General features: G+C 42.3%; 6 protein-coding genes across 6 annotated transcripts; 4 read left to right on the top strand and 2 right to left on the bottom strand.

Moving 5' to 3' along the window:
- Positions 1–26,910: 26,910 nt before the first annotated feature.
- Positions 26,911–42,919, bottom strand: LOC6595375. Its single transcript, XM_026989027.1, has 5 exons — positions 42,817–42,919; positions 35,725–35,891; positions 30,185–30,321; positions 27,777–27,953; positions 26,911–27,446 (listed from the first exon to the last, which is right to left on the bottom strand). The coding sequence occupies exons 1-5, from the start codon at positions 42,901–42,903 to the stop codon at positions 27,334–27,336; spliced, it is 681 nt and encodes a 226-aa protein (XP_026844828.1). The 5' UTR covers positions 42,904–42,919; the 3' UTR covers positions 26,911–27,333.
- A 4,770-nt stretch (positions 42,920–47,689) lies between these two features.
- LOC6595377 lies at positions 47,690–48,177 on the top strand. The gene is made up of 2 exons (XM_002020777.2): positions 47,690–47,836; positions 47,890–48,177. Exons 1-2 carry the CDS (start codon positions 47,705–47,707, stop codon positions 48,139–48,141), a joined length of 384 nt encoding a protein of 127 aa, XP_002020813.1. The 5' UTR covers positions 47,690–47,704; the 3' UTR covers positions 48,142–48,177.
- Positions 48,178–60,805: 12,628 nt separating this feature from the next.
- Positions 60,806–61,928, top strand: LOC6595379 (protein ovarian tumor locus). Its single transcript, XM_002020779.2, has one exon. The coding sequence runs from the start codon at positions 60,806–60,808 to the stop codon at positions 61,907–61,909; it is 1,104 nt and encodes a 367-aa protein (XP_002020815.1). The 3' UTR covers positions 61,910–61,928.
- Positions 61,929–62,595: 667 nt separating this feature from the next.
- LOC6595380 (early boundary activity protein 3) lies at positions 62,596–64,395 on the bottom strand. Its single transcript, XM_002020780.2, has 2 exons — positions 64,265–64,395; positions 62,596–64,204 (listed from the first exon to the last, which is right to left on the bottom strand). The coding sequence occupies exon 2, from the start codon at positions 63,884–63,886 to the stop codon at positions 62,750–62,752; it is 1,137 nt and encodes a 378-aa protein (XP_002020816.1). The 5' UTR covers positions 63,887–64,204; positions 64,265–64,395; the 3' UTR covers positions 62,596–62,749.
- Positions 64,396–67,636: 3,241 nt separating this feature from the next.
- LOC6595382 (early boundary activity protein 1) lies at positions 67,637–68,728 on the top strand. The gene has a single exon (XM_026988941.1). It carries the CDS (start codon positions 67,637–67,639, stop codon positions 68,726–68,728), a length of 1,092 nt encoding a protein of 363 aa, XP_026844742.1.
- Positions 68,729–69,823: 1,095 nt separating this feature from the next.
- On the top strand, positions 69,824–70,636 carry LOC6595346 (E3 ubiquitin-protein ligase BRE1). The gene has a single exon (XM_002020783.1). The coding sequence runs from the start codon at positions 69,824–69,826 to the stop codon at positions 70,634–70,636; it is 813 nt and encodes a 270-aa protein (XP_002020819.1).
- The last annotated feature ends 1,453 nt before the right edge of the window (positions 70,637–72,089 follow it).

Raw genomic sequence — 72,089 nt, 5'->3', positions numbered from 1 at the left:
CCGATCGGGGAGTGGCATGTCTTTCCGTAATGGGGAGAGTCCTGCCAATCGACTGCCATCGGAAAAAAGGACATACATTTTTTCACGATTTTCGCAAAAAATCATGATGGTTACATCATTAAATTTGACAAAAATCGGCCTCATTTTCGTAGTCGAGATTTTGATGCCGTTCGACAGTTTGGATCGTCACGATCCTGGCAGAGTTGGTCCTTCATCGATCTGGCTCTATCCCCCCGTAATGGGGAGAGTCCTGCCAATCGACTGCCATCGGAAAAAAGGACATACATTTTTTCACGATTTTCGCAAAAAATCATGATGTAACCATCATTAAATTTGACAAAAATCGGCCTCATTTTCGTAGTCGAGATTTTGATGCCGTTCGACAGTGTGGATCGTCACGATCCTGGCAGAGTTGGTCCCTCATCGATCTGGCCCTATTTATCTGAGATATAGCCTTCTGAAGATTAGGATTGCATATCATTCAAATCCTGGATTCTTCTGTACGCTATATCTTGGCTATTTATTTGCCGATCGGGGAGTGGCATGTCTTTCCGTAATGGGGAGAGTCCTGCCAATCGACTGCCATCGGAAAAAAGGACATACATTTTTTCACGATTTTCGCAAAAAATCATGATGGTTACATCATTAAATTTGACAAAAATCGGCCTCATTTTCGTAGTCGAGATTTTGATGCCGTTCGACAGTTTGGATCGTCACGATCCTGGCAGAGTTGGTCCCTCATCGATCTGGCCCTATTTATCTGAGATATAGCCTTCTGAAGATTAGGATTGCATATCATTTAAATCCTGGTTTCTTCTGAGGCTATATCTGGGCTATTTATTTGCCGATCGGGGAGTGGCATGTCTTTCCGTAATGGGGAGAGTCCTGCCAATCGACTGCCATCGGAAAAAAGGACATACATTTTTTCACGATTTTCGCAAAAAATCATGATGGTTACATCATTAAATTTGACAAAAATCGGCCTCATTTTCGTAGTCGAGATTTTGATGCCGTTCGACAGTTTGGATCGTCACGATCCTGGCAGAGTTGGTCCTTCATCAATCTGGCTCTATCCCCCCGTAATGGGGAGAGTCCTGCCAATCGACTGCCATCGGAAAAAAGGACATACATTTTTTCAAGATTTTCGCAAAAAATCATGATGGTTACATCATTAAATTTGACAAAAATCGGCCTCATTTTCGTAGTCGAGATTTTGATGCCGTTCGACAGTGTGGATCGTCACGATCCTGGCAGAGTTGGTCCCTCATCGATCTGGCCCTATTTATCTGAGATATAGCCTTCTGAAGATTAGGATTGCATATCATTCAAATCCTGGATTCTTCTGTACGCTATATCTTGGCTATTTATTTGCCGATCGGGGAGTGGCATGTCTTTCTGTAATCGAGAGAGTCCCGCCAATCGACTGCCATCGGAAAAAAGGACATACATTTTTTCAAGATTTTCGCAAAAAATCATGATGTTTACATCATTAAATTTGACAAAAATCGGCCTCATTTTCGTAGTCGCGATTTTGATGCCGTTCGACAGTTTGGATCGTCACGATCCTGGCAGAGTTGGTCCCTCATCGATCTGGCCCTATTTATCTGAGATATAGCCTTCTGAAGATTAGGATTGCATATCATTAAAATCCTGGTTTCTTCTGAGGCTATATCTGGGCTATTTATTTGCCGATCGGGGAGTGGCATGTCTTTCCGTAATGGGGAGAGTCCTGCCAATCGACTGCCATCGGAAAAAAGGACATACATTTTTTCACGATTTTCGCAAAAAATCATGATGGTTACATCATTAAATTTGACAAAAATCGGCCTCATTTTCGTAGTCGAGATTTTGATGCCGTTCGACAGTGTGGATCGTCACGATCCTGGCAGAGTTGGTCCCTCATCGATCTGGCCCTATTTATCTGAGATATAGCCTTCTGAAGATTAGGATTGCATATCATTCAAATCCTGGATTCTTCTGTACGCTATATCTTGGCTATTTATTTGCCGATCGGGGAGTGGCATGTCTTTCCGTAATGGGGAGAGTCCTGCCAATCGACTGCCATCGGAAAAAAGGACATACATTTTTTCACGATTTTCGCAAAAAATCATGATGGTTACATCATTAAATTTGACAAAAATCGGCCTCATTTTCGTAGTCGAGATTTTGATGCCGTTCGACAGTTTGGATCGTCACGATCCTGGCAGAGTTGGTCCTTCATCGATCTGGCTCTATCCCCCCGTAATGGGGAGAGTCCTGCCAATCGACTGCCATCGGAAAAAAGGACATACATTTTTTCACGATTTTCGCAAAAAATCATGATGTAACCATCATTAAATTTGACAAAAATCGGCCTCATTTTCGTAGTCGAGATTTTGATGCCGTTCGACAGTGTGGATCGTCACGATCCTGGCAGAGTTGGTCCCTCATCGATCTGGCCCTATTTATCTGAGATATAGCCTTCTGAAGATTAGGATTGCATATCATTCAAATCCTGGATTCTTCTGTACGCTATATCTTGGCTATTTATTTGCCGATCGGGGAGTGGCATGTCTTTCCGTAATGGGGAGAGTCCTGCCAATCGACTGCCATCGGAAAAAAGGACATACATTTTTTCACGATTTTCGCAAAAAATCATGATGTAACCATCATTAAATTTGACAAAAATCGGCCTCATTTTCGTAGTCGAGATTTTGATGCCGTTCGACAGTGTGGATCGTCACGATCCTGGCAGAGTTGGTCCCTCATCGATCTGGCCCTATTTATCTGAGATATAGCCTTCTGAAGATTAGGATTGCATATCATTCAAATCCTGGATTCTTCTGTACGCTATATCTTGGCTATTTATTTGCCGATCGGGGAGTGGCATGTCTTTCCGTAATGGGGAGAGTCCTGCCAATCGACTGCCATCGGAAAAAAGGACATACATTTTTTCACGATTTTCGCAAAAAATCATGATGGTTACATCATTAAATTTGACAAAAATCGGCCTCATTTTCGTAGTCGCGATTTTGATGCCGTTCGACAGTTTGGATCGTCACGATCCTGGCAGAGTTGGTCCCTCATCGATCTGGCCCTATTTATCTGAGATATAGCCTTCTGAAGATTAGGATTGCATATCATTCAAATCCTGGATTCTTCTGTACGCTATATCTTGGCTATTTATTTGCCGATCGGGGAGTGGCATGTCTTTCCGTAATGGGGAGAGTCCTGCCAATCGACTGCCATCGGAAAAAAGGACATACATTTTTTCACGATTTTCGCAAAAAATCATGATGGTTACATCATTAAATTTGACAAAAATCGGCCTCATTTTCGTAGTCGCGATTTTGATGCCGTTCGACAGTTTGGATCGTCACGATCCTGGCAGAGTTGGTCCCTCATCGATCTGGCCCTATTTATCTGAGATATAGCCTTCTGAAGATTAGGATTGCATATCATTAAAATCCTGGTTTCTTCTGAGGCTATATCTGGGCTATTTATTTGCCGATCGGGGAGTGGCATGTCTTTCCGTAATGGGGAGAGTCCTGCCAATCGACTGCCATCGGAAAAAAGGACATACATTTTTTCACGATTTTCGCAAAAAATCATGATGGTTACATCATTAAATTTGACAAAAATCGGCCTCATTTTCGTAGTCGAGATTTTGATGCCGTTCGACAGTTTGGATCGTCACGATCCTGGCAGAGTTGGTCCCTCATCGATCTGGCCCTATTTATCTGAGATATAGCCTTCTGAAGATTAGGATTGCATATCATTTAAATCCTGGTTTCTTCTGAGGCTATATCTGGGCTATTTATTTGCCGATCGGGGAGTGGCATGTCTTTCCGTAATGGGGAGAGTCCTGCCAATCGACTGCCATCGGAAAAAAGGACATACATTTTTTCACGATTTTCGCAAAAAATCATGATGGTTACATCATTAAATTTGACAAAAATCGGCCTCATTTTCGTAGTCGAGATTTTGATGCCGTTCGACAGTTTGGATCGTCACGATCCTGGCAGAGTTGGTCCTTCATCAATCTGGCTCTATCCCCCCGTAATGGGGAGAGTCCTGCCAATCGACTGCCATCGGAAAAAAGGACATACATTTTTTCAAGATTTTCGCAAAAAATCATGATGGTTACATCATTAAATTTGACAAAAATCGGCCTCATTTTCGTAGTCGAGATTTTGATGCCGTTCGACAGTTTGGATCGTCACGATCCTGGCAGAGTTGGTCCCTCATCGATCTGGCCCTATTTATCTGAGATATAGCCTTCTGAAGATTAGGATTGCATATCATTTAAATCCTGGTTTCTTCTGAGGCTATATCTGGGCTATTTATTTGCCGATCGGGGAGTGGCATGTCTTTCCGTAATGGGGAGAGTCCTGCCAATCGACTGCCATCGGAAAAAAGGACATACATTTTTTCACGATTTTCGCAAAAAATCATGATGGTTACATCATTAAATTTGACAAAAATCGGCCTCATTTTCGTAGTCGAGATTTTGATGCCGTTCGACAGTGTGGATCGTCACGATCCTGGCAGAGTTGGTCCCTCATCGATCTGGCCCTATTTATCTGAGATATAGCCTTCTGAAGATTAGGATTGCATATCATTAAAATCCTGGTTTCTTCTGAGGCTATATCTGGGCTATTTATTTGCCGATCGGGGAGTGGCATGTCTTTCCGTAATGGGGAGAGTCCTGCCAATCGACTGCCATCGGAAAAAAGGACATACATTTTTTCACGATTTTCGCAAAAAATCATGATGGTTACATCATTAAATTTGACAAAAATCGGCCTCATTTTCGTAGTCGAGATTTTGATGCCGTTCGACAGTTTGGATCGTCACGATCCTGGCAGAGTTGGTCCCTCATCGATCTGGCCCTATTTATCTGAGATATAGCCTTCTGAAGATTAGGATTGCATATCATTCAAATCCTGGATTCTTCTGTACGCTATATCTTGGCTATTTATTTGCCGATCGGGGAGTGGCATGTCTTTCTGTAATAGAGAGAGTCCCGCCAATCGACTGCCATCGGAAAAAAGGACATACATTTTTTCACGATTTTCGCAAAAAATCATGATGGTTACATCATTAAATTTGACAAAAATCGGCCTCATTTTCGTAGTCGAGATTTTGATGCCGTTCGACAGTTTGGATCGTCACGATCCTGGCAGAGTTGGTCCTTCATCGATCTGGCTCTATCCCCCCGTAATGGGGAGAGTCCTGCCAATCGACTGCCATCGGAAAAATGGACATACATTTTTTCACGATTTTCGCAAAAAATCATGATGGTTACATCATTAAATTTGACAAAAATCGGCCTCATTTTCGTAGTCGAGATTTTGATGCCGTTCGACAGTGTGGATCGTCACGATCCTGGCAGAGTTGGTCCCTCATCGATCTGGCCCTATTTATCTGAGATATAGCCTTCTGAAGATTAGGATTGCATATCATTAAAATCCTGGTTTCTTCTGAGGCTATATCTGGGCTATTTATTTGCCGATCGGGGAGTGGCATGTCTTTCCGTAATGGGGAGAGTCCTGCCAATCGACTGCCATCGGAAAAAAGGACATACATTTTTTCACGATTTTCGCAAAAAATCATGATGTAACCATCATTAAATTTGACAAAAATCGGCCTCATTTTCGTAGTCGAGATTTTGATGCCGTTCGACAGTTTGGATCGTCACGATCCTGGCAGAGTTGGTCCTTCATCGATCTGGCTCTATCCCCCCGTAATGGGGAGAGTCCTGCCAATCGACTGCCATCGGAAAAAAGGACATACATTTTTTCACGATTTTCGCAAAAAATCATGATGGTTACATCATTAAATTTGACAAAAATCGGCCTCATTTTCGTAGTCGAGATTTTGATGCCGTTCGACAGTTTGGATCGTCACGATCCTGGCAGAGTTGGTCCCTCATCGATCTGGCCCTATTTATCTGAGATATAGCCTTCTGAAGATTAGGATTGCATATCATTTAAATCCTGGTTTCTTCTGAGGCTATATCTGGGCTATTTATTTGCCGATCGGGGAGTGGCATGTCTTTCCGTAATGGGGAGAGTCCTGCCAATCGACTGCCATCGGAAAAAAGGACATACATTTTTTCACGATTTTCGCAAAAAATCATGATGGTTACATCATTAAATTTGACAAAAATCGGCCTCATTTTCGTAGTCGAGATTTTGATGCCGTTCGACAGTTTGGATCGTCACGATCCTGGCAGAGTTGGTCCTTCATCGATCTGGCTCTATCCCCCCGTAATGGGGAGAGTCCTGCCAATCGACTGCCATCGGAAAAATGGACATACATTTTTTCACGATTTTCGCAAAAAATCATGATGGTTACATCATTAAATTTGACAAAAATCGGCCTCATTTTCGTAGTCGAGATTTTGATGCCGTTCGACAGTGTGGATCGTCACGATCCTGGCAGAGTTGGTCCCTCATCGATCTGGCCCTATTTATCTGAGATATAGCCTTCTGAAGATTAGGATTGCATATCATTAAAATCCTGGTTTCTTCTGAGGCTATATCTGGGCTATTTATTTGCCGATCGGGGAGTGGCATGTCTTTCCGTAATGGGGAGAGTCCTGCCAATCGACTGCCATCGGAAAAAAGGACATACATTTTTTCACGATTTTCGCAAAAAATCATGATGTAACCATCATTAAATTTGACAAAAATCGGCCTCATTTTCGTAGTCGAGATTTTGATGCCGTTCGACAGTGTGGATCGTCACGATCCTGGCAGAGTTGGTCCCTCATCGATCTGGCCCTATTTATCTGAGATATAGCCTTCTGAAGATTAGGATTGCATATCATTCAAATCCTGGATTCTTCTGTACGCTATATCTTGGCTATTTATTTGCCGATCGGGGAGTGGCATGTCTTTCCGTAATGGGGAGAGTCCTGCCAATCGACTGCCATCGGAAAAAAGGACATACATTTTTTCACGATTTTCGCAAAAAATCATGATGGTTACATCATTAAATTTGACAAAAATCGGCCTCATTTTCGTAGTCGCGATTTTGATGCCGTTCGACAGTTTGGATCGTCACGATCCTGGCAGAGTTGGTCCCTCATCGATCTGGCCCTATTTATCTGAGATATAGCCTTCTGAAGATTAGGATTGCATATCATTAAAATCCTGGTTTCTTCTGAGGCTATATCTGGGCTATTTATTTGCCGATCGGGGAGTGGCATGTCTTTCCGTAATGGGGAGAGTCCTGCCAATCGACTGCCATCGGAAAAAAGGACATACATTTTTTCACGATTTTCGCAAAAAATCATGATGGTTACATCATTAAATTTGACAAAAATCGGCCTCATTTTCGTAGTCGAGATTTTGATGCCGTTCGACAGTTTGGATCGTCACGATCCTGGCAGAGTTGGTCCCTCATCGATCTGGCCCTATTTATCTGAGATATAGCCTTCTGAAGATTAGGATTGCATATCATTCAAATCCTGGATTCTTCTGTACGCTATATCTGGGCTATATATGGGCCGATCGGGGAGTGGCATGTCTTTCCGTAATGGGGAAAGTCCTGCCAATCGACTGCCATCGGAAAAAAGGACATACATTTTTTCAAGATTTTCGCAAAATATCATGATGTAATGATGGTGGTTACATCATTAAATTTGACAAAAATCGGCCTCATTTTCGTAGTCGAGATTTTGATGCCGTTCGACAGTGTGGATCGTCACGATCCTGGCAGAGTTGGTCCCTCATCGATCTGGCCCTATTTATCTGAGATATAGCCTTCTGAAGATTAGGATTGCATATCATTAAAATCCTGGCTTCTTCTGAGGCTATATCTTGGCTATTTATTTGCCGATCGGGGAGTGGCATGTCTTTCCGTAATGGGGAGAGTCCTGCCAATCGACTGCCATCGGAAAAAAGGACATACATTTTTTCACGATTTTCGCAAAAAATCATGATGGTTACATCATTAAATTTGACAAAAATCGGCCTCATTTTCGTAGTCGAGATTTTGATGCCGTTCGACAGTGTGGATCGTCACGATCCTGGCAGAGTTGGTCCCTCATCGATCTGGCCCTATTTATCTGAGATATAGCCTTCTGAAGATTAGGATTGCATATCATTCAAATCCTGGATTCTTCTGTACGCTATATCTTGGCTATTTATTTGCCGATCGGGGAGTGGCATGTCTTTCCGTAATGGGGAGAGTCCTGCCAATCGACTGCCATCGGAAAAAAGGACATACATTTTTTCACGATTTTCGCAAAAAATCATGATGGTTACATCATTAAATTTGACAAAAATCGGCCTCATTTTCGTAGTCGAGATTTTGATGCCGTTCGACAGTTTGGATCGTCACGATCCTGGCAGAGTTGGTCCCTCATCGATCTGGCCCTATTTATCTGAGATATAGCCTTCTGAAGATTAGGATTGCATATCATTTAAATCCTGGTTTCTTCTGAGGCTATATCTGGGCTATTTATTTGCCGATCGGGGAGTGGCATGTCTTTCCGTAATGGGGAAAGTCCTGCCAATCGACTGCCATCGGAAAAAAGGACATACATTTTTTCAAGATTTTCGCAAAAAATCATGATGGTTACATCATTAAATTTGACAAAAATCGGCCTCATTTTCGTAGTCGAGATTTTGATGCCGTTCGACAGTTTGGATCGTCACGATCCTGGCAGAGTTGGTCCCTCATCGATCTGGCCCTATTTATCTGAGATATAGCCTTCTGAAGATTAGGATTGCATATCATTCAAATCCTGGATTCTTCTGTACGCTATATCTTGGCTATTTATTTGCCGATCGGGGAGTGGCATGTCTTTCCGTAATGGGGAAAGTCCTGCCAATCGACTGCCATCGGAAAAAAGGACATACATTTTTTCAAGATTTTCGCAATATATCATGATGTAACCATCATTAAATTTGACAAAAATCGGCCTCATTTTCGTAGTCGAGATTTTGATGCCGTTCGACAGTGTGGATCGTCACGATCCTGGCAGAGTTGGTCCCTCATCGATCTGGCCCTATTTATCTGAGATATAGCCTTCTGAAGATTAGGATTGCATATCATTAAAATCCTGGTTTCTTCTGAGGCTATATCTGGGCTATTTATTTGCCGATCGGGGAGTGGCATGTCTTTCCGTAATGGGGAGAGTCCTGCCAATCGACTGCCATCGGAAAAAAGGACATACATTTTTTCACGATTTTCTCAAAAAATCATGATGGTTACATCATTAAATTTGACAAAAATCGGCCTCATTTTCGTAGTCGAGATTTTGATGCCGTTCGACAGTTTGGATCGTCACGATCCTGGCAGAGTTGGTCCCTCATCGATCTGGCCCTATTTATCTGAGATATAGCCTTCTGAAGATTAGGATTGCATATCATTCAAATCCTGGATTCTTCTGTACGCTATATCTTGGCTATTTATTTGCCGATCGGGGAGTGGCATGTCTTTCTGTAATAGAGAGAGTCCCGCCAATCGACTGCCATCGGAAAAAAGGACATACATTTTTTCACGATTTTCGCAAAAAATCATGATGGTTACATCATTAAATTTGACAAAAATCGGCCTCATTTTCGTAGTCGAGATTTTGATGCCGTTCGACAGTTTGGATCGTCACGATCCTGGCAGAGTTCGTCCCTCATCGATCTGGCCCTATTTATCTGAGATATAGCCTTCTGAAGATTAGGATTGCATATCATTTAAATCCTGGTTTCTTCTGAGGCTATATCTGGGCTATTTATTTGCCGATCGGGGAGTGGCATGTCTTTCCGTAATGGGGAAAGTCCTGCCAATCGACTGCCATCGGAAAAAAGGACATACATTTTTTCAAGATTTTCGCAAAAAATCATGATGTAACCATCATTAAATTTGACAAAAATCGGCCTCATTTTCGTAGTCGAGATTTTGATGCCGTTCGACAGTTTGGATCGTCACGATCCTGGCAGAGTTGGTCCCTCATCGATCTGGCCTTTTTATCTGAGATATAGCCTTCTGAAGATTAGGATTGCATATCATTCAAATCCTGGTTTCTTCTGAGGCTATATCTGGGCTATTTATTTGCCGATCGGGGAGTGGCATGTCTTTCCGTAATGGGGAAAGTCCTGCCAATCGACTGCCATCGGAAAAAAGGACATACATTTTTTCACGATTTTCGCAAAAAATCATGATGGTTACATCATTAAATTTGACAAAAATCGGCCTCATTTTCGTAGTCGAGATTTTGATGCCGTTCGACAGTTTGGATCGTCACGATCCTGGCAGAGTTGGTCCCTCATCGATCTGGCCTATTTATCTGAGATATAGCCTTCTGAAGATTAGGATTGCATATCATTAAAATCCTGGTTTCTTCTGAGGCTATATCTGGGCTATTTATTTGCCGATCGGGGAGTGGCATGTCTTTCCGTAATGGGGAAAGTCCTGCCAATCGACTGCCATCGGAAAAAAGGACATACATTTTTTCAAGATTTTCGCAAAAAATCATGATGTAACCATCATTAAATTTGACAAAAATCGGCCTCATTTTCGTAGTCGAGATTTTGATGCCGTTCGACAGTTTGGATCGTCACGATCCTGGCAGAGTTGGTCCCTCATCGATCTGGCCTTTTTATCTGAGATATAGCCTTCTGAAGATTAGGATTGCATATCATTCAAATCCTGGTTTCTTCTGAGGCTATATCTGGGCTATTTATTTGCCGATCGGGGAGTGGCATGTCTTTCCGTAATGGGGAAAGTCCTGCCAATCGACTGCCATCGGAAAAAAGGACATACATTTTTTCACGATTTTCGCAAAAAATCATGATGGTTACATCATTAAATTTGACAAAAATCGGCCTCATTTTCGTAGTCGAGATTTTGATGCCGTTCGACAGTTTGGATCGTCAGAAGGCTATTTATTTGCCGATCGGGGAGTGGCATGTCTTTCCGTAATGGGGAAAGTCCTGCCAATCGACTGCCATCGGAAAAAAGGACATACATTTTTTCACGATTTTCGCAAAAAATCATGATGGTTACATCATTAAATTTGACAAAAATCGGCCTCATTTTCGTAGTCGAGATTTTGATGCCGTTCGACAGTTTGGATCGTCACGATCCTGGCAGAGTTGGTCCCTCATCGATCTGGCCTATTTATCTGAGATATAGCCTTCTGAAGATTAGGATTGCATATCATTAAAATCCTGGTTTCTTCTGAGGCTATATCTGGGCTATTTATTTGCCGATCGGGGAGTGGCATGTCTTTCCGTAATGGGGAAAGTCCTGCCAATCGACTGCCATCGGAAAAAAGGACATACATTTTTTCAAGATTTTCGCAAAAAATCATGATGTAACCATCATTAAATTTGACAAAAATCGGCCTCATTTTCGTAGTCGAGATTTTGATGCCGTTCGACAGTTTGGATCGTCACGATCCTGGCAGAGTTGGTCCCTCATCGATCTGGCCTTTTTATCTGAGATATAGCCTTCTGAAGATTAGGATTGCATATCATTCAAATCCTGGTTTCTTCTGAGGCTATATCTGGGCTATTTATTTGCCGATCGGGGAGTGGCATGTCTTTCCGTAATGGGGAAAGTCCTGCCAATCGACTGCCATCGGAAAAAAGGACATACATTTTTTCACGATTTTCGCAAAAAATCATGATGGTTACATCATTAAATTTGACAAAAATCGGCCTCATTTTCGTAGTCGAGATTTTGATGCCGTTCGACAGTTTGGATCGTCACGATCCTGGCAGAGTTGGTCCCTCATCGATCTGGCCTATTTATCTGAGATATAGCCTTCTGAAGATTAGGATTGCATATCATTAAAATCCTGGTTTCTTCTGAGGCTATATCTGGGCTATTTATTTGCCGATCGGGGAGTGGCATGTCTTTCCGTAATGGGGAAAGTCCTGCCAATCGACTGCCATCGGAAAAAAGGACATACATTTTTTCAAGATTTTCGCAAAAAATCATGATGTAACCATCATTAAATTTGACAAAAATCGGCCTCATTTTCGTAGTCGAGATTTTGATGCCGTTCGACAGTTTGGATCGTCACGATCCTGGCAGAGTTGGTCCCTCATCGATCTGGCCTATTTATCTGAGATATAGCCTTCTGAAGATTAGGATTGCATATCATTAAAATCCTGGTTTCTTCTGAGGCTATATCTGGGCTATTTATGGGCCGATCGGGGAGTGGCATGTCTTTCTGTAATCGAGAGAGTCCCGCCAATCGACTGCCATCGGAAAAAAGGACATACATTTTTTCACGATTTTCGCAAAAAATCATGATGGTAACATCATTAAATTTGACAAAAATCGGCCTCATTTTCGTAGTCGAGATTTTGATGCCGTTCGACAGTTTGGATCGTCACGATCCTGGCAGAGTTGGTCCTTCATCGATCTGGCCTTATTTATCTGAGATATAGCCTTCTGAAGATTAGGATTACATATCATTAAAGTCCTTGTTTCTTCTGTACGCTATATCTGGACTATTTATGGGCCGATCGGGGAGTGGCATGTCTTTCCGTAATGGGGAGATTTACGATTTTCGCAAAAATTCATGATGGTTACATCATTACAAGGATCAAGAACATTTTCCAAAATCAAAAATCTTTAGTTTGCTTCGTTTTTGTGAACCGATGTGGGCGTGCCACGCCTTTTTTAAATCGGTTTATTTTCCCCGATAAAGGATACAGCAAGGATGATTTTTCAATAGTTTTATTCATCAAAACTTAGCTTAAGATATATATATATATATATATATATATATATATACCTAACAACGACAAGATCTACCTAGAGTGTAGTATCCCGCGTAGCGCCTTCCTTGGTGACCTTGACCATGATCCTTATTATCGATGGCCAGGTCGAAGAATAACGATGGCCTGTTAGGTTCGGATCCTGCAATGGGTGCGCTTCTGTCCTGCTGGGATACGATTCTGTCTGGCTGGGATAGGACTCGGTCTGTCTCGGATACGCCTCGGTAATGCCTTGATAGGACTATGTCTGGTGGGGGAAATCAGATACGACGCGGCCGTCGATCTCTGGTACCTGCTGCAGTGGATGGGACGCTACATTGTAAATTCAGCGACACAGAAGCGGCATCAAGCAGCAGGACAGCCAGTGTGCGCCACAGTCCAGTCAGGAGCACATCCCTTGGACTTCCCGAGAAGTCGGACCCAAAGGTCGACCAGGCCAAAGGCCACAGCTTCGCGCGACAGTAATTATGTCCCGAGGCACGGCTCAGTGCGCAGGTGCCGACGGGGAGTTGGCGATGTCAGCTGTTTCGGTGCCAGGAGTGGACAGCCGTCATCGAGCGCACACACACTCATATGAACCGGAAAACCAGAAGCGTGAAGCCGCTGGTAAACTCTGGTGGGCATATCGGTGCCCGCTCGCACGTAAGAGGTATTCCTGGCCACCGGAGGGAGCGACTTGCTAAACTGAAAGGAAGAGTTCAATAAAGTAAATGACTAAATAATACTTCAATTAATATCTTAACTCTTGATTTTTTGGAGTCCTTATCTGCAGTCAACATCCCCAGCCATAAAAAGCTTAGTTTTCTCAGCCAGCCAATCATATTTAATTTTCTCCGCAATTCGTGCCCTGGTCTGGATGTGCTGTACTCCGTCCAGCACCCCGGCCACAGGTATTTGCCCAGTGCTTTGTGAGCTCCCCTCGCAGTGTTTTGGTGAGTTAAAATCCAGAAAAGAAAAAGTTCTGTATTTTGATTTTAAAGGATTCAAAAATACATCAAATAAATTATCATAAGCCTTAATGAAGAAACATACATATGCTCTCAAATAGGACTGTAATCCGGCTGACTTCCGCTGTTAAGAATTACGTTCACTGCCTCATGTTCCACACGCTTTTCCAGATTTTCCACTGGTTAAGTCCTTGTGTCGGAATGACCCTCCTCTGGTCGGATGCCCCTCGCCGTGTCAATAAATGAGCGCCAGGCATTAAATTGTAATTTTTTAATTACACACAAAAGATTTAATGACTGCGGTGGTAATAACACACAACAGACGTTGCCACGCCCCAGTGCCCTGGCCGCCTTTGAGGGCACAACAGTAGCAGCACCAGTAGCAGCAGCTCCGCTTTTCCAGAGCAGCTAGCGCGGAAAAGTATGCAACGCTTAATTACATAAACGTTGCTGCCCCGAAGCCGTCGTGGAGACGGAGCTGGACGGGACAGGACTCTCCCGCGTGCAAGAAAAGTCCCTGCACAGACGGAAAACTAGGAGAAATCTCTCGAGCTGGAGTGCTACATCGAGATAATAAGAAAATGGGGAAAATTAAATTGTTTTTCTCTGCGCGCGCCAAGTGACCAATTAAAGCGAATAACAAAAAGTCCCCGAGTACAACTCCGAGCTGGAGCAACAGCCCCCGGACTGGGACTCTACATCCTCGGAAGACGGTTCTCCTTTTTGCTTTCTACACTTTTACTGCTTCTGCTTCTGCTTATTAGCTACTGAGATTTGCTTGAAGTACGAGTATTTGTCCCTCTGACCCGGCTTTAGCCTGTTTTTCTGTTTGTCTGTTTGTTTAGCAATAAAAATCATTTTTCTCTTTCTAATGATGCCGCAGCAATGCGCCGCGGCGGCTGGCTAAATTAGCGCCATGGGCCTTCAGCAGTGAACAGTCAAGAGTCGTGGAATACGCTGTTTCTTATCCGACTGTAAGCCACCCTCCGCCCTCCGCACAGTCGTAAATAAAACTTTCTCGAGAACTAACTAATATGCCAGAAGTGGGGGGCCCCACAAATCTTCTATAAAGTAAATGAGCCCACTGCATTGAAATCCTGTTACCGGCTCCTCTAGACTCCTTTTAGCTGGTTTTGCTACTTTTGCCGGCCCTCTTGTGAGCTGAGTCCGTGTTGCTCTTGCTGCCGCTGTTGTTGAATGTTTTTCGTGTGTTTGCTGTTTGTTGCCAACACACTAATTACCGCAATTAATTATGCTGCCTTGGGGAACAGAGAACACAGAACAGAGCGGTGTGGAGAAGAGAGGAGTGCAGCGTAGTCCAGGACTATTCCGTGGCTGGCCCAAAGCTAAAGCCCGTCCAATTCCTCGCTGGCAGGATGATGTCGTTACTGCTGCCATTGTTATTCGAGTGGGCGGTACGCTTCCCCTTTGACTCCAACTTTAACAGTCGCTATACTCGTATACGAGTTGGTATATGTGCATGGGGCTGGGCTTACACCCTGTGTATTCCTGTGTGCACATTTTAAACAGCTTTTAAGCGTTTTGTGCTTCGGTCTCAAAGCGCATATCAAATGCTTCGCTTGCCATCCGCACACATAAGCACACACACACACACACACACACACACGGAGAGAGGCGCGGCAATTTAATTCTCTTAGCCAAATGATTTTAACCACATTACAAAAATTGCTCGTTTACGCCGTTTGAGCGGTTCCAATTGAATGCAAATTACATTTTAAATGATTAAAAACATCATGTTATTTTAAGCTATTTAATTGCGTGAAAGGGAAAAGTGGAAAATTGAAGTGAATATAGGAATACATTTTTGAAAATTAATTTATGTATTTTTACAAATATAAGTCTATGGGCACGTTTGTTTGAATGACTGATTGACCCAAGAAATCACTAAACAAGGAGATAAACCTAGAAATCCCCATCTCTGGGATTTTACTCGGGATGTGGACGGGGGCTTAATGCATTTACTGCCTTACACATAACACCTATTGTTCTTTTTTCTGACCCAAATTCACTTAAAATAACACAAAAGCCATTGTTATGATGAAACGTCCTGCAACTTAATTTCAATCAAGAATTTCTGATTACCATATTTAAAATTGTTTTAAAAAGCCATTAAAATATGTAAATCATACAGAATTATTAATTATATTGATTTCAATGGTTATGTTATGGTCATAAGTGTTTTTAAAGTACAAATACTCTTTTATTTTCCTCCTCAAAGTCTGTGACAAACAACATTTAATATTTATAAAAGTCAGATGATGAGGTCCAGGCTTTATACGCTTCAAATATTCCAGCATAAAGCGATTGACAGACAAGCAACAGAGCATACACATGAATATCCCCTCGAAATATATATATATACCCTATCGAAAAAGTATCCATTATCATCCTTTACATATATGCAGGCAGGGAAAATCTCCATTGATACTTTAAGCCCTTTAAGTGGTGAGTGCGCTCAAATCCAGAGCTTTTCCAATGAAAATTACCCTTCCCACTAGCTGTGCAGTGCCCACTGCAGAATCACTAAGCGGCCATTAAGCAAATCAAAGAGTGTCATGAGTATTGTAGCAGCGGAGAAACAATTTCGCACCCGGCGACACCACGAGCAAATGCCAAAACATGCATGAAAATTGAAAATTATGTTTGAAATGCACTCAGTGTCAACAGCAAAGGCAACAGCTGGAGCTCCCACAGAGCCGGAACTGAGCACCGAACACCGAGGAGTGGAGCAGGAGGAACTTCCATATGCTGTTCTGACTCTACCACGTTTGTTTCTGTCAACGCAATGAAGTGCAACATTTCTATACAAGTGGGTGCATGTGTGTGTGTATGGGTTCTTTGAATGTGTCTTTGTCCATGTGAATGTGAATGTAGTGGCAAGGCAACACACGATACATACCATACGAACAAGCACCTTGAAGCCACTTCATATTGTAAATTTGGTAGAAAATATTTTTAGTGCCGCAAGGATATCCGCTATGGCTCCCACGTATGCTCCCACTTTTCCTCCACGACTCCTGCATGGATCCTTCTCCCTCTCCTGTTCTGTTCTGGCAGGAACTGCCATTGTTGGTTGCTTTTCTGTTTATTGTAGCAGCAGAAAGTTCTGCTCCTGCTCCTTCTCCTAGTTCTTGCACTCTTGGCACCTGTTCGCCTGTGCACCTTTTGTGGTCTCCTGATGTCCTGGAGTGCTTTTGTATGCATCCTAATGCAATCCTTGTTACTGCGTTTGTTTGATTGCTTCCGCAAGCAATCCTGCCACAGTGTGCTCGCTCTGATTTGTACTATTTAATTACTACAAAATAGCATATTTACTGACAGGGGAGTTATTACAGAGAGTACAAATGGGCGAATGGAGATTGTTTTGAATAACAGACACACATCTTAGATGGGCAGCTCTGAAAGGCGAGAGCAAGGTTCTCAAAACAGTTGCACAGTTGCACAGTTGCAGGCCGCACATATTAATCAAGCATAATTATCACCTTCACCCACTGTGAGCACAGTTAGGTTCGAATCGAAATCCCTGTCCCCTCTGTGTGGCACACAGGAAATTGAGAAATTTCCCAGTTAATTCTGCCAATTGCAGTTGAGCTATATTAAATTGCAAGCAAAAATGTCTTGACAGGGCTTCCATATAACTCGCACACTCATACTCGCACTCATGGCCCCATCGAAACTATATTTGCCCGGCACATAAACAAGTTGCACGAGCAGCTGCACTTGACTAAACAATACACAAGCTATAGATGGATATACAGCGGACTGCATCCGAGCGGATCGAGCGGAGCTGAGGGACTCCAAATTCGATTTCAAGCCAGGCCACACTCGAAAAAACCAAACCCAAAGATGCAGCCAGGAATTGCGCTCTTCAGGGGGCAACGGAAGACAGAGATGGAGATCTGGCCATGGATTCTTTTGGGCTGCTCATAATGTCATATATATATAAGCATATATATACGATATAGAAAGCTAAGAAACAACAATAAGCGAAAGTTACAAGACGCTTGTGATGGTCTGGAAATCCCTGCCTGGCTGCACATGATTTTAGCCGAGTTGTCGCTCAAGCACGCAGCCAATCAATATCAATCGCAATTCAATTTCAGTTTCATCTTCAAGCCAGAAGTCAGACCCGGGCCAGAAGCAGCCGTCTCCTTCTGTTCCTGTTGTTGTCTGGGTTTTGCGATTTGAAAAATAGCAGAGTGCACTTTGCAGCAGCAACAGCACCACCAACATTTGATGGTAAATTACTTTAGGGAGATTTGTGTGCTGGAACCGAGGCAACTGGCGCACATAATGAGCAGCTGCCGAGACGGAAGCCAAGTAACCAGATTGCAGCCACTTCGATGAGGAACCAGAATGCAGAGCAGCATGGAGACCAAAATGGTGAACAGGATGGGGACCAGGACCTGCACGATAACGATAAGTAGCAACTGATTTGTGAGCCGCTGGCGTTGGCATTTGTGCAAGCCGAACCCAAACCCAAGCCTCAAGCCCCAAGCCAGATCTGGAGCTGGGGTTGCCAGGCGCCAATGTTTGCGTAAATTTGCGCAAGATTTGTTGCCATCAAACGAGCGGAGCGTCGAATTTTGCGGGTGATTAATGCGTTTGAGTGAGCGCTGCAAATGCATTTCGCCTGTCAAAGGACTGCAGCACCCTAGGACTCGACTCCGCTCGACTCCACTCGGCGGAATGATGAATGCCTGAGCAGCATGCAGGTGCAGATGGAGCAACAGGCAGTGGCTGTCAGTGGTTCACGAGCTTTGATTATTAATGGTCCGCCAAAGTATTTTGCCAGACTGACATGCAAATTATAAAACTTTCCCACTGTCAACTTGAAAACTACAACTGGCCTGTCATTTGCCAGTAACCAACTCATAAAGGGCGCTCATAAAACTCCTCCCCACTGCAGACAGGAACCAGAAAGTCAAACGACGACACAAGGATGGCGCAAACAAATAAGCAAATAAGCAGACAAGCTGGCAGTCCAATGACTGCACTTCCTTGTCGTTCCAGACAGAACTAGGGAAACTTACCCCAAAACAGACTATAAACTAAACTAAACAAATGGCTGCAAAGGAAATAAAGATATCTGGGAGACAACAAATCTTAAATACACTTACAGGATGACTTTGAGAAAGGGCAACATTTCAGGTTTCAGTTGAGGGCTTCCAATGGCACCCTACAGGTGTTACAGCTTAAAGGAATTGCTGATTAAATAATCATTTATTTAATTTACTTTTATAATCTTCACTCTCCCATATTCATTACGAGCCCCCCATCAAAACAACAAACTATTCCTTTGAAAGAATACCCTATACGAATAGAAGCAAAACACCCACATGGTACCTTCGTCCTTGTTGGCTCTGGGCAAATAGTGTAGCATACATTATGACCTCCGACGCTGGAGCCAAAGTAAACTGCTAAAAACAATGATAATGCCGAAACCGAAGTAAGTACTAAATGTAGCTGGCCGTAGCCGTAGCCGGGTCTATTTGGGCCACCTGTTACCTGTTTGCAACTTTCGGTTCTAATGGACCTGCCGGCAGACAACTGGAAAACAAATACACTCTAAACCGAGCCATAAGCCGTTGTTCTATTATTCGTTTACACAACTGCAAGGACGAGTGGGTGGAAGGGCACAAACGGATGCCAGGGTCGCCCATCGACAGAAATGGTTTGTTTCTCCATTGCTCTCTCTTCGGATTTCTCAGTGTCATTTCTGTGAGGTAGGTAACCTTTTTATTGGCAGAATTATTATTAAAATTTACAAAGAGAAATTTGACTTAAGTTTCAACTGCAAACAGTCAGTATATTTGCCTCTCGAGGCTGTTATTTACAGACTAGAAGGTGCACTTAAATATCTACATAGACAAACTATCTATAAGGAAGGTAATGAAAGTATTTGTCGGAAAGTGAATGGGGGTTTTAAGGTTATACTGAATATTCTGCCATATTTTCTCGGACATTTGAAACTTTACCAAAATTTCTTTCGCACCATCCTTTAACCCATCAATGAGATTCAATCGCCAACATCTCTCGTTGAACGGAGCCAACTGACCACAAAAATAGTTTTCCCAGAAACAGTTCAACAACTTTTTTATGAATTTGCTTTTGATTTGTTTTTGTTTTATTTGGCATTTGCTATTCTTTCTTTTTTATACTCGCCCGCAGAAATGTTGAAAAATGTTTTGCCATACAAATATTTGTAAATCAAGCGGAAACAGAATTACGAGCAACTTCCTGGTCGCATAAACTCTTTTCTCCTTCGTAAAAGGCATAAAAACGTGCCTACCAGTGGCGTGTCGAGAGCTGATTTAATCAGCGGCTCAAGGGGGGTCTGTAGATATTTATGTTGAATTGAATACTTTCAGAAGTGTATCACAATATGCATCCAAAATATTTGAAATCTTTAAATTAAACGACCCCCATTACATGAATGAGTCATCGCCATCCTTGACAACATTGCAATTGGCTTAGACGATGATGCCTCCCCAAGTGAATGCTCAAAGTTCAGGCAGACATCCGAGTGACCGACCATGGTCCTTGGAACTTTTGCCAGGAACGAGAATGCGTGGCGAGTAGGGGGCGACAGCCTTGGGTTAATGTTCCGCATTGAAATTTTAGAGTTAGCATATGCCGGCGCATTGGGCACTTCATATTTTCCCTTATTTAGCCCTCATTTGTTTGTTTGTTTGTACTGTTGCTGTTGGTGTTTTGAACTTTAGCAGGTGTTTGAACTTGTATCTGAGTGTATTTAAGTGTGCGGTTGGTGCCTCGGAGGTATTACCCGGACCCCAGCTGTGCAAATCTGTGGGGTGTAACATTGCATAGGAACATTTGTGGGAGAATATGTAAATGCTGAGCGAAATGAGTTTTGGAGGGAATAATTATCGCATAGCCAGAGTAAATACAATATGGTTTTTAAATACGTGAAATACTCGTCTAAGCCAATGATATTTCTTATATAAAAAAAACCAAGTCAGATGGGATACAATTTTGTGTCCGTTTCAATCACACATGTTTAAATGTTATGGGATGGGATAAAATACCCATAAACAGGAATATGAACATTTTCTCAAAAAAATGTTTTCGAAAATAATTTCGGCAATTAAAAGCAAGACCGGTGTCCATTAATCGTTTTTTTTTTTCGGTAAGATTTGCACTGTTTCAAATTTACCAACGGATAAAAGCTATTAGCTACAAAAGCGCTCGTTTAGCCAATGCACAAACCCAACCGAAAGCTTAGTACACTCAAGCTTTAACGGTTGACGTACCTGCTGAAATAGGTAACATGCGTCACCCTGTGGTCTGTGGCCATCTAGTGGACAGTAGTCTAGAATTGAACTTTATCAAAAAAATAATTAATCGTTATTTTTAACAAATTATTTTTGATTCGAATAGCTTTAATATTTTTGTAAGAATATATCAATTGATAAGAATATCCGTAGATGATTGAAGAGAATGAAAATCAGAATATACTTTTTATTCCGTAACTCTAGAAATTCTAAGCTAAGTAATATTGTACCTTCATATAATCGTTAGATACAATCGTTTTTAATGTTCCTTCAGTCTCCTAATTGCTTTCCTACCTAGACACATAAGCACATTAATTATAATCTCCTAATGTACACCAATACTCAATGCCGAAGGAATGTCACTAAGATACATATGACAGGTGAAGAGCAGGGCTTAATTACAATTGACATACTAATAATGTGGGGTCACCCCAACCTCAACCTGACCAAAGAATGTCAGGTGGAATATTTGGTTGCCCATCGAGTCTACAAGTGTACGTACTGTTATTTATTTGTTGATTCCACAGAACACGCACATACTCGGATATGTGCTTGAAACTGCTCTGGTTTGATGCACCACCCAACAACCTGGCCGAATTAAGTTGGTGGTTTTTGTGGTTGAGCTACAAGTGCTTTAATTCCGAATTAAAATAACGAATTTCGAATTTCCCACACGTTCTGTACGGGTATGAGCATGGGTGCGCGCGGGCTTTGAAACACGACATGAGGCACAGAACCACAATTGAATTATAAAGTTTATCGCATGCAATTCGCAAAACTCACAAAAGGAGCAGCACGAATGCATTTTTAACTTCCCAGCCACTCTCCCCTTGAGTGGGCTCTGCTGCTGGGGAATTCCTTTGTGCATTTCTAAGCGGGGAAGAAGCCAAGAACGAAACTGAACTGTGGCATTTTCGGGCGTAAAGTGAAATGGTTTTAGCTTTTCCAAACTGATTCGGAGGCATCCCGGTGATGCGCGTTCCTCAAGACAGGAGACAGCCATCCAAAGGCAAAGGAAAGTGTGTCAAGCAAAAGCCCTGCTAGATTTTAGTGTACCGATTCTAAAAAGACTGGATATTTTATATTTAAACATATTTCTTTACAAAGATTATGGAGTTTACCTCTCCAAAAACGTGTACTTTATTTAATGACTTTAAGAGTTTCCGTAATCAATCCTCCTCCCCGATGATTAGCTATCGCTTGAGTTTTATTGCGTATAGGGCACGTGTGCCGGTTTGGCATTACCGGAAGCCTGTCCTCCACTCTCATTAAATTCCTAAGTCGATTTCAGCTTTAAGTCGCTGTCGAACTCTCGATTTATGTACTCTGATAAGATAGCATATGATGAGGCGCAGACTGGTGGAAAACTGGGGTCAGCGCTCGATTTTCATTCTCATTTTATTCGCCCCAGTTCGATGGGCTACTACTCTGAGCAATTGCAGCCGTCTGAGACAGATTTGGCTGTGCTTATTTGTACAATAGCCTCGGCGTTTTGTCTTAAAGACCGCAGTTGGCTGGGGCCCCCGGATCCGTCCACTGAAGCACACAAAAGCCGCAGCCCACACGCACAGACACAGACAGACTCAAACTCCCAGTCAATAAGTTAGCTCGTGGTCTGGAAGTGAGACTGGGGACTGCACTGTCATTCTGGTCGACCATGGTATTCAATTATGCAAAGAGCTGGCGAATGGCTACATGAAAATTATGTTTTTAATTTTTAAGCGAACAAAAACAATGAAAGGGAATACCGAAACGACAGCTACAAAAAAAGTGGACCGCCACGAGACGCATCAAACAACATTAAAAAGTCAGGAGTTTGTTGGAGAAGGCAACGCCGACCCACCAATCACAGAGACAGAGGGTCCTCACATACAAATGTTCAGGGGAAAACACAGAAAACATAGAAGGATGAACAATGGGTGGAATTATAGAGAGACGTGGTTAAAATTTTGTGGTTTAAATAAGACTAGAAAACTGAAAAATTTAGATTAACTCGGAGAACAAAAGCATTCCTAGGAAAAAACATTTCCATCGAAAAGAAAACACAGAAAATATTCCCTGAAATGTTCGCACAGAAAGATAAACATATCTCTGGAAGAGATCTTTCAAAACATTTCAATCAGAGTTTATGTGCAAATTAACCATGTAATAAATGAAAATAAAAACTAACACATAACGAAAGCACTTTCTTGACTTCTAGAATTTGTACAACTTACAACTCAATAATGTTTGATAAAGTAGTTTTACAAAACTCTTTTGTACTACGCCTTTGCGGGGCTTACCAAGATTTAAGCTGAACAAACTCACAAAGACGTGCCCCATTGTATGGAAACCATTTCGCTGGCCAGCTAACCAGCATCAGCTGGCTCTTAAGTGCCCAGGACATTGGCCAGGGAGGGCATTGTTTGGCTGAAGCCAGGACTCTGCAGAGGAAGGACCAAAGCGGCACATAATCAAGAGGGTTTTGGGAGGGTCCAGGTTCAGCCAGAAGCCGCCGTCGGGTAACGCACTAAATCGGATTAGAGCAGAATTATCCTTGTTGGCATTTATTTTGGTTGTGAGCGCACATAAATACATACATACATATATATATATATGTATATAGAGGGAGATATATACTATATATATTCACAGTAGGAGCTTGGAGCAACTTGTATGCTGGCCACTCACCTACACTCCACTGAACCCTTGTGCCCCACAGACTTCCAAAAAGAGAAATAAAAAACGAGGGAAAATAAAAATAATGTCAACTTCCGTTTTGCTTAGCCAACTTTTGACGCCATCGTCTGTTGTATTTCTGCTGTTTTAACTTTCTTTGTTTTCCCTTCTTTCTTTTCTTTTTACTTTGAATTGCAAATCTTTCTCTTCCTTATTTTCGGCTGTTTTACTTTTTATTTTCATTTCATTGTGGGGCATAATGAGGCGCAAGTGGTATGGCATGGCATGCGTGCCCCATTGTCATTGGGAGCCGCAGGCAGTCCTCAGTCCTCAGTCCTCAGCAGAGCGCTCGAGTACGAGAACTGGGACTTGAATTGTGGCAAGTACATTTCTCAATGCTGGTGCCACACGAACGCACGTCAGCCACGTAAATCTATTAACACCTCACGTCTGACTGAAAGATAAGCCGTATCGCGTCGCTGTTGCTGTGGCAGCCAGCGCCACTGTAGGAGTCGCAACCACAGGTATGCCATCGAAACGACGAAGGTGTCGAAGTGTGTGCGGTGAATGAAGCATTTTGGAAAGGGCGGCACGTAGTCGATGGAGGTCGAGTTTGTAGGCTTGTTTCAACCAAACCCAAAGCCAAGCCCCAAGGCCCCGATCCCACACCAGTAACCACATCAAAAGGCAATCGCAAGCACGCTTTCGTACAACTTTTTCAACTAATTTACATAGAGTTCTTGACGCCGTACCTACGTGACCATGCAATTTGCATTTGCCGGTGTCCTGCCTCCTGGCTCCTGGCTGCAACTTTTAAACCGAGCTCCCTCTACATCTGTGTACTCTCCGCGAGTACTGAGCTTATCTGAAGCTGCCTGAAAGTGCGTTTAAAATAAACACGAAGAAGGCTTCTTAGGAAGCTGACATCAGTTTAAGATTGATTAAGACGTATCTATTGTCGAACACGTTGGCTGGCCCTTAATGCCTTGGCACGTAGACTGCCTGGCAGGCCCTGAAGTATTTTAGCTTAGCCATTTTATGCAGCTGATGTAATGGGAATACATATAGAAGAGTATATAAGGATTACGTGGAACAATAAAAACGAAAAGAAAATGGTCGAATTTATTGAGGTGAGAATAATTTGATTCTTTGGGGAAAAAGGTGATTTAACCTCTTTAATAACATTTTTAAGCAAGCAACACCTATTTAGAATATATAAAATAAATAAATCAACCAATTTGAACAAAGCGTCTGAAACGGAATACCCTGAAAGTGCTCTGAAAGTGGTAACACCCATTCCCACCATCAAAATCCCCATGTTTTAATACTTACTCGTATACCCTTATATCGTGGCATGGGTTTTCGTGATAAAATCACATCTATAAACATTAATCGCTCTTTTATGAAGTATAATAAATTTTGCGTTACACGTTGGCCCGCAATTTAACGCTTTTCGCCCCAGAGAAGGGCTGCTGCTAACAGCAGTCTTTCCTCGATTTGTTCAAGGCTTAAAGGAAACGGAAAGTAAAGAGTAAAGAAAACCTTCTATGTTTTTGTTTCTCTAAAAATAGCTTTATTTATATTTGATTGGTACCCAGTTTTGTTTTTCGGTTTTTATTTGTTGCTAGTGTTTCTGTGTGAGTTTTCGCGTTGCTTCTCAATGGCATTTGGTTGCAAACAACAAGAACAAACATTTAGTAAATACATACAGATAATCCTTATATGAATATCATATAACAATCACGAGTTGTTGCTTTATTTGGTTTGATGGAATACTTAATTCAACGATCTAAGCAATATACATTCATATACAGATAAATAATTATCAATATCATAAACATTCTATCGAACTCTATCCTCTATAAAGACGTGTAAATTTGTTTGGTGTTTGATTTATGCCTACAATCGAATCGAATCAATAAATAAATATATATTATTATATTTTTTATACGTATGGAATTTCTCTGTACTCTGTTTTTTCTCGTAGTAGTTGAAGTAGGTATATATATGTTTGTATCCATTGTTGAGCTCAAACATTTTACAAACATTTGCCATGCACTTGTCTCATTGTGTTTCAGGGATTCTTACAGACTTTTACAATTCCATTGTCTGCTGCAGCGCGGTTTGCGATAGAGATTTTTGTTTTTCATTGGCCTGAAAATTGATTTATAATGCTGAAATCTGCCCAGCTCCCAGCAGTTCAGTTTATATCGTTCAATTAATTGGCATTAAGTATGCAGAACATACGGAACAAAAATGCACGTAAATTTTTAAAATCAAACCGAGTTTATCCGGTCTTTAAAAGCATATTTTAATTTGCAAAACAAAATATAATTGGTACTATTTTAATGCCTTCTCAATGCAACCGAACACACAATAAACACATAATTATTCATTTCGACCTTGCAATAAATTCATTTGCAACCGACTGCTGCATTTTATTATTTCAGGCAGCATTTCGTCGAGTCAGTTTAATGAAAATAACTGCGTTACATTTGCATGGGGAAGCGGGAAAGTCAGCTTAAATACATATATGGCGAATACCTGAAAAATGGAAAACGGAAAACGGAGGAAATTTGCTGTAAGTCCTCCACAAAACACTACTAATTGACCCATAATATTATTTCATTTTGTGACTACTTGAAAAAACGTGTTGCGATTATTTTGAACTTTTGCGGGAACCTAATTTTGTTTCATTTCAATTTACAAAAACTTTGTTGATTGAAATTTATTGTTTGCTTATTTATGTCTGTCCACGGGATTTGTGTTTTATTATATTTAATGGTATGAATATTTGATTGAATAAAATGGATTGTTCATCCTTTGTTTAGTTATATTTTCATTGGTCACATGTTGCTCGTTTGTTGTTGTTGTTTTTTTGTTTTTTGTTTGTTTTTTTAGGTACTGTGCTTTGAAAACCCTGAAATGATCAAACAGAAACCTAGAGACATTCCGAATAAAATTCTATTTGCTAAGGAGTATGTTTCAGTGTTTGATTTAACAAGACTGTGTTTTATTGCTTTTTTTTTAGCACGTGCCTGCCGAGGCTTTCAACTTAATTACGAAGGCTACATTCATATTCGTATGGAACTACAACCTAACTGCCTTGCTCCCAGCACCAAGTCCTGCCCGACCTCAGCCTCAGCCTAATCGTAATGTTAACTCAAGGATTTATGTATTTAGATAACTTTAGTATATGATAAATAATGTGTAAGTTTACAGTGACTGTCATTTACAGGCCTAAAAAGTCTTAACTGGCTTTATATGCTAATTGTATTCTCCATAAATGTTTGCTGAACTCTAATAGCTGAAATTCTCTATATATGAATATATCTATATCGTTTTTTTGTAATTCGTTTTACATTAATATTGTATATGCAGCATAATTAACTTTGATTATACACACGAAGATAAACATTGCGTCCTTTGCACTTCCTTTGATTATAGTACAATGCTAATTGGGTAACTCCTTCCTCTGATCCTTCTTTTATTTCTGGCTCACTTCTGAAACTTCTTCTGACTCTGTTTCTTCTCCTTCTAGAGGGTTGTACATCCTTTTGTAACATGTTCTATTGTTAAGTATTATATGGTATATATCTTAGTCTTAGCTTAGTAATTGATATAAGTAGAGTATGAGTGCGGCTGTGTTTTGGGAACCATTTCTGGAGCTTAAACACTGTCGGCCTGCTCTCAGAGATAGTTGGGCCTTGAGACGCAGCACAGTAGGCTCATGTTCTTGCAGATATAGTTTTGGCGCCTCTTGGCCTGCCAGGGTCCAGTGGTGTCCAGGGCTGCGTTCCTTTCTGCAAACAGCAAGTGAAAGAGTAGCCAGCATTTAGTTTGATTAATGAATGAGGCTGTGTGAGTCCCTGAATACAGAATACAACAGGACAAACGGAGAAACACATTTACACTAATGGCTGGGTCGCCATCGCCATCGCCGTCGCCGTCGACGTCCCCGCTTTGGCCTTTTTTGTATGCTATACAATTTTGTTTGCCCAACGGCCTCCGGTCTCGTCTCCGCTGAGTGTCACTACCGTCGGGCCTTGGCTAAATATCAAAGTGCACGACGATGGCAGTGCAACAGCAGCAGCAGCAGAAGTAACAGGGAGCCTGCGCATACGCGTACTCACCCAAATATGCCTCATGTTGTGGCATGTACTCCTGCAGTTCGGAGAGTAGAACGGCAATGTCCTGCGAGTCTTTTGTGATGCTGCACAATTCCTCCTCATTGAAGTCGGGCGTAAATTGTTTGCACAACAATATTTGGCTTATGACATTCCCCAGGTTCGAGGGCCCCGCGCGGTTCTCTGTGGTGCGATAAAGCAGGCATAAATCAGGATAAAGTGATAAGCTGTGAGGCATCCCACAGTCAAGTGGTTGCCGTACCCGTACCCTGCCCTGCTCTACACTACCACTACCCTGCTTCCTTGCAACTGCACCACACAAATACAAAGCCGGAACAGAGCAACGATGCCGCAAGTCGGGCTTCTATTCACAAATCTCCTTTGCAATGCAATAAAATGAATTATTTTGTTTGGCTTTTCCGCAGCCACAAACAAGAACTCGCATTTATTTGTTTCATTCATTTTTATGCAAACATTTTTCTTTGAGGTTTGCTTTTCATCCTCCTTTTTAACATTTATTTATTTGCGTTTGTTGCTTCATTAGATTTGTTCTCTGTTTGGGGTAAATATTTGTACATTTTGATGCTTGTTTCTCTGACTGTTTCAACCCTCAAAACTTATTTTGGCACCAACTTTTGGCTAATTTAATGGTCAAACAATTATGACTTTGATTTGATGGATTATAAAGATGTACAGATTTTATAACTTTACATATTTCAATTACAATGAATTAAACTTTTACTCGACAAAATATACACAATTCTCCATTTTTCGTCTTTGATTGATTGCTGCATATACAGCCATCAGTAGTCTCTCCGATCATATATCAATCTTCATGAAAAATCGATGAAAAGTATCAGTCACTTCAAAAACTATTGAGATTCAAACATCAATACACTGAAATCTATTCGATCAGACATGTTGTTGTATATGCAATATTCATATAACAAATAAAAATATATTGAATGCACGGGTTGACAATGGCAGCCTTCATTGCCTGATACTTTTGATACCCTGTACTGTTAGCAAACAAGTGTCTGTTGTATTCGTATAGATGTATAATATAAGACTGATTGATTGGTAGTTAGACCGACCTATTTTTCCTCCTGTTTTTCATTCGTTCCATAATTCAAGCCTATTATTAGGTATCAGCGAGTGCTCGCAATACCCTACAGTTGCCCCAGTTGTTGCCCGACTTAAGCACTGGAATGCAATGAATTTTTGCTGCCATGGCAATAATTAAAGGCCCACATAAAGGCACCCAGCCCCCTGCAGACTTTTCCCCACTGATTGTGAATATTTTTGTTGGCAATTACAAAAGAAAAACAGAGAAAAAAATTGTTTTCAATTTTTGAATTTTTTATAGCTTATTCTGCGGTGATGGCATTTGCCTGGCACTGCAGAAATTTTGTTTGTTGATGGGGATGGGGAGGAGATGGCCATAAATTCGCTGCACCAACAGGGCTAGCACCAACAGCCCCGAACCTGACTCTGGCAGAAACTCTGTAAATATTTATTCGCACTCTCGCACTCTCTCACCGTATTGACAGCGGGTATCCGGCCCCAGTGCAGCGGTTACAATTTAAAAATGTATGATCAGCAATTGGCATTTGCCATTCGCATTTGTATTGCCCGACAATTGGAGTTACCATGGTCAGAACGGACACAAATCAGTCAGAATCCGTGTCCACGTTCGAGTGCATATTTGCACTCGCACGTCCACATTAAACATGGCCAAAGAATGCCAATCAGAGCGAGTGGCACTCGAGTGGAATGCAACTTCACTGCCAAACAATTCTTGAACGTGTGCTCCTACGAGTTTCTGTTTGGTGAGTGGGCGATCGAACGAGTGAATGCATCCTTGAAAAATCCTAGGAAAAATCGAGCCCAACTAAAGAAAAATTAAGCATAAGAGCTTTCACAAAAGTGCAATATTGAAACATCAGTAATATCGAATACCAATAACTTCGAAATGGCAGTCAGTATTCAGTACTTATCAATTAACGTTTGTACATTTGACGGAAGCCTGTAAGACACGTTTTTGGTCACTAATTAAGTTAACCTTGCTCCTTTACTAGCTACTGGGATACGATAAATTGTAAACTAAACTGATTTCAAATGTTCGCAAGCATTCAACATCACTGAATCCAATTGGCAACGAAAGCACCCAGTTTGTACCAATTATGTAGCCCCAAACGCAACTCCAAGTGCCAGGGTCCTTGTCTGACTTTGACATTTGCTAACAACAGCAAATTTTCAATGACCCGCAACTGCAAGGCGACAGCTGAAACATGTCTCCTGCCAACTAGCAACCCAACCAAAACTCAACGCAAACCCCACCAGTCCCCAGTGCACCCCAGATGGGTGCCCCACCATGTAGGGCAAATCGTGCGTTGGTGCGGAATTAAACTTACCATAATAGCCCGACATATCCATTGGCACGACCTGTATGAGACGATAACTTTTCACAAGTTCACGTAGGAATAACTGGGCCATGTAGAACACTAGCACCAAGTGCGGGTTGTCGGTGAGTATGCCATCGGCCATGGCGCTGCAAAAAAACAATGGCAATGCAAGGTAATGTGAACATCAGGATTCTCTTTCGCTATATGTATATATTTATATACATATATATATATATATATATATATATATATATATATATACGAGTATGTATGTATGTATGTGTCTGTGAGTGTGTGTGTGTGTGGGTGTGGGATATTGCAGAACTGGAATGCCGCATTGTGTGGGCCACATTTGTGGCACGCCAAATTGCATGCGAAAATTGTAAAATGAAATTTATATGAATTTATGACATTTTTTATGTCGTGGGTGAGAGCTCAGCTCAGAACGAGGGTCATCAAGTGGCGACAAACTAATTCATTTCCGTTCGACTTTTAAATGATATTTTCGATTGTTTAATCTGCAGTTCAACTTTATGTTCTCGTGCAGGAATTACATTTTTCGAGCGATGGATTTTAAGCGATGGAAAATAAATAAGAGGACAACTACTGAAGCAAGAAGGATTCAGCTAAGACATAGTAATATTCCCCACCAATTTATTTAGCATTAAAGAAATTATAGCCCATATAGTGTTCCATTTTTCGCAATTTTTAACTGGGCGATGAGTACACTATAATTTTGTCTAATCTACGATCAACACCAGAAAGCAATTTCAAGTTTTACCTTCCTGAATAATTTATGCAATTGTACGAGCGGCATAACTCATTTGGAAAACACTCGGAATTTACAGTCGGTTCGCAAATTGCTGCTTAGTTGACATTAATTCCAGTTTTGGGAGCAGTACTGCCACGCAGACAGGGCAATTATGAGTGGGGTAGGTATCCAAAACTCAGGTCCAAGTGGTGGGGAATGGGACACAAATATAAATTGCCATAAACATATTTACAGCAACACAGGAATAAATTCAATTTGAAAATTACTTTTGCATTGCCTAAACTCTGTGGAGGTGGAGCGGGCGGTGCCGCATAGCTGGAAATGAGAAATATATATTTTACCAGAATTACCCGCCATCCCAACCGGCACTGAAAGTGTTGCCGTGTCCTCTGACTCCGCCCCCGACTCTGACCTCCTTCTGGCGGGCATTAAAGCAAATAAATTGCGAATTAATCTTTCCCAAGGTGTCTTGCGTGTGTGCGTGTGGGCGTGTGTATGGGTCCGTACATCTAAAAGTGTGGGAGAGTTTTTGTACAGGATTCAGCTTAAAGCGATTTAGATGTGGGTTCGATGGGCTCTCAAGCGGAAGTTGATTGGTGGTGGAGTAGGCTAAGCACAATCTTTATTTTGAGTGCGGCTTTTGTTCAGCAAAAAGTCTCCTATACGTGGGAAGCACAAATGCTGCTTAGCCTATTAGTATTATTAATAATTTCCTCAACAAATAAGTAAATACTTTTTGTTCCACCGAAAGAAAAAAATTACGCTTGCTTGGGTAAAATAATGATGCGGAATGCCAGACAAAGTAAATCTTTCGAATAATGTCAAAATATTCCTTCTAAATAGTAAAGACACTAAGACATTGCTATATTAAACGATACCATATATATTTGACCAAGCTAACAAAAAAGAAACACTTTCAAGATATTTAATATGCTTAAAATGTAATCAAATTAATGCTAAGCGATTTCCTGTGAAAAACTGCAAGCTGTAAATGCCAGAGAGCAAATGTTTTAATGATTTCTCCATCTCACTCTTACTTTGTGGAAGGGAGCATCTCTCGTTATTCTGGCAGATTGCGGTGCGCGGACATTAACGTGGGTCATTTTCACCAACAACACCAACAACGCCAACAATATCGCAATAATAAGTTGAAGCAACGAAACGAAATCTGCAAAGCATCCAAAAATCCCCCAGAAAAAATGAAGGCAAAGAGCGAAGGACAGAGAACAGAACAGAGGAAGGAAAAAAAGAAGGAAAATCGGGTACGGGCAGACCATTGTCAGCAGCTGGTCTTGATTACAGTCCGGACGTTACATTCATTTATTGCAAATAACAGTAAAATATTTTTTACTTTTTCCCCAATGCTAGACCCAAAGCGAAACGACCCAATGAAATTTGGGGAGAATTACACAAATATACGCAGGGGGAGGTTCATAAAGCGCTTTTATCAAAGTATCTCAATGCCGTTTGTCTGCCCAATCGAAGTTATTAACTGCAGCTTGTATAAAGTTGTTAAAATTGCCGCAATTTACGATGCTGTCCATCCAACAGCAGACATCCAAGGGAAAAAAAAATTCTAAAAATGAAAGTCTTCAGCTACGTCGAATCTGCGGACCTACTAGTAATTTCGAAACTTGACCCACTTCCAGGGGTGGTGTGCCGATGTGCCGGGAGCTCAGTCTTTCAATAATATTCTGTCATTTTCACTAACATGACCACAGCACATCATCCGGTGTCCCGGAACCGGCATCAAGTGTCGAAATAATAAACGGAATTTGCCGACAGCGACAATAAAACAATACAACAGAAGGAGCAGCAAAGCACCAAACCCAAGGACTATGGAATGGAATGGAAAATTGAGAAATTGGAGTAAAAGAAAGTATATCAGGGAAAGGTGGTTCCACAATCCTTTCTGCTGTCGTACTCTTAATAAAACTTAATCGGGTCCACCACTTCTTCTCCTATCTCTCACATTTATGCACATTTTTCCCGCTTCTGTCCCACTGAAGTGGTCGCAGCAGATGCAGGAAACATAAAATTTCCGACACATAGCCGCAGACAACGCCATCGACGAATTCTATGAGATTGGCTTTGGCTTTGATAGGGACCCGAGGGGCACACCCCTTGTCTTATGCTCTTCTCTCAGGCCGTAAGCAATTGTGTGCCGTGGGAGTGCCACCACTGCACTGAGACTAATGCCAAGTAAGGAGAACTCCGAGCAGACGTCCGAGTATTATTTACAGAGGAAATGCGCTTACACAAACATGACGTTGCATTGCCCAGCAGACGGGATTGCTTAGAGCCCAGAGACCAGACCCCAGACCCTGGCGATTTTGTTGACTAACTTGCTGTCAAAACAGCAGATCCAAGGCGAAGACAGTAGTTAAAACAGAGGCGACGGCAGCGATGGCGATAGTAATTTAGCAACAACTACCAACAGGACATAACTACAGGACAAACAGCAGAACAAATGCGAAGTAAGCGAAGGCAAATAGACAGATGGATAGATAACAGGAAGACAAACCCAAACACGGGAAATGGACCGAACGTCGCCTCCAAGGATATGTACGTACGGCTGGGCAAACAAACAACCAGGCAAACAACTATCAGTCACTTAAGGCAGTCGGCAAAGTGCTGCCACCCTCTCCAACCTCGGGAATGGAAATGGAACTGGAGGTGGATGGGGAAGTGGAAGTGGAAATGGGAATGGGAATGATTCGAGCAAAGCGAATGTCAGAGTGTCTCTTCCAAGGTAGTCGGAGCCGAGCCGAGTCGAGCTTTTTGCTCTGTCTTTCGCGCTCTCAAAGGGAAAGCCAAATCATTTGCTAGCGTGTGGTCCACCAGGTATTACAACTTTGTCATGATGTTTGACTAAGGAAACCATACAAGTTGGAGCTAAATGGGACTTCTAGTTATTATAAATCAAACCTTGCGGTTTGCTTATAAAATGTATGAAGTACACTGGAGGAAACCATACCAAAATCTGCACTCCAGATTCCAGCACTGCATAGGGTATTCAGTATTCTATATGGCGAGACTACCAACTTAAAGTATTTCTTGGCTTTTTGTTATTTTGTCTCTCTTCCTTGTTGTGTGCCTTCTCTCGTTTGAGTTTTATTTTGACTTTGGCTGCCTGACATGCATGTATGTGATGCATGTGTTTACAAACACACAAAACAGCAGCAAACAACCAAACAACGAAACAACGAAACAACGAAGCACTGTCTGAAAGTTTTGGCTGTGTCATTGTCAAGTTGCGTCTGAAGTTTTTGCTTCCTCCACTCGATATCTGCTCTGCTCCCTTTTGTTCATTTTTGGGAGCATACATTTTGCTTTTTTTAACTTTTACTTTTACTTTCAATTTAACTTTCAGCCCTGGCTGGGGAGGACCTTGAAGCAGCAGCCTCTGTCGCTTCGCTAATTCATTGTCGTCACTCATACGCCATGTGCGCCCATTCGAAAAAGGAACCTGCTCAATGATATCCCGAAAAGTAGGAGAACGAGAAGTCAAGCTGCTCTTCGGAGTCGTTCATTTGTGTCAATAAAGCAGAAATTAATTGAAATCTCTTTTTTGTGCTACTGTTTTTGCTCTGGCTGACTGCCAGCCAATCATCAATTTAACTGTCGTTTCCTCCGGACTTGCTCTTGCCTTTGCCATTTCCTTAGGGTCCTGCACTTTTGCCTACGAGCATACATATTGACGAAATGCTGATGCGACTGCTTGTATCGGTTTATTGACATTTCTCCACTCTAGACTCTAGAGTGACATTTAAAGCGTCTGCTCGATAATAAATCACATTGTCACATGCCGCCGTGGTGTGCTTCCAAAGTTCTAGCCCCAAAAAAGCATATGACAGACACACAACACTCTGACAGGACAGCACGTTCTATGGATTGTGTGTCGGAAATTACAAATATTTTATGTATATGAAATTTTCCTCAAGTTGTTTGTTAACAAAAAAGTTCTCTCTCTGGCTCTGGATCTGGCTCTGTCTCTGTCAGTTTTGGGGGTGCGATAATGGCACATGTGTGGCATCCACATGGGATTTCAATTTTGTAACATTTTATGCTTCAGCCAGGGCATAAATCAATAAATTGAAGTCGGTAAACAGACAGCCCAGAGCTGGGGGACCGGGACCACTGAAAATTCTACGGAACCGAAACGGGAGCTGCATCGGTGGCAGCTGGTACGAGTGCTCACTTGCTGGACAACTTTTTTCTTCACACAATACTTTTCATGGCTGCAATCGCACATATTCTCTTTCATGGGTTTTAATGAAAAAAATTACCAAACATTGTGCTCTTCCGAAGCGGCTTAACTTTTGCTGTTCAGCAAGGGGAGGGTCCTGCCCCACACTGCTCTCCCGTCTCTCTATAGAGGAAACAGCTGATAAATTATGCAGCATTTTGAAATTGAATTTCAAAGTCAGCCACTAACTCATTTCGAGAGCATACCGGGAGGCTTGGCTTCAATCCGAGTCCAACAAATTGTTATTTATGTTATCCTTTCCGCCCGCAGTACCCGCAGCACCCACAACACTCTTCATCCATCATTCTTTGGGCTCTCTAGTAAATTTGACTGCAATTAGATTTGCATACATTTCCATAAAACACTCACATACAGATAGAGAGACGGAAACGGAAAAGGAAATGGAAAAGAAGGTCCTAAAATGTCACACACACGTTTCTGTTTATGTTTATGTTAATGCGATCCCTTGAGTGTACCCAAATACTGTTTAGATAGGAGGATGCGTGGTGGCAGATGGTATGTGCTTACCTCTTGACCTGCGGTAGGAGTATCTGGGCGGTGTGCTTGAATGCCTCCACGCAGGTGCGACGCAGCTTGCGTATCTTCTCGCGCAGTTCGGGGCAATCCTTGGCCTGCCCCACGTGTATCAGCATATCGCGAAACAGTGCCACATGGCTGTTGATCTCCACGATGAGCTGAAAGTACACCAGTCAGTATATATCATCAGTATATAAAGCCATCTAGCCATAGAGCCAGGGTCAACGACAGCCAACTGATGCTTAATTTATGCCAAAGCTCTCTATTAGACCAGGCATATAACACATTACATATTTTAATTTATGCAGAGCCAACAGGCTCCGGGAACCCTCTTTTGCACAACCGCAGGCAGTAGCCTATTTGTTCAGGCCCCGGCCCCGGCTGCTCGTTCAGCCAAAGAAAATTTCTGGGACTTTTCCCAGCCAGATAAAACTGAAGCGGCGGCTGCTGCTGGTGCTTTTGCTGTCGTTTTTGTTGCTGCCCTTTTTACGGCTCATTGCCGAAACGGAGGCGGCAAATGAATCGGGCAATCGAGCCTTAATTCCTTTGCCTTTGCCTGCGGCCAAATCGGGCTCATAAAAATTAAAATGCCCGGCAATGCAAGGATTATTATGGCTCCCTTTTACTGCTCCTAGGGTTGGTTAGCCTTCTCATGGATCTGTATGAGAAGGGTAGAGCTGTTGCTGAAAAGTGTATTAAGTCAATTATTATTGACTACAGACTATACTCTGGGCACTAACAAAGGGTATTGGCTTGTCTTTAAACAAATTTTGAGTACTTGCGAAATGTTGATAGGTTCTGGTATAGAATATTGGAGTAGGAGTTCCTTGTAATGGGAAATGTTTATGTTTGGGATATTTTTCAGTTTCAGATAAACTTTTCTAAGCATTATCCCTTTTTCAAGCTGTAGGTCCTATTATTTAATTCCAATTAAGCGTAATCAATCCGAGTTTATCAATCAGCAACAGTATTTCCTATGGCAGCTCTATTTTAATTAAATTTTCTTTTGCTACCTCCGCCAAGTTAATTTTAAGTCAGTCATAGGCCTAATTTTCCGCATTACTCACACAAATCCAATGCCAATCTCCCCCCCCCCCCCCCCCCCCCCCCCCCCCCCCCCAAACACACACACACACGTGTGTGCGTGCCACGCCCACATATATTTTAAGCAGCACGTTTAAATATTAATGGTTGACTCTGGCAACCTCATTTTCCACGTAGCAGTACGGCCCACCTCCTCTCTATATCTGGTCGGGCACTTCATTTAAAACGCGGCGTATGCGTAATTTTAATAATCCTCGAACGCCTGAAACGCCCACACTGCGAATGCAAAGTGAATTCTGTGGCTTGACTCAATTTGGGGCCAACAGCTGTGTGCGATTTCTGGAAGGGAGGATTGGGAGATTGAGAGGATTTACAGCTTTATGAAATATATGCATGATTAGTCATATTGATGGCATTGGCTTGACAATGCCGAAAGAAGGAGGATGGACCGTGCCGTGACAGTGCCGGAGCCAGATCTGGAGCCGCATCCGGAGCCAGAGGCAGTGTCAGAGGCAGCACTTAACCAAATTGCTTATTGAAAGTGCTGCCAGTACGATATTTCCTCAAAACTTTTCTAAGCTGGGGCGGATCTTATGGGCGGGGCCATGGCTTTGTAATCATTCCCAAAGCAGGGGCATAGGCAAAACTTTTCCACCATCAGCTGTTGCCTGTGCGTCAAAATTTATTGGATTGATTGTTTTTTCAGTGGGTCAGGATTTTTGGGTGGATCCGATTTGAACTTGTTCAATATTGACAGACGAAATGCGGCTATATTGTAAGTTTATGTTGAGGAGAGTCTATTCCAGTAAACTCAATGAAAAAGTTCATCTCAAAGCCTGTGGAGGGTTTGGTAATGGAGGACATTAGTGAAGCTTCATTCCACCTAATGAAGGACTTCACTTATAATTCCAATAAAGTCCTCTGCAAAAGGAATCTTTGCCATATTTCATCCACAACTTTAATAAGCCCTGGCTCAAGGAGTTCCAGCAGTGATGTTTGTCTCTGTTGTCTGTCCTAATTATTTGGTTTTTTTTTCAGCCACCTGAGAGCCAAGGCCACTGAGGGCCGCTGGCTCATAAAACATATAACACTAGTAAAGCCAGCCACAAACACACACGCACAAACACCTCAATATACATAGGTGTAAGCACATAAAAGCCACACGCATAAATTTTATATGACGCTCAAATCTCGGCTGAGATAAAGACACAACCAAAACCGAGTTGGGGAAACCAGAATTGCAAAAAGTTCATGCAGCACATGCAAATCCCAGATGTAAACGCTTGTCGTCTTTGGTCCCGGCATAAAAAGGGACACCAGAGTGCGCCCAACGAGCAGTGCTAAACCAGAGCACAAAACCTGTAAGAAGGCGATAGTTCGTAATGCGACCATCAGGTACCTGGTACTCGGCAACATCCCCGAAGAGATTGTTTTCTTTAATCTAACTTTAACATTCATTGGATCATGACTACAGCTATGTATATAGGCAGACTATAGCTCTACATACAGTCGATCCATCCTTAAAGAGAATACCATTTGTTAGTGGGTAAATGATCGGGTTGACTTTCACCAAAAATATAACATACCCGTGTCTTCCCCAGCACTGGGTATAAAAGACCCCAGAAAATTTCTGAAATTACCTGGCTCGTTCCACAAAAACACACCTTTGGACATACACCTAAGAGAACATACGGCTGCCATTCATATAAGTCCGAGGGAAATTCAATTCCCACAGCGTTTTTCTGCCGCGTTATTTGGTTTCTCGCTGTCCAGTAATAAGCGCCGTGCCGAGGCCTTAATGGAACCGTCAGCTGAAATGTGTGCCACAAAAGATGTACATCCCCGTAATGAAGGTACATACTACTCGTGCTCGTGTGTGTATAATGATGGGGCAGCGTGGAGGGGGTACATGCATATTCATGAATTATTCTTTTTCATCTGGTTGTACGAGTAGTATATTCCATGGAACCACTTTGAACTACTTTTGCGTCAACAGTTGAGGCGGAAAATTGAAAAACAGCTGCCGGCGCTTGCCCGCTGCGCCTGCAACAAAAAGCTCCGGAGCTGCATGCGTGCTACGTGCCACATGCCACAATCCATGTGCTACGTGCTGGCTGTGGCAGGGAAAACTCACTCCCGCGCCCTGCCACCAAAAGAAAGTGTAAATCAGCAAAAACGCAAATGCCACAATGCCAAGACAAAGACAGCCCCCAGCGGTTTGAGTTCGGGGAAATGATATGAGATGAGATGGGATGTCAGTCCTCATACTCATGTTCATACTCATACTTATACTCGTACTCGTACCCGTACTCATCTTTGCCCCAGAGAGGGGGAGGGAGAAAGCTAACACACAAATACACAAAAGAAAACGACGACGAGTAAAACTGAATCTAGACAAAGTGAAAGCGGAAATTAAAATTGCAATACAAAAGAGAGGAACCGACAGAGACAAAAACAGACAGCGTTTGTAACGAAGTGATTGTGTGGGCATGTCCACATGTCAGTATGTATAAGACAGACAGAGAGAGAGAGTCCTTTGGATGCTCGCACATTGAAGAATGCATTTTGCCCAGAGCCAAAACAGCAATGTGACAATGGCCAGAACGATTACAGTGCGTCGCATAAACATGAGACTAGTCTGAGAATATGAGAACTCATACATACATAACATATGTATATGATAACAAAACTCTGGCTTTATATTCCTGATTCTCAAATTAGTGTTAAAAATGTCTCAGCTCACGGTATAGATTATTATTTACACACTTTTTCCATTTTTAGGGACATGGTCCGGTCCAAATGAAACTCTGTAATAGACAGCGTTGCGTAAATGCAAATGAAAAGTGGCAGCTTAGATTATGAGAGTCCTTCTTAGTCTGCACAGGGCCAGCAGATGTGCCACGCCCAGCTGATATTCCATTCCAGTTAATAAATAACACGCACCATTTGCAACACGAGCTGCAAAAACTTTGATAACGGCTTGTTGCTAATGCGCTTTTCACATCGCCCAACTGTGAATGTACAGGGACACCCACAGACACTTACAGATACACTCACTCACACACAGAGACGGAGACAGAGACTGGGAGAGCATTCCCCAGTACAGGGACAGGGGCTAGAACTAACAAAGTGCAATGGCAAAACGCATTAGGCAGCGAACCAACAAGTTGAACTGTAGAATAATTACAATCGAACTGGCAGGAGGCCCCAGGAAGCAGCCAACTAGCCAACTGTCCATTCAACAGTCGACAGGCAGCCGGTAGCTGGCAGCAGAACCCAAGTCCCCATTACCCAAAACCCCCTCAAAGTCGAACAAACACTGGAGGCTAGCCGAAGCACAAGATACCCTTGCCGAAGCACGGCTCTTATGGCAGTACGAGCCTGCCTCACACCATTCTAATCATCTTGAAAAATGCACAATACCCTCTTCAAGGGCACAACAAAGGTTCGTTACAGCGTTTCGAAATCGGTTGTAGCAGCTCTAAGGCAGCCTGAATGCAACATGGGGCAGCTAGCAACAATACAACACAATGCCGCAGCTGTCCCACCCACATGGCCAATATCGAATGGTCAACTGTGTCTGGCAGCAATCGCCAGGCAAAACACCTATCCCATTCTACTGGCCACATTCTAGTTGGTACACTTCCCTCATTCTACTAGCCACATTCTAGTGGGGGGAAAGAAACAACAATAAAAGAAGAGAAGTGTACCGAACAACCATTGGATCTCATGTGGTAAAACGGTGGCGTTAACAGGGGGGCACCACCTACCTCGACTCTCGCTGCCGCAGAAAGCAATTTGGATTGGGCCAACTGTTATGGTCGGATCACACACAGGACTTTGGGGTCCTGCCTCAGAGTAATCGAATGGCAGTGGAAATTATTTTTAAATTCCTTTAAGTTCTTGGAAGTATTTGCTACAAAAATCAAATTGTTGCACCAGCTAAGGAAAAAAGCAAACTCATTTCTTTGGAGCAAATCTAAATTTCTTCCAAATCTGAAATAATTAAACCTTTAACTTTTTTAGCATGTGTATGTACAGATGTTGTCCGTGTATTATCTTGTATATCCAAGTTCTTGGAATAATAGCTAATGTTTTTCAAAATGTTTCCTACTTGAAAATAATCAAAGGCAATAGCGCCTTATTCGAAAACCATTTCCATTTCCCGGGCAAACTCCTATCAAAGTAACAATTTCATTGGCCATTTGGGGCATTTGCGTGAGTGATAACAAGAACTTGTAAGCCGCAAAATCGATAAGATGTTCGCCTAGACCCAAGTCCGAATCTTAGTTCCCTGCCTCTGTTCGGAGACGAATGGACGGATACGCACTCAATAGCCGGGGATAACGATGATGAGATTGGTTGGAGTGGCGCATGGCGGATGGCTAGTGGGGGTGTCCTGCTCAGTTTACATTATCAATCAAGCTGACTGACAATCAGGCGGGGGGAGCAGCTTAGCGGATACCTTTCCACTATATTGAGAGTGACATGACCCGGACCAACAAAAGTCACGAATGTTAATGTGTGCGTGTGGACCTTGAACACGATCCTTTGTTTGCCGAAGGCCTTCTAGCCTGTTCTGTGGCTCCCCTTCCTTCCAGAAAGGGGAAGCCCACATTCATTTGCCCTTAGGATGAGACAAATGTTCGCCGGTAAAGTTAAGTACAAGTTTTCAGTTTTTATTGTGGTCTGGCTGCCATCCCCGAAAAAAGACAGAAGAGTCGACCAATAGTCTGCACAAACATGCCATACATTATTTCAAAATTAATGAAGATGTATTGGCGGCACAGAGAGAGCTCATTTAATGAAAATTGGTTGTAGTTCCTATGGCACGCACGGACGCACGGACACACGCACTGCCCACCTCCCACTGGACCATGGTAAACTGCAGTGGCCATTCCCAAAATTATTATTTCCACTCTAGGCCAAGACAGCCAGCGATTTTTCTTAACAGCCACACTGCCAGCAGCGCTCGTCACTCTGGGCTCTCTCACGTTCCCCTTTCGTCCTGGGTTTTTGAAAAGCAAAAACATGTTGGCAGTGGCTTGAGTGGTGTGGGTTTGGGCGTGAAAGAGGAGCTGCCTCATATAAAAGTGCTTCATTACTTTGCGCAACAGCTCGCGAGAATATAATGAATGGCAATAAACGTGTTTCACATTTTCCTTTTCGCTGCCAGTCCACCCGTTGAGCCCTCCCACTGCCCTCTCGTTTTTCACAGCCACATTTTTCATTTTCCAGCTAGACAACTTTTGTGTATGGTCAAGAGCGCCTCGTTTTAAATGGCAGTGGGAGGGTTGGGTGCTTTTCATTTTCTTACCCCTGCAATCCTTTCAATAACACTCATCATCTGTTAAGCCCCATCTGTTCTTTGTGAGCCAGCTTCCTTCGTATGCATGACGGATGCTTGTTATACTCTGGAAACGTAGAGTGAAGGGGTCGACTCTGAGAGCTAGAGTAACTTTCGTTGGTTGCAGATTCAAATTGATTTCAATTGAAAGTCTCTGTGTTAATGTTGGTACTGTTTTTGCTGAAGCGTAATGCATCCTCGAGAAGGGTATCATATAGTCGGGATATCGAAATTATGGATTTGTTTTCTTATGTATGTTGTCCCTTAATCTTGTTATTATTCCTCCGCGGATGCTGCCACGCAGTTGCTTGGAAAAATGGCAGATTTTTCTCAGACCTATCACAGCTTTTACTATCCCATTGCCAGTTGGCCATGTTTAAATTCATTCTGCTGAAATCAGTTAAGGCTACAGCTGGAGGGAATGCAATACGTTTCCTTTCCTACAGGAAACTTTAGGGCAAAGGATTACCGTACTCCTCAAAGCTCCTGATTTTCGATGGGAATCAACATTTGAAATAGAATTCACTTGATTATAGAGAAACATACTATAAAAGCGCGTTGCCAAAGGGTATTTTGAATAAAGTTCAAAACAATATCTTTGATGTAAAATCAATTTCAACATAAACCAGTTCCTTAGAGAGAAGTTTCCAGATCCAGTTTCCAGTTTCCTAGAATCCAACTCCAACACTCACCGTATTTAGATTCGTGATCTTGTCCAATTCCACGGCGGTGCTGCCTCGATGATGGTGCAGATGATGCAAATGGTGTGTTGTCAACATGTTGTTCTTGTTGCGGTTGCTGCCTCCGTTGTTTCTGCTGCTGCTGCAGATGTTGCACGTGCTGTTGGTTGATGCGGGGGCTGATTCTGCTGCCGCCTCTGCTGCATTCAATCGAAAAGTGGCCTTATTTTTAATGCCGACTAACGTCCGATTGGAGCAAATCCATCAAAGCAAGCCGCACAACACGCAAATTGCCAATTGCAGCTTGTTGCACTTAGCCGGGACCTCTATTCAAATCACATCACGTGAGCCAATGACCATCTGCGAGTAGAAAACAAATAACATTGAGAGTGAGTTGAGTGAGTGCGCGGTTAAAAGAGATTGGAATCAAATTGCATAACCAATATGGCGGGTAGCAGCCATATATGCCAGCGATATGCGACACGCCACTCGCGACACCGGAACGCATCGACACGCCTTTCCGGCACCTCAGCCACTGGGAATTGGGGGATCGGCATTGGGATTGGGGATTGTGCTGAACCGCCGATTTCCGGTACGTCACTTTGCTACCCTTCGTTCTTCCGATGGATTTTAGTTTTGCATTTTGTTGCCCTGATATCGATTTTTGCTTGGGGACTCGGCATCGCAATAGAGCCAACAATCGCACCGGATGCGACAGTTGGCAGCAGAACCGCTTTTGGCATTTTTAGGTGTTAGCACTTCATTGGCCTTTGAGCACCTGAATTGGCTGCTACGTGGCCACAAGTTTTGCGACCAGCTTCCGGTTGCTTCCATTCACCTCTCATCCATTTTCACTAACTGCATCCTGACCTTCTTTCCCTTTTGATCGAAATGTCAAACTAAAAGTCAAGCGAAATGAAATTAGATTCCACTCTTCCTGTTGCACTGTGCAGGTAAAACCAATGAGGTCTGTTTAAGCTTTCTTTCCTCTATTTATTTCCAGGCAAACCTCTCAACTGCAAGCCTAACCTTTCCCATGACACTGGCTTTCATGTATAACGATGAAATTACATTAAAAGTAAAACAACAGCAACAGCCGGAGCTTGAACATTACTGTTCAAGCTGCCTGAACAACGTCAGGCAGGAAAGCAAGGCAAACAAATGATTCAGGCTAGGACCGGCGGTAAACTTCCTATTAGCCCTGCCAGAGATGAAGATACAAGACTGCAGTCCGTGCTTTATTTGCAACCAGTCAAGTCGCTCAATTTAGCAACAGAAATAGCCATGAATATTCCCTGCAGTGAGCTCGAAGGAAAGGTTTCCATAAATTCACTCAGAATCAAATTTGAATTGTTATGAAAAAAGAAGAGAATTTAAATTCAATCATCGAATTAACTTTCATTAAAATATTTCCCACTTTTGGCTGCATTTCAAATATCTGTAGAGGAAGAACGTTGAAATGTTTTAAAGTGCAGAGGGCATTTAGTTTGATGTTGAAACCTTTGTTGGAAATTAAGTTATTTGTTATTCATAAGTATTTAAAGGCTTCGCAGCTGTTATCCTGATTTTAAATATAGGGCCTACCATATACCCAATAAAATGTTCTTTTTCTTGTATATAAAATATTTGTCAATGTTCCAATTTACCAATTTCATCACAGATTCTAGTAGATTATTCTGTGATTATCCCATACCTCATCAAATGGTTATTAACAGTGTTTACTGTTTAGAATCAATAAAAATTAATTTCCTGTTTGCAAATTAAATTTAAGCCAAAAGCGAGGATTCTCCATCATTAAGTTCACAGTTTTCATATTTTCTGGAAACATTTTGTCGAATGCCCTTGCCTCACAAATGTGGGTATTAGCAACCTGTAAGCCAACTAAAAGTATCTCCGGCCTGCGTACTGCCAACTGCAACAGATAAGGGCAATAGACGTGTGCGTGTATATGTTGGCTTAGAGTCACATTTTCCGGCAAAGGATACTCATTGTTTGGCTTTGGCCGTAGCTGTGGCAGGAGGAGATGGAAAGCCGCGTGCTCGGCATGGAAATGTGCCTCATTAAGTCGCGGGACGCGTTGGAAAATATGCCGCGAAAGGATTAAGCGACGATGCTGCCGACGAAATGGCGCCACGACTATTAAAGGATTTCTGCTCCTTTTCCTCTACCTCGTTTCCATTCCGGTTTGCCACCGTTCTCGGCGACCGTTAAGTGTAATTAAAAAACTTAAATAAAAAAAAAAATTTAAATGCGTTGCTTCTTTGCATTTACGAAACATTAATGCGAATCTGATGCAGATGGAAGTTCTGTTAAATTGTGTGTGTTTCAAGAGAGTGTCTTTCTTCCGATTTAAATCAATTTCAATGGCAGACACGAGGCGTATACGTATACAATTGAGCCCCCAGCTACAGCGTGTGGCAAAAGTTTATAATGAGAATTGTGGGACTGTGACTCTGTCTCGGATTGTGATTCTGATTCCGATCCTGAATACGAGGCATACATTATTCATATGTAAAATACATAACAGCAAAATGCCATAATCATGTAAAATAAAACCATTCTTAATGGCAGCAAGCCTGCAAATGCGAGTGCATGTTGCCACCGACTGGGAATTAGCCTCTGTCTGGGTCCCAGGTCCGGGTTCAGGACTGAGACTGGGCCAGACATGGCAGAAACTCATTAGCTTTATTACACCCATGCAATATATAAAGCTGGGGCGGGAACATACCAACAGAGATACAGACAGTCAGACAGTCAGCCAGTCGGTAGGAGGCAGCCTGAGCCACAGGACCGGAAATGCCATGGCATTGGTATTAACTATTCATGTCTGTACACCCACATTCATATTCACATTCTGGCATAAAAGACATTTGAATAATTTTGACAACTGTGTGATTAATTCAAACATTTTGGCAACTTACGCCCTCATTTTTTATATACCAACAACGACAGCAAATTAGCACTTCATAAAAAGAAAGTGGGTGAAACATTCATGGCCTCTTTATCCATATGATACTCGTACGATTATGTGGGTGTGGGACAAACTTTTAGAGAGCAAAAGCTGGAAAACTGTTAAGAAGTTTATTCCAAAGCTTGTTCTTTGCAAGGAGTAGAATGGAAGTATGAAAGACAAACCACTTAAGTGATTTTGGTACAAACCAAATTAAAAATAAAATGATAATTACAATTTTGATAAGGCCCGAATCATTTTGTACTGAAAAAATACTTGATTTCATGAAAATTTAAAATTCGTTCACGATATGCCATAGTTTTCTATAGGGAACCCACTATCCATGCTCCAAATTCAAAGGGTTGACCAAAAACTAAAGTCAGCACCGCACAAGTGACAAATTCTACATTCTACGTTCCAATACATACATACTCTCCATGTGCTAGTCATGCTTCCTAGAGGAAGTTAACCTCTTTCAACCGGACAGGATTCTATTCAAAATAGTCACAATGGCTGTCTGATTGGGGGCCTTGAGCGATTAAAGGCCCTGACAAAGTGCAATTTATGGCACTTGGAACACTTAAAGCAAATGCTTTTACTTTTTGTGCTAAGCAAAAAAGACCACAGACCAAAATATGAAACAAAAATTCAGGCAAAAATGGCTGTGGCTATGGCAGTGGCAGAAGAGTGCACAGAGCAAATAAAACCTACGATATAAAAGAGTCGCATGCCGGAAACGGCAAACGACAGACGCCAGGGTGGAACCGCGGCAGGGGCACGGTCGGCCTAATGCCAATGCCAACACCGGATGCGGATGTGTGACACATGGCCAAAGGGGCGTCCACATCGTCCTCCTCCGTCCCTACATCTGACTAGCGACATACGCACAAAGTCATTGTCGTTGGCTTTAAGTAGACGACTTTATTAAGCCGAGGACACCCAGAAGCATCTCCCAAGTATGCAATGCGAAACAAAATATAACGGCAAACAATTTTAGACAGTAATAAAATATGTTACTATGGGTTAAACAATAAAGAGATTAGAATACAAATTTTCATACAAACTGGGTTCACTTAAACAGTCCATAGTATGTCCTCGGGGTCTTGGTGTTCTAGGAGAAAATTAATCGTTTAGGAAACTTCTAGAACTCTGTTAAAATCTTACAGGTAAAACCGTTTCAAGAAAATTGTAGTTTTAGATTAGATACGGATGGATAAATACTAGGTTACAGCTTTCCTTTAGTTCATTTATAGATCTTTAAACATTCTTTACATTTGCTTCTTACTTTGATTCTTATACTTCAAATCACAAATATTGTATCCAAAATGTTCGTTGTTTTTCCCACTGTTCATTGGTTTGTGCGAAAAGAACAAACAGCATAATAGGCTGGCAGGACACCTGGGCACGTGTTGGCCTTGCCCCCGAACTAGGTCTGGCATAAAATTAAGCTCCAAGTGCGACATCGTCGTCGTCGTCGCCGTCGTCACCGTCTGCCAGATTCTGAGGCTTAAGCAGAGGTCGTTTATAGCAGGGCCACAATTTGTTGCTTTTTGATATTTATTTGCAAGAGAAGCATGTGAAACGAAGAACAGGAACAGGACATAAATCAAAAGCGCAATTCACGAACAAGTGAAGTAGCGGGAAAGGCCAAAGGAAAAGCCGCAGCGGAAAAGGGAAACTGCGGCAACAATGCGGACCTGCCATTCAGGTGCGGAGAGCGCGACTTACAACTTTTATTTATGGCACTGCCAGAGGGAAAAGAGTTCAGAAAGCCAACGCACCAAAAGAAAGTTTCAAGTCTAAGGAGAGGTATGCCCCAATAAGTATGCAATGGCTCCAGATGTATCAATTTCACTTCGAGGACCTTATAATTTCCAACTAGTTCTAGCTGTTGCTCTCCCCAATCAGTTTACATGGACGATAACCTACCTGTAATTAATTCATTGAAACATGGACGACATTTACTCCTCTGACGAGAGCGTCGACTCTTATGAGCCAGAGGATGTGATCGTCGAACTGTCCAGCGATGACACCGGCGATGACCTCAGTGCCCGTGACGAATCATGCGAAATCGGCAGCGATGTGAGTAGCGTGTACTTATTATTAAATGATAATAAAACGAATTTTTTTCGCAGATTGTCAGCAAGGAGAATCTTCTTAAATTTGTCAAAGCCATCGACCCAATGTCCTCAATGGATGATCACGCTTTGGATCTGTTTGCCAAAATGGCTGATAACTTTGTGGAGGATGTCTGCGAAAAGATGGTCAAGGCGTGCCTCAACCCTTATCAGCAGATAAGCAAAGATGTCTTGGAGCGCACCCTCGACCGGGAATACAACATAAAGGTTCCCAAAAAATCTTCTCAACAGTCCAAATCTAAACATTAAAATTGTAAAAATCATAAAATAAAAGCTAATTTTTATGACTCCATAAACAAGATTATTGCCAGCATTTTTAAACACACTTTCCAGGAAAATTATTAGTCAATCCATTTAAATAGGCTGTGCAGAGATAATTTTGTGTGTTCCTTGAAGAAATCATTACCTGACTACATAACATTTTAAATGTTGCCCATAAATTCAGGTGACCAGCCATGCCCTTCTAAAGCTTTCAAATTGAATAGTCTAAAATGATTAAGTAATTAATAAACTCAATAACCGCTGTCAAGACCACAGAAAGGCTTTTAATGCTGCTTTTCGACACCTACAAAACGTTCATCGTCTTGGCCACGCTTGGCCGCACTCTCGAGATTCGCCTTTCAACCGAGAATTACTCGACATAAACTTAAAGGGCCATAAAAATGACAGGGCCCAAAATGCTCCCATTTACACACATGAACAAGTAACTGGGGGTTTTATTCCACTTTTTTCTTTAAAAAAGAGCAGACTAAGACGAAAATTTAGAGCACCATTTTTCAGTGATTTTCTGGTGCTGCATAACGAATTTTTTGTTGCCCATGGCCAAAGGCACATTGTGTGTGCATGAAAGGAGAGGCATTTTTCTCTTCCTTTGCTCGCTCATTCATACAAAAACTATTATTCTGGAGACTTGCACACATATTTTTGTATGCACGATCTGATCTGTGTATGTTTAAATAATTGTGCAAGCGTTTGACTATAGTTTATATTCTATTTGCTTAAAGGATAGAATGGAATATCTGGAATTGCAGAACTTTTTGGATACAAGGTAGTCTTCTTCACAGCTGTTTATTCTTTTCTCTCCATTTTCCTTACACTCTTACGAAATAAACATACAGATATGGCGCACTCGAAATGTAAACATTGAATTCGGATCAACCCTCGCTGGCAGCCATAAACATTCGCAATCATAATCCAGGAACGACACATTGGGGCGCATTTAAACCGATTTCATATTGGATCAGGAAGCACCTCAGTATGTGTGATGTGTGGGGGGTAATATCTCTGAGTGTTCTACCAGTACAGAAGCCACAAGAGGAGTGGAAATTCGCTTGGCGTATGTCATGGCACGCACGCACTCAGAGAGATCCCAGAGCCGTGGAGGACTCGTTAAGGGAGCAGTTCCTGCTCCTGCTCCTCTGGGGCGAAATTATAATGAATTTGTCGTTCATACAATTCGAATGCGTGACGACTCGACACGGACCCAGACCCAGACACAGACCTCCAGCATACAGCAGAAAGCCACGCCCCCTCCATCTCGGCCAGATTTGGCTTAGTTTCGACGATGAATCCGGGGAGATAAGCAGTTAAGTGACTTTGTCCTGACATGGCCCTTGGGCTGTTGTCGACATCGGAATCGTGTGCATGAAATAAATACTATATCTTGTGGCTGTTGTTGTTGTGTATTGGCAAATAAATTGAATTAAAGTGAAATCAGTTGCCGTTGGCCGTAATAAATTAATGAAAATGCCAGACCAGTCGGGACAGCCCGAGTCGCGTCGGAAAAACCAGCAGAAGGAAAAACAAAATTGAGAAATCAGCATAAATCAAAGGGAGTTCGAGTGTGTATAAACAGCCAATGATAGCCAATGATTATAGCAGCCGTCTGACCAAACTTTCGTCTCCAAAAAGTTGCAAATGAATTTTGATTAAGCCTCATAATGTGTATTTAAAGATATCCCTTCGGGTTGTCTTTCGGATACTCCTTAACCAGCTGACTGCAGCTATCCGGAGCAGCTTGTGTAGCTTAAAAGTTTACAAGCCAAAATCTGTTTTAATTAAATTCAAGTGTTGTGCGCTGCCCTGCGACCTTTTCTGCATGTCAAACGAGCGGCAAAAGGAAACTTCCTTCTACTCGTATACGTTCTTTTTCGCTTTGTGCGAGTCATTTTCAAAGAAATTCACAAGTTATTCATTTTCGCAGGGGTCGGTCGGCGCTGAGGCCGATGCCGTTGCTGAGGGGGATGGGGCTTCGGTGAAAAGTTGCGTTGAGTGATATGTTACCAAAGAGTTGTCGTTGCTTTTGGTCAGGGATTCAGGATCCTTGCAATCCGAAGCTGGAAATGAAGATGAAGCGGAATCCGGACCAGACTAAAAAGAGCAATCAATGCAAGTTGATTACCATTTCGGGGAAGTTTCCCAACTCATTTTTCGATGAATCAAGTTAATGAAATAAGTGAATTGGAAAACTTTTCAAGGAAAGTAAATTGAGGATACGCGTATTCTGATGTACTTTTAGAAACTTGATTCTTTGACTGTCGAAATGGATTATTTAAGAGTGTGTTGCAATTAAAAATACTGGAATCCGTTTGAGAATGCATTTAAATCCATTGTAAGAACGATTTGCACTCGTAATTTACTTCGGAAAGACGATGTCTTAGCACAAATATAAATAATTATCTAACTAGGAGTACAATTTTGTATAAGCTCATAGTTTACTTTAAGACCATACTTTCCTAAAAGGCAATAAGCTCTTAAGTAAATTAAAACTTGTCCATTTGAATGCAAATTAAGAGACAATCAAATGAAGAAGCAGAACTTTGCCCAACTCAAAGCCAATGGTGTCTAAACGTCTGTACTAGTGGTCTATATGGAAATGCACAGCTGATATATATAAATGCCATATAATAAGATATATGTATGTATATATAGTAGGTCCTGCCTTTCGTGAGTCTTATGTTCCCTTAAGACTATTACACTCCTTGTCCCATTTTTTATGCCTCAGCTTTCGATTTCCCAGCATATTACCGCATTACTGGGACATGTTTGAGCACTTTTCATAAGTTTGTCACGTTCAATTGGCTCCTCCCACACCTTCGGCTCCTACGATGTCGAGTATTTAGTTTAATGCCGTGCCATAAACCTGATGTATGCATAAAATGAGTTTTAAATCAAAATCCAGAGCACTTTGGACTGTCAATCTCTGGAGTTTTTGAAATTATTCACAAATCAGTTTTTATGGCCTCGATGGGAAATACATCCGGTTGCCAGAAAGGCGGAAGGGAACGCCCGCAACCTTGTCGTAAAGAAAATTTCTTACCAATTTATTTATGCGGTAGGATGGAGAGGATGGTCTAACACTCAAGAACATCCTGCACATCAAAATCGAGTCTAACATGAATAAAATTATGATAAATACACATTTAATGCGGCAGACTTTTCATGGCAAAATGCGGCTTGGAAATTTATTAAATCTAATTGCATTGCAATGTGCAATTGCGGCAAATTGTCAGCTGTCACGGAAATTGAAGTGTTTGCGTAGCAAATCAGGGACAGAAACAAAATGAATGCGGCTCCCTGGCAATAACAGTAACCCTATTACGGCTAAGTGCCATTACAGGCATTGCCAAGAAAAATTACCTTCATGTGAGCGCACTGTGGGAGGTTTTTCATCCATTTACTCTACGTGCACGTGGAATGGAAAATAGAGTATTTGTTTGTGCAAAAGCCCATTGTGATCATATTTTTAACAATATACCGTTTCTCGATCGATCTTTCGTAACATATACGCTTGGATATTATTCTTCTAATTAGTAAATATATGTATCTATAACTTTATGATCATATGGCGTGTTCTTAGATTGAAGGACACTAAATCTTTGAAATTCATATGTCAACAATTGCGAGCACATTGCAATGGTATCCGTTCCACTGTGCATACTACTACTTGTGTTTGCATTTGCATTTCATTAAAACACAGGCAGGTAAACAAGTTGCCGCCCAGGGCACTCACTCATTCAGTCACTCATTCCGTCAGTCATTCCGCGCGTCTCCACCGCATTCGGTTCGGGGCCGCAAGTATGACGGATGAGGACTACTGGGAGACCGCCTTGTTGTTTCAGTTGGTGGCTTCACGGCTGGCATTGAGTGCCGCCAACGTCGACACCAAGTGCCAAATGACAGCAGAGCCCCAGCAGAATCTCGGCGCGAAACAGAGGTGAAAGTTAAGGTGAAAGGTAACGGTAAAAGCCAAACCAAGGCAAGTGCACTGCAAGTGCACGTGAGTGGGTTCCCAATGAATGGCGCCGCAATGATTGCTACAAACGTGACACGCCCCGAGCTTTATAATAAGTATACGGCCAGTGGCTGTGTTGTCCAAAAGAATGTTTCAATTAGTTTATGTTACGGCCGAGTAAACACGGTAAAAGTGCGTGCAAACAAACGTGGACGTGGAGAGAAAAAACGAACCAAACGAAAGAATACAAATACAAAAGATAATGACGCCATGTTCATGGACAAACAATAAAAGCGTCAGGCAAATTAGGGGGCCAAATCGGGCGATCATACCCTAGCCAGTCCCCGTCCCGACTAGACCAGGCCGACTCCGAGTCCCTGTATCCGCGTCCCGGCCAATCAACAAACAAACTGTCACTTGTCACAAGCGCCTCATACGGCCCACAGGGAGGTTGGGGCCGCAGGCATCTGGTCAGATAATTTTCTTTGTTTTGCGGTAAATATTTTCATTTATTTTTTGAACACCCTTACGGAGAGTGTCAGGACTTCGACAATGCGTTTAAGGTGTTCATGAAATCTTTCCATACATTTTTGAACATTCAGTTTTGTGTATAGCGTCCGTTAAATCAGCCTATTAGAAAATTATCGAAAACTTCTGCGCTCAAAAATAGCCCTTCTTTTTTGTTTTTGTTTGAAGCTGAAGATTGAAAGGTAATGGGAGAAGTGGGTGTTCGGCTTGTCAGCTATTTTCTGCTTATTTTATCACGTTTTACGCGCGATCTTTTCCTATATATAGAAGCTCAGACAGGTAGCAGTATGCAAATCAAACAGACAATCGAGAGGCCTCTCACCATCTGTACTTCCTGTTCTACGTGGAGAGGAAATGGCGTTGACAAACGGTGAGCCAAATATGAACAGGAAGCGGAATAAAAGCCCCAGGCACCCATCAAAACTGTTTTCACGTGCATCCCGTGCCCGTGGGAAATTGAAGCAAAAAAATTCTCTAATGCAATTCGCCCCTGAATTCCGGAGTATTCCAACTCGAATGTCAGACGTGGTTTGTTTCTGCATGAAATTTAAATATGTCAAATGCTTGATTCGATTTCAATTTAATTGATTTGCGTGTTTTAGGATTCTTTTTGTTCTTTTTACGGCGTTGTCTTGAATTTATATTTCAGTTATTCAATTGTATTACATTGAATACTTGTGGATGTTTTTGTCATTTATAATCTCTTTTTATTTTGTTTATCTTAAACATTTTATAGGATAAAGTCAATGGTATTCATTGTATCTCTTTGTTGTTATCTCTTTGGTTTTTTTTTTTTTTTTGTTATATGGAGCCACATAAATCACAGATGGAATAAATATTTATTTTTTAAGCACTCCCCACTCAATCACTCCGCTTACATTGAATTTGTCCTAGATGCGGAGATGGTTGTTCACATTCTGATCGGGCAAAGACTCGGGCAGTTGTAGGAGTGACACATCTGGTCTGGTTACAGAGCTCGGACGCGGATTTCTATTCGACCAGTGACCATAATGGACTCAGTGCACCCGTTGGAATGCCCCGCAACACGTATACGCCATGTGGTGCCTCGACTCGACTCGAATACGAAACTCGGCTGACATGCGCGCACTGCTCTCGGAGTGTGTGTGCTCTCGACTCGACGTCTGTTGTTGGACTAAAAATCAGAATGCCTGCCAGTGGCCGTGGCACTGACTGCTGACTGTTCTGCCTGTGTTCTTCTGGAGGCTCAGAGGCTGCGGCTGTTAGCTAACAGCAAGATTAACATCCACTCAACAGCAACAGCTGAGCGCACTGCTGGCCCATTCATTCATAATTGTTTTGAGTGGAAATTGCACGATGGGCGGCCGGTCGTGTTTCCTTGTCGGCATGGTGGAGCAGAAAATCAATTTGGTTAAACAAAATGCGACACTGGGGAGCAACTGCGAAAGCGTCATTCCAGCCACGTGCCTCGCAAATGTTAATGAGCCTGCGTGCCATAGCCTTTATTTCTATTCTCGACTACTTCTATGAATATATTCGTACATGCATTACAGACATACATATGTATATATGCATATCATATATATATATATGCAAAAAGGGAAATGTTGACCTTTCCCCTGCTTTCCCTCAGAAAAGCATAACAAACAAATGCGCGTGAAATGTCAAAATCACTGTCAGACAAGGCCAGTGAAATGGCTATAGATGAGTCTGGGTATGTGAATGGAAATGGGAATGGTTGACAGGGGAAAAAGGAGAATCGGAGGAATCGGAGGAAAATGGAGAAAAGGAAACAGGTCCAAAAGAAAAATGACGACGCATAAGCGAAAAACAAGCAAATGCTGAAGGCAAGGCAATCAAGAAAAATTTCTCCAGCAAATGGCATGGCAAATACAAACACCAGCAGCAACACCAGATTCAAGTGGTTGCATGATGTCGGTGTGGCAGGATGAGTTGATGATGAGGTGGCACACAACCACACAAGCACACAGCACACATATGCACACGCTATATATAAGGAGCCTTAACAAGGCTCAAGCGAATTATCAAAAATACAAATAAACGTTTACGTCCACAAAAGATGCGAATCTTCGATACCCGATACACATGGATGTCTGAAAAAAAGTAGAGCTCAATCAAATTTCTGTGGTTTTCCAAGGGTGAATGATTAGGAGCCGATTTTGCAATGTCCTAGAAAAGTAACTGAAACATTAATAGCTGTCACTTGTTTTATAGTTATGCTTTTTGAATATTTATTATGTTAAATTTTAAATTCTGCTTGTTTAAGCCTTTAAGCAGCTAAGCCCTCTCTGTCCCTGCATTTCAATTTAGCTTAAAGATGCGAAAATGTAGGAGAAATAAGGTCATAACTAGAAGTTAAACAATACTTAAGATTAGCAGCACTTTAAATTGCAGCTCAGAAGAATATATTTACATGGTTTTTATATCCTTTCAGAAGTCATATAATTATGTCGAGGCTTGGACCTCAACAATAATATAATTTTTTGATCAGCAAAAAAAGTGTACGCACAGATTACAACTACAAGAACAATTTTTCTAAATATCCATTACATTATAAAATCAGCAAGGGAAGCGTGTTTGCCGCTTCAGCCCAAGTTTTCCTTTCCTTTTTTTACATGTATGTACATATATTCACAATTCCCATGCCGAAAGTAACTAAAACCACTGGCAGCTTCTGTGTGGCTGCTTGTTTGCTGCCCGCTTTATCGTGTGGCCACAGTCAGTGTTCTGCCAATTTTTAGAATATACGTAAGACCAAAAGTTATAGTCTAAGCGGGATTTACGCTGCTTCAACATCAGCACAGAAGGCTGGGGCACAAGCTCAAAATTAGTCTCACGGCCACAAGAAATTGTCTGCTTCTCCTGCTGTGGTACGACCAATTGTTGGATGTGTTCACAACTGAGTCACAACTGTCAACCACAACATGTCAAATTGTCATCACCCTAGCCGCAAAACATTCGAAAGAAATTAAATGTGCAAGTGGCAAAAAAAAATCACAACCTTTGTGGTTACCATACAGATGCACTACTTTCTAAGGGAGAAAAAACTTTGTAATTAGTTTTAATTATCAGAAAATGTATTCAATAGAAAGTTCTGCCATGAAAATGTGCCGAGTGGCATATGTGCAATAATTCAACCAAGGACCAATCACAATATTTAAATTGCATTGCGTGGAAAAGTCAGTGAAATCAAAAATAATTCTCTGACAACTAACATCAAAACGAAAACAAAGAACCTTCACTTATATAACTAAAACAGTGATGCTTGACTTATGTATGATAAAAGCCATACAATCGCATCGGCATCGGTTGCAAAACGTTTTCAACCAAATAATTAGTTTTGCCAAACAAAATTCATCATTAAAATGGGATCAATTTGCACAACAATGCAACAGCGAAATGTTTCTGTTGGTATTTGCCATTTCCCCCAACACCGAATGGCTTCTGTCTTGGCCGACCATCCTGTAAGTTGGTCGTGAGTTCAAATTAATTGCATGCAATTCGACAGCCCAAAGCCCCGACTTGAAGTGCTTTGCATTTGAAAAGTCAGCAGGATTGCGGCAAGCGGCATAAACTTGGGGAATTTCCACAGAGATACTAAATCTGAATGTGAATGCAGGCGACATGAAATCCGCTCGAGTGCGCTCCCCAGTCTTCAGTTTTGGGGCTTAGCCTTCTCCCTTCTTCGACTACATCTCAGGATACTATTTTTTCTGTACCCAGTACGCGTAAAGTACAAAGGGTATATTTGAGGCATTCAAATGAGGGTACTACCGAAAGTTTCTTTCAGTTTTTTCCCTTAAATAATTTTTAGAATCAGGTAACAAATTTCTATATTGCATATAATTTGCACATATAATTTCTCAATTTAAGATGGTCTATCGGCTACTCTTCAAATACTGGGTACTCTCTAGTGGCAGCATCAGCTATCGCTTACTCTCCCGCTTATTTATTTTATTATTTTTTTTTTGGGCATGCTGAACACTAATGAGCATTTAAGCTTGCGGCTCCCCCGAAGCTCGACTTGCTGCTGGTGCTGTTGCATTTGCATAAATTGAAATTTTTAAATGGGAAATGGAACGGAACCTGAAAATATAAATAGCCCGGGCACATTGCGCTTTTAGCTTAATTGATTTGCATTTTAAATGGATTTAAGAACAAAACAGCGTTATTTTTGGGATCAATTTTTTAACGTTACTGTTTTTTTAAGCCTACCATATAGTATGCTTTGAATATTTTGAGCACATAGCCAACTCAATTCATTTGTATTCCATTTCCATTTGAAAAAAAAAACTCCCCAGTGTTTTTCTTCTGATTTTTTGATTAGTTTTTCATTGATTTATGTGGCCTTGGCCGAACACACATTTTATTGAATTTGAAGAATCCACACAAATCCATGGGCAGCACACTTTAGCCGCACTTTACTTTGGCCCAAAACGTTGGCTCCTCCCTTCGATTCCGATTCCGAGTCGAATTCCAAATTCGTTTTTGCTTTTTTCTGCCTTCCTCTCGATACTGTCTACGATACTGGCTGTGTGTCTCATTCTAGTCCATTAAATGAAGCGTATACGCCATATCTGACGGGCATTGGAATTTTCGACAGCGGCAACGGAAGCGCTAAACCAAACATAAAAACAAACAAAACACTTAATCGTGTATAAATGTTTATACATGTCTCTGGAAGCGGCATAGTTTTATGTCTCGGGCGGAGCATTTCCCAAGCAAATAAAAATAATCAGACAAGTCAATATCCCCATAAGCAGACGGCCAAGAATTGTTGGCCACAAAATGAAATCGGAAGAAATGCCCAATCTTCCACTGGGTGTCTATTATTCGAGTTCCTCATAATTAAGTTGTCGGCGTCCAGGTCCGGACTGTGGTGGTATGATGAAGTGATTGGGTTAGTCGGATTAATCCAAATGAATGATACTCTGATTGCTAAATAATTGAAAAGCGCTCAGTTAATGGCTTACCTAGAACTCCGGCAGGCAACAGCATGAGGAAAATTGATTGCGACACGCTCTGAAATGGATTTATGGGGATACATACATATGTATAATTTACTTGGTTATTTCTGTTTGCCAATTAATTATTTAGTTGGGAAAGTATCAATGAAGTTGTGATTTCATAATTGCTTAAACGCTAGGAATTTGTTAGGTGTGAAAGATGTTGCAAGGTCGTTCAACTGATTCACCACAACAGTGGGAATGAAGCATAACATATGTACATATGTATGTCTGAAGGTACATCATTCATAGAAACAAACACATATGAATATGTTCTGAATCTCACATATAATCGTCAGTTGGGAACACGAAATCGATAAGGTATGAGCGAGACTCCTCAAAGGATGTTATATCTTCTGCAGCACCAGAATCGCCAGTAGCTCTGCTCCAACGTGTGCGCCGCGGTGAGGGCGTGTGGCTGTAAGTTCCTGTACCTGCCCGGGCAGGAGGAGATGCTGAAGGTGCTGGTCATGTTTGTGGGGCAGCGCTTGGAGCATTGAGCATCGGACATGTGGTGCAGCTACCGCACCACTTGCTTAAAGCTGTCCAAGTGCGAGGAACCCCCCTCGCTGATGTACCTTCGACGCCCTCATGAAAAACACGGCCGACTGTCTGATTACCAGCGGATTGCTCAAGCAATGGTTGCGGCAACGTGCTGCGTGCAGAGCATCATCATCAAACTGCAGACTTCTATTACATATGTATTTATTAGGTTGACAGTTTGGATATGTGCAGGATGCGTTAGTTAATTTGTTGAAAACTTAAATAGTTGTTTTGAAAGCTATAATTTTAGTTATGTATATTGTTCTTGATCTGCTGATCTTCGCTGTCGTCGTCCCGATCCGGTTCCTGGTTCCTGACATTGGTTGTTATTACGGTTGTCCTTCGGAAGAGTCCGATGAAACAATGTCCACGAGTGTCCCATCGCTCTCAGAGTCCGTCTCATCGCACTCAGACTCCATCTCCCCGCTGGATATATCCATGTCATCAAACTCTTCATCGCCATCCGAGTCCGAATAATCTGTCTCGTCGCTGCGCCGTATTAGGGATTCTTGGCCGCAATAAAGACAGAATTCGGCGTCCATTAATTGCTCAGACTTGGGGTGCACAGCGCACTTTTCAAATATGCGACCCACAAAACAGTTCTTGCATTTCAAGCATTTAATTTGATAGCTGCCACGTGCGCAAATGCAGCTCCCTTCCTGCTCGGTTTTGGCAATTGGCTCGACTTTAGGCTCACCAGGTTTTCCCTTACGTTTGGCAGCAGTCTTTTTCTCTTTAGCCTTGCCAATTGTTTCGTTATCAGATTCGTCTCCTATACCTGGATCGGCCGACAACCATTCAGTTGATTTAGTTTTGTCGCTAGACATTATTTCTTCGCCAGGAATGGCATTTAATTCACGATGTTCAGACATTTTTTTATATTTTTTTTTAGAAATTAGAGAAGGGAAGCCAGCTTTTTCTCGGCTATCGATAAGCAAAAATAAATAACATATGGCATATCGATACTTTCGTTTCATGTGCCCCATTGTAAAGCGTTGGAAGGAAGAAAACACACACATATTCCATTCCATATTCTAAACGTAAGCAATTAACTTATATTAAAAAATTGTTACCATAAAAGAGTTTCTAAGCTTTCTGACGTCATCTGGAAAGATGATGGCACCGCCTCAAAGTACCGCTGGTATGGGTGCAGACGAGTCGGCCCTCGGACACGCACTACGAGGGCGGGAACTTTGAACTACGCCTACACTTTTCCCAGACGTACCCGTCTCAACCACCGTTTTTACTGTTCCGTACAAGGGTCTACCATTGCAATATACACCACGGGGCTATCTGGGCTGGGCTCAAATTGGTCGCCTGCCCTGACCGTGGAGAAGCTACTTTTGTCCATCCGATCGCTGCTCTCGGAGCCCAATCCGGAGCCCATTCCGCCGCTGCCGAAATGTTCAAGGACCGCGAGCAGCGCGACCGCTTGGCTCGCGAGTAGACTCCAGGTCAGAATAATCCTAAACATCTCATCCACGGATACACATTTTCCAAATTCTTTGAACACCTTTGTTAGCATCTGCCACTAACCCACACATGAACATGAGATACATGGTAACATTATATACAATTCATTTTTGACTGAAATAAAGGCTGTGAAAATGTTTCGTAGAAATTGCAAAATACTTTCGTCAGATCATCCGCGAGTTCGTCAAGACGGACGGATGGGAAGCACCACATCCACAGATACACAATATTTTCCAAATTCTGCATAGTAACATGAAATGAAATAAAGGCCTAAGCTCTAAATTGTTTGCATCACCATACATGTATCTACATATGTATGTAAGTGGCTTACGCAAGACCTGAGAAGTATATGATTAAAATGATTATTATTAGATGATTATCGTATTAGCCTTTCCGTGGGAGGGGGACATTCGTTTGTTACTGGGAAGAAAGAGAGAGATAGCATGAGAGACAAAACGCAAAGTTAGTGTTAGTAGCCGCACGCATATCTTCATCTCGCTCTTACTGCATGCTATTCCCATAAGGCTGTCTCTGTTTTTACAGATAGTTAGTTAGCAAATTCTTATGTCATGTGGCCATCGGTATTCGCCAATCCTTAAAAACTATGTAAATTTATTAACAAAAATCCAGTAAGTAATAGTTATTGAAAGTATATTTAACGCCGACCGATAATATCTATTTCGATTGATGTGGCAACGCCGTCAATGTATTGCAACTTGATGGCAGCGCCACAGAAATATAGCCCCATTGGCGCTTTTGGGGCTTCTTCCTGTGATATTTAAGCATCTGGGACGGCTTGCGGGTGTATTGTCTCCGCGGATTTTGGTTTGTTTTTGGTTTTCACGTTGGATGTTGTTGGTTGCTTGTCTTCGGCGGGAAGCGATAGTGTGACCAGCACGAACGCTTTACGACGCACTTTTGCACTTTTATGCCTTTCAGCGCAACTATCCACACTAATAGAAACAACAAATAGTCGATCACGTTTTTCTAACTCGTTTTCCCATTTTTTTCGGTGAGTAAATTGTGTAATAAGTAGAATAAATGCGAATATATTCCTACTATAGTGGATGAGTGCATCAGTTACATCAACCCTTTTCCTCTCACATTCAGTTCTGCTTTGCTCGTAAACATGACATCCATGCGGCCCCACACACTTAAAGGCCCGGGCAACACACTGGCGCGTCGCGATCCCGTTGATCAATATTTGGCGGACCAACATTTGTATCGCAAGCTAATGGTTAGGAGTGACAGCAGCTTGTTCCAAGTCGTGGCCGAGCAGATGTATGATACACAGAATCTTCACTACGAGGTGCGAATGGACTGTGTACGCTTTATCATGGACAAGCGTCGCCTATTCAGGAGAAACATAACGGGCAATTTCAACGACTATCTGTCGAAGTTAGAGAAGCCGAATACTCGGGGGACGATGATAGAACTACGCGCCCTATGCCTTATGTACGGCCGGAATGCGATTGTGCATGAGCCAATGAGGCTTGGCACGCCAGTGACGTTTAGCGATAAATACAAGAAGAATTTTAGTGTTTTCATCGACCAGTATGGCAATTTCGATGCTGTATACACGATGGGACACATTGAGGAGGCAGCCATTTGCCAATCCATCACATTTAAGATGCTTTACCAGATGTGTTTCAAGCTGCCGGATGTGAGCCTGGCAGCTGAGAAGATGCTGAATCCGGACACATTCTGCGAAGGCACTACGCTGGAGTATAGTCAAAATGGTACAGTTGTCCGCATTTTATGCAGAAATGGACGCAGCTTCGACGTGGACTCGCCAGAGCTCACCAGCTGCCTATTGAAAGACAAACAGCTCTGCGACTTCCACAATCGAGTACGTTGGCGAGAGTATGTGCAGAGATTCGGACGAGTGCCATTGTCGTGCACGCTGAAATGTGTAGATGACAACATCGTGCCATTTTCGTATTCCGTTGCCAAGTCCCTAGACCCGAATATCTATCGAAATGTGGAGCTCAGCTCTTTTCTTGTGATGAAAAAAGAGGCGAAGAAGTTCCAGCTATGTATCAGGGACGATTTCAACGCTGGTGCCCATTGTCTGGTGCAGCGACACAAATGGCTAGGGCATATGAAAAAGGGTTTTATACTGAAAATAGACTGGAAAACAAGCACATTCACTGTTTATCTTGAGGAAACGGGCACAGTGTTGCAGGTGCCTCCGAATGCAGTGCATCCGCTGCGACCAATTTACAACAAATGAAATTACCTCGGATCAGTGCAATGACAGAATTCTAAACTCGGCTCTTGGTAATTTATCCATTCTTAAACATTTGTAAGCTTAACATACTTTTTTTAATATTTTTTATTTTAGAATTTGCTGAACTGAAGAATTTTTTGCAGTCACCCGAGTTGTTAAATTGTAAGCGTCTAAACCTTTTTTCAATCATAGAATTTAAGTCCTTCAGTCGCTTTTCGGTTGTAGAACTTTCTGAACCTTAAAGGTATATCTTAGTCTTAGTCTTTAATATATTCTTACAGTAAACCAAATTCAAATACGTTCCTGAATATAACTATTAACATTTTTTTTTTTTAATTAACTATTTTTGGATACATTTTGTATAAGAACTGGAATAGATTCTGAAACTATAAATAATTTTTGAAAAATATTTGAATTTAAGTCAAGCTTTTACGATAAATTCATGTTTCATATGATTGTAGAATGTGGATTTTAAACAGGAAGGAATTAGTTTATTTATTGTTTCTTACTCTTTGTTAAACCTTTTTGTATTCATTTATTTGAATTTTGTAATATAATTTATATAATATGTAAACTAGTCTAAATTTAATTAAGCTTTAAAGTATCGATCAATTACCCAAAAAGTGAATGTTTTTTTTTTTTTTTTTTTTTTTTTGTTATTTCACCATTAATACTAAATTTTGATCCAAAGATAATCTTCTATGCAGCACTGGTGATCACTGAAATGTTAAAATGTATGTTTACCGCTGTTTTTTAGATATAAAAGTTCTTTAAAAGATTACATCTAAACAACTCAAGTTTTAAACTTTGTATAATGACTGAAATGAGGAGGGGTTTGCTAGACTAATGAAGTTCGTCTCCAGATGTGGGTGCCATCTCCAGTCGGACGTCGCCACCCAGGCGGCACTGGAGATTCTTGTTGATGTTGTCGACCATGTCGAAGGCATCGATGATCATTTGGGCCTCGCTCTGGGCCTTCTCACCCATCTTCTCCAAACTGTGCCTCAGCTCCTTGTGCTCTCCAGTGGCGTCCCGCTCCTCGGCTCTTTGGTAAATGCTAGTGCGGGAGAACAGGGCGGCGGTGCCACTGCCCTGCTCAAGTTGTTCCTCCAGCTCTTCGGGCAGCGGGAAGTCCAGATCCATCGCAAAGCAACGCAGATCATCGTACTTGGCTAACTGCTCCTTCTGATCTTGGCCATAGCTAATGACGACGGCCTGCAGCACTAGTTCGCTGCCCGGCAACTGGACATAGGCAATGACGTCTTTGAAGAGGTTCTCCTGCCGCCACACGGTATGGCTGAACTGTATTACCTGGTAGACTACGGTTTCCGGCTCAGGACTATACTGCACCAGCAGCCAGGTGTTATCGTCCATGGCCACCGGCATGTCCAGCTGGTCATCGAAGGCGTGATCAAAGCAGCGTGCCTTCAGATGGAGCAGCACCTTCTCCATATAGTCTCGCTGATCATAGGCATACAGTACATGAGCAATGCATCCGGGACCGAGACTGACCAGCGGATTGCACTTTAACTCTGGCTTCGTGCTTAGCCAGACCACGTTGTTGGGGGACACCAACTTATGGACCAGACGTTCGCCTGCTTCCTCGTTCTCTGTGTACTGTACCAGAAGCTGCCTGGCGCTAGACTCCTCACGCTGCTCCTTGCTCATCGATACCAAGGCCGCGTCTACCAGCCGCCGCTCATCGGCGGCTAAGATCAGTTTGGCCTCCAGCACCATGCCGTTGACCCGGAACTCCACAAAACGGGTCATATACTTGTCGGAGACATCCGATTCCAGCAGCTCCATGGAGTGGAGGACGCAGAGTCGCGGCTGGCCATTTGGCTGTCCGTTCTTCATCGATCCTTCATCTACCTCGGCCAGGAACCAGGAGAGACGAGTCGCTGCCTGACCACTGGGATTGGCCATAGCTCCGCAGATGGCAGAGTCATCCAGTCCACTGTCGTTGCTAATGTTGCTCATGTTCCTCGGTTCTCTCTTCTCTTAATAGTTGATCTCTTTGATGTTTTCGTTGGCTTTGCTCGCTGCGAACTGATGGCTTCTTCACGGTAGTGCTCTGTTTTATACGCAAGAGAGGTATAAGGGCACACTCGCTATTACCTGAGGTGCTTTAAAAAACCCCACTCTTAGCCCAAGGATTTCCAGGTAAAGTTGCTCGATGGGTGTTTTCCAATTGTGCAGTACCTGCGTCTGATTGTAGGGATTAACCCAATACACAAAGATGTACGGTAATAAAGAAGACGACATATGTCCAAGCCTAGCTTCCACCGATCGTTGTCACTATAGGATAGGATTAGTGCGCCAGTTGTTACATCGTTACATGTATAATTGTGTTAGTACCTGTGGCTGTCCAAGAGCTAATTTAATGGATAAACCAAATACGTGCAGCCTACATAAAACCCCATAAGTGTATCCATATTATGTCCGTATCTTCTGAAAGATGCATGTTTAATGCTCGTGGTATATTTCGATAGAACTTCCAATTCCATTAATAAGTTTTTGAAAGCCACAAACTAGATCTTCATTAAAACATTTGATTTAGAATTTATTAAATCTCGAATAAGAGAGTTCTCAAATAAAGGGCAATAGTAATAACAATTTTAAAGTGCAATTTATTAATTAAATATCTAAAAATGCAGCGATCAAAGAAAATAGCAATCAGGTCTTCTCTCACATATTCCCAGACTTACGAAATGACAGCTGTCGTATTGAACCGAACATTTTAGGATTAATCGAGAGGTTCTGACAGAATTGTCCGATTCAATGTTATTCACGTTTTGCCCTACCGGTTACAATGCGCAGAAACAAGCTCGATGACGCACCTAAACCATCGCTCCTTTCTGAATCTGAGTGACGACGCACTGAATAGTTGTCTCCATTGTCGATTAATATCAATTGAGAAGTGCAACACTCTGCTGTTTTTCTGTTTGTATGAGCTGCAAAGAGCGAATGAGATCTGCGCCTCAATCTGCAATCAGACGCTTGCTTGTCCAATTCGGTGGAATTAGTTAAGGAAAAAAGTTGACTAGCATATCCAATGTTCAGACCCAGCACTTGAGTTGCAAATTCCAAGACTTTCTCAGTGTTGGCGGGCTCCTTATCCCAGCCGCCTCCATACTCGCGTTCTATGAGCTCAAAGTGTATGGCAAAGGGACCATCCTTGGGTTTAATCGTACTACGCACATCTGTCACAAAAAATGTAAGAATTTGATCAAACAGGCCCAGGCTGATGGCCTCTTCGATAGCCGCATCATTGGCCAGCAGGCAGCCTAGCACACGTCCGGTGCCTAGTTCACGGATGTTTACATGGTAAAAATTGTCCGCCCGCAGAAGTACAGTCATCACAATACGGCAGAGGGGTCGACAGCCAATTAGATCGATTACCTCGCTGACCAGATGGTCCAGCACGGGAAGGTCTTTATCTTGACAGAATTGGCACAAGGTCGACCCGCGACTTTGCAGGGAATGTTGCCCTAAGGTTTGGCTTGATTCGTTCATCGTAAGCTCTGATGCAGAACTAGTTTTAAAATTCTCTCGCTGATTTAATGCTGCTGTAGCTGCTCTTTGACCCTCCATTTCCATTTCCATCATCTTGTCTTTTGACTGATTGAACCTGGTACGAGTTTTGACTCTGTTTCCCTCTTGCGGGAATGTCGGTTTCATTGGAATCTCTTTTGCGTTTCTCTTGTTTATTTTCTGGACCGGACAACCGCACTCTTCCGTCTGGGTGGTGGGCTCCAATGTCTCTTCGCGCTTGGGTACCATGGACATATGCATAAATTGCTCTATCAGGCACTCGCACACCTCATCGTTCAAGTTCTGTCGGGACCCGGTGGAGATGACTTTGTCCTTGTCCAGTCGAGATGTGGCAGCTCTATCGCGGTATGATCTCAAATCCTCACAACCACAGTCTGCGTCTTGGTCTTTGGGTTTCACAAAAATTTGAATAAATTGTTCGAGTAAAGTATTGCATGCTTGTTCTTTTAAATTTTCCCTCGACGGGGTATCTAATGGGCCTTTCTTTAACTTCTGGAATTTGATTTCATACCGAGCTGAGGTTTTACTCTTCTTGGAATTTACATCATCACAAATTTTCACAGCATTATGAAACTGTGGGTTTTCCGATTTCTGCCTAGATGACCTAGAACTGCAATTTTTCCTGTTGCAAAAAGACTGTTCTTCAGAGAAAGATTCGCAAAGGCCTATTTCCTCATTTTTCTTTTTTGTAGACTTAAATAAATTTTCTATTTTGATAGGTTTCTTTTCCTCCACTCTTAATGATCTTATGGAGGATTGCAGTTGTCTAAGAGAACTTTCCTGTTGGTTCATCTTCTGCTCCATGTCGAATATCTTTTGAAGTAATTCAGGAACGAGAGCGCACGTGGCACATATCTCTCCATTTAGACTACCTTCTGATTTATTTGAATCTTCATACTGTGTTTTTTTATGACTTTTTCCCTTAGGTTTCGCTGTCTGGTCATGGTAATCCTGCTCCGGAATTGTAAAAGATTCTTTATATTGCGTTTCTTTATGATATCGATCAGTCCCTGTGTAGTCTTTGTCCTCCTGCTTGGCTTGATTTTGAGGAGGAAGAAACTCATTGCTTGAACGAACCACAATTTGTGGACGTTTCCAAAAACGTTTCTCCGAACTTTTTGGAGGAGTATCTTGTTTCTTGGTTTTTACTACCACATCTTTTGGAGTCTGTTTCTCGCGAGGTGTAATGGTTTCAGTTTGGGTGAAGGAATCGTTTGGAATTGCTATGTAAGTTTGGGTGGAGGAATCATTGGGCCTTTTGGTATCTTTTTGGGTTGCACCAGAATATATGGAGCCCTGGGGAGAAGAATCTTTGGGAATAGGTACGTTATATTGGCTTGTGTCCGGAGTTCGTTTATTTTCTTGGTATCTTTTCGCCATGTCTCCGTAGCTTGATAATCCGCTTTCAGTGGAGTCCTTAGTCGCTAAGGACTGAGCGTCGGTATATAACTTTGACTGCGAATTCTGATCTGCTATCTGCATCGTATGCTTCTTAGGGCATGGACCATCTATGCTCGATGTGGATGTGCAGTTGCAAGAACGTTCTAAAAGCTTTTTAGAGATCGGTTGTCTTTGAGCTTTAGCGTCCTGCGTTCCAATGGGTTGGGTTGCATTGGAGGCATCGTTCAATGGGCAGCCACAAGGTAGAGAGGCTTCATAATAATTGGGGATCGGTTTATTCTTGTTGGTCAAACCTGAATTATCCGAAATGTAGCCGCAAAGACATTCTATGGTCTGGGTGCCCATGGCATGCATTGAGTTGGATGTTATATTAGAGTCTTCACTCGGTGTGTAGCTCAATGTATCTGCAACGAGCTCTTTGGGAAGTTGCAATGGCTGGTTAGCAATGGTTTCAGTTGAACTAGAAGGCTGCTCCTTTTCGTCGAGACCATCTTTACTCGTTGAGCAGCTGCAAAGCGATCCACCGCCAGGTAGGCGGATAAAATCCAAGCTGCAGGCTTGTAATTCGGGGCCCTCGCCATCTGCAAGAGAGAAAAATTGTCAAGTAATTACCCTTTTAGATCTACCTGTCGCGGCGAAGGGTGCGCTGGGAGTTGTATATAAAGAAGTCACTTATTAGCTAAAAGATAGTTCACAATTGGCAGCCGAAGAGTACAGAGTAAGATATACTACGTCCCAAACGGAGAACTCAACTGACAAATCCTTCTATTTCAGATGAATCGCCGTCAACGCCTGGAATTTGCCCTCACCCTGCTGCCCTATGACCCAATGACGGTGCAGCTGTCGACGGAACAGAAAAGAGTCGAGGACATCATTGCCCGTCTCCGCACAGACGACTCCTTCACCGAGGAGGAGAGCTACGACGGGAAGATGCGCCGCCTCAAAGATGCCGAGACCGATACTTTTGTGGACCACACCATGCACGATATCGAGGTGTCCGATAACGGAAAACTAAGCACATTGGCTACTCTGACACTGGCTGCCGAGAGGCTGCTCAAAACCCAGCAGAGTGAGGAGGACAGAATGTTCCAGGAAAACGACTTGGTCATCGATGGGGAGACAGCCTCGTCAGATGCAGACCAGGAGATCCTGATGAAGAGCACCATCAAGGCGGTAAATGAGATGAAGCTCAAGTTGCTGCAGCAATGGGAGCGGAACAAGCGGAAGGCCCTGGATCTGCTCACCATCGAGATTGAGAAGGTTCAGGCAATGGACCGGGATGATGCGCAACGGACGTCCCACTTTGAGATGTTCCGCGATGGGACTGAGGACCACAACACTTCTACACCCAGGACCAATGACGAGGATTTGGGAATCGATGACGATGATGAAGACTATGTACCCGACAGTGAGAACAGCAGGAAACGCAAGCGCATCAAGAAACCCGTAACGTCCACTCCAAATGCCCAGCGTCCGTGCCCCGACTTTGAGTTTGATCAGGATCCGAACTCGCCGATGGTAGTGATTGGTCCAAATGGCACGCAGGTGTCGCGCAACAGCTTAAGTGCCCTTAACTGGGGCATGACAGGTCCCTCCATAACCCGCAAGTTGCTCTGCGAGATCTTTGACCGCGACACTCTCGCTCACCACACGCTGTCCGGCAAACCGTCCCCGGCCTTCAGGGACTGTGCCCGTCCCAGCAAGCAGCAACTGGATCCCCTCAAGGTGGCGGACCTTGTCTATCTGATGACCAATACTCTGGACATGACACCGCGTGAGGTTCGCACAGCGATCACTACGAAGTGCGCCGACGAGAACAAAATGCTCCGTTCCCGCAGCCTGCGGCGACAGCGCAAGTCGAAGTAGTGATGAAACCATGTATGTCGATCCTAAGTATAGCCCATAAGTATAAGCCCAGGCCCAGCCGCAAATATGGGGGGGACACGCCCACGTAGCCAGTGCATCGATATTAAAATAAAGTATTCCAATTCCTTATAACTTACCCGTGTCTTTGCTGTGTTTTGATTCGCTTTCAAGGAGCTGATCGCTGGGCGTGTTCTTGGGCGGTTGGCTGCGGCTCCTGAAAGACAGAATGGGGTATGAGACAGTACTATAAGCTGGCGATTGGGTCGTAGACGTACCCTCTCAACAGCAATGTAAAGTTATCATAGAGAAGTCGATTTTTCCGTCGTTGACCATCAAGGCAGATATCGCCCAGTTGTCCCTTCGATTGACTCATTTTGGAGCGACAGCCAGAAAAAATAATTTGGATTTGGAATGACGCTAAAATGCACGCTATAACATGATATTGATCTTTCGAAAGCTGTTATTGCCCGCGGTCTACCAACAACCTTATGACAACTCACAATCGCTTGTGCATTTCATCGTGTGAACATTAATTCATTTAACCTAAAAATAAATATGACAGACAGAAGAATAATTGTATTACAATCAGGTAATTTGATTCGAATAAACATCAGTTCAGTCGATACAGTGATTCCACACCCAAGTTCTGTGATATATATAGTAGTGCTGGGTAAAAATCGTTCGTTCATTTCTGTTCGTTCGATTAACTCGCTCTTTTGAGTTCATCGTTGGTTTTTGTTCTTAGTTATTGTTAGAATATTTCGATTTATTTTTTAGAAAATATTTTTTCCATATCAGATAAAAAACAGAAAGCCAAAACTAACTAACGAACAAAATTCAACGATTAGATGAACTTAATTAGTTCGTTCACTACAGCGAATAGTTCTTTTTGGTTCGATCATTCATAGGGTGTGGCCACTAACCATACAGTATATACTGTATGTACTATGTATATACTACAGTATATACTGTATGGTTAGTGGTGTGGCAGCACTTTTTGAAAAATTGCAAGCAATTGTGAGTATTCGTCTGGCATAATTAATAATTAATCGCATTAATTAAAGTCAAATCTTTGCCAGAATCAAGTTAACCACGATGGGGGACACCAATGATGACGTAAATGATTTGATTGAAATCAATATGCACACTTCTGAAGAATTCCAGGCCGACGAATCGCCATTGGAGCAGCCGCAAGAGAACGCTCGAGAACGTGAGAATAGCCGCTGTCAGGAGGCGAAAGATCACGATCTTGAGAATCAGCAGGCCCAACCTCATCAAAACCTTAAACAAGACACGCAGCAGGAGAAAAGTGTCGTGGGGGACCCCACGGTGATAATTCAGAAGCTTCAACAACAAATCGAGGAGCTTCAGAAGAACAGTCAGCAGCTACTCAATCAACTTGCAGAGATCAAATCGCAAAATGCATCGATTCAGAAGACAAATAACGAGCTTCAGCCTCAAAACCCTCAAGTGGACGAGGCATCTACAAAAGTTAACCAAATTCTAAAAAAATTAGAATGGCAGATTTCCAAAAATGCGACCTTAGAAGACCATCTGGAAGAGCAGGATAAATCCACGAAGTTTATCATTCAGGAACTAGAACAGCAAATTGCAGAGCTTGATCTTGGTCTTTTCCGCAATGAGCTTGAGGAGAAGGAGCGTGCATACCTAGAGGAAATAGGCCGTGTGGGACAAAGAGTCCACAACCTTTACACCAATATTACCTGTTCCCTTTGCCAAGCTCCGTGGACATCTGAGGGGGAACATCGTCTGATTTCGTTGTACTGTGGACATCTATTTGGGAAAATATGCATTGAGCGACTTCCTGAATGCCCAATTTGCGGATTGGCATTTGGTTCAACAGATATGCGCTACATCTATGGTCGCAACATCTTGCCAGCAGATTAGCTTTTCTGGTTTACTATTGTACTTTGCAACCCTTTAATCAATAAATATAACTTTTGGTTCGTGAAGAAACCTACAAAAATGCATTATTATCATAAATTATCAATAAACTGAAAAATAGGTTCTTTGTTTATTCAAAATATGTTAATTTGAATGTTTCTGCATCATCGTGGGGTACAGGGGCCCAAAGGGATATAATTACATACATTACATATGTACATATGTACATAAATTGGCAATTTATTTACTTAGCAGCAGAGTGCAGAGCATATGTACATACATAGCAAGATTAACGGCTATGTTCATCCATTTACTTACAGAAATAGTAGTTCTAATATGTTTATTACAACAAATAAAAAAAAAATTGTTAAGAATTAACGTGCAGAAACTATTTGGTGGTCAGACATTTCGTGCCGGCACATATGTACATATATGCTTTGAACAAAATATCGGGGGAAGACCCAAAATAAAATACCAAAACGTTCTTATACATATAATAGCACTAACCATACAGTATACTGCACTTTGGTATTTTTTAGTTCATATTTTGTTTGCTGGGCTGGCAGCACTTCTATTAAAATTGCGAGCAGAGTTGGAAAATAAATCATTTGTCTCTCATTTATCAACAAATATTCGCATAAAATAAAGTCAATTCTTCATCGGAATCAAGTAAACGACATGGGTGACTCCAATAATGATTTAATCGATTTGAATGAAATCAGTATGGACGCTTCTGAAGAAAACCAGGCCGACGCGCCTCCATTGGAGCAGTCGCAGGAGAACAACTATCAGATGGAAAACGCAATAACTGAAATTGATGGAATTAACTTTCTGTTGGAAAAGGAGAAACGTAATAATGAGATTTTGCTGAAAAAACTCAAAACTCACGACCAATCGACCCAGGTGATCATTCGGAATCTTCAGCGGAAACTGGAGGAGGTTAAGAACGGCCGTGATCTGATGCTCAACCAACTAGTGGAGAAGGAACTGTCATACAAAATCGACATGGAAGAGTTGACTGCAATTCTCGAGGATCCGGCTGATGACATTACTTGCGTTATTTGTCTGTCTCCCTGGCAATCGACTGGTGCTCATCGTGTTGTTTCGTTGCCCTGTGGACATATTTTTGGGAAGTCCTGCATAACACTCTCTATACGCCGGACGGAATTATGCCCGAAGTGCAGACTTCAAGTATACAAAATTTAGTTGTTCTAACTGTTATAGTCTCTGAGCACTAGGCGCTCATAGGGACGGACAGACGGACGGATGGACGGGCAGACATGGCTCAATCGACTCGCCCATTGATGCTGATCAAGAATATATGTATATACTGGGGTCGGAAACGCTTCCTTCTCGACGTTACACACATCCATTTTCACCACAAATCTAATATACCCCTATACTCCTTTGGGTATAGGGACACCCTTCCGCCCCCGCAAAGGACGAAAATCTGGGG

Source organism: Drosophila persimilis, unplaced genomic scaffold, assembly GCF_003286085.1.
Source record: "Drosophila persimilis strain 14011-0111.01,24,50 unplaced genomic scaffold, DperRS2 tig00000191-arrow-pilon, whole genome shotgun sequence".
Lineage (NCBI taxonomy): Eukaryota > Metazoa > Arthropoda > Insecta > Diptera > Drosophilidae > Drosophila > Drosophila persimilis.
The sequence above is the reverse complement of the archived record's forward strand: the minus strand, read 5'-3'. Positions and strand labels throughout refer to the sequence as shown.

Bases quoted from the DNA above. Each gene is read 5' to 3' on its own strand.
- LOC6595375 (XM_026989027.1), bottom strand. From the start codon at position 42,903: ATGTTGACAACACACCATTTGCATCATCTGCACCATCATCGAGGCAGC. The intron at 30,322-35,724 runs GTAAGCACATAC...GTTTTTTTGCAG, and splicing joins CTCCTACCGCAGGTCAAGAG to CGCCATGGCCGATGGCATAC. The intron at 27,954-30,184 runs GTAAGTTTAATT...ATCGCACCACAG, and splicing joins GGATATGTCGGGCTATTATG to AGAACCGCGCGGGGCCCTCG.
- LOC6595377 (XM_002020777.2), top strand. From the start codon at position 47,705: ATGGACGACATTTACTCCTCTGACGAGAGCGTCGACTCTTATGAGCCA. The intron at 47,837-47,889 runs GTGAGTAGCGTG...TTTTTTTCGCAG, and splicing joins CATGCGAAATCGGCAGCGAT to ATTGTCAGCAAGGAGAATCT.
- LOC6595379 (XM_002020779.2), top strand. From the start codon at position 60,806: ATGACATCCATGCGGCCCCACACACTTAAAGGCCCGGGCAACACACTG.
- LOC6595380 (XM_002020780.2), bottom strand. From the start codon at position 63,886: ATGAGCAACATTAGCAACGACAGTGGACTGGATGACTCTGCCATCTGC.
- LOC6595382 (XM_026988941.1), top strand. From the start codon at position 67,637: ATGAATCGCCGTCAACGCCTGGAATTTGCCCTCACCCTGCTGCCCTAT.
- LOC6595346 (XM_002020783.1), top strand. From the start codon at position 69,824: ATGGGGGACACCAATGATGACGTAAATGATTTGATTGAAATCAATATG.